This window comes from Papaver somniferum, chromosome 5, assembly GCF_003573695.1.
Source record: "Papaver somniferum cultivar HN1 chromosome 5, ASM357369v1, whole genome shotgun sequence".
NCBI lineage: Eukaryota > Viridiplantae > Streptophyta > Magnoliopsida > Ranunculales > Papaveraceae > Papaver > Papaver somniferum.
In genome coordinates this window covers 140095330-140167418 of record NC_039362.1, presented here as the reverse complement: position 1 = coordinate 140167418, position 72089 = coordinate 140095330, and the positions used below count along the sequence as shown (strand labels likewise).

The 72089-nt window shown below is 37.1% G+C and overlaps 4 protein-coding genes and 3 non-coding genes across 7 annotated transcripts; 2 read left to right on the top strand and 5 right to left on the bottom strand.

Annotated features, from left to right (window-relative positions):
• Positions 1-34160: 34160 nt before the first annotated feature.
• Positions 34161-34242, bottom strand: TRNAS-GCU. The gene has a single exon. It is a non-coding gene; the product is annotated as a tRNA-Ser (tRNA).
• Positions 34243-38256: 4014 nt separating this feature from the next.
• Positions 38257-38338, bottom strand: TRNAS-GCU. The gene has a single exon. It is a non-coding gene; the product is annotated as a tRNA-Ser (tRNA).
• Positions 38335-39569, bottom strand: LOC113277886 (F-box/kelch-repeat protein At3g23880-like). Its single transcript, XM_026526857.1, has 2 exons — positions 39378-39569; positions 38335-39217 (listed from the first exon to the last, which is right to left on the bottom strand). Exon 2 carries the CDS (start codon positions 39136-39138, stop codon positions 38506-38508), a length of 633 nt encoding a protein of 210 aa, XP_026382642.1. The 5' UTR covers positions 39139-39217; positions 39378-39569; the 3' UTR covers positions 38335-38505.
• A 93-nt stretch (positions 39570-39662) lies between these two features.
• Positions 39663-39735, bottom strand: TRNAE-CUC. Its single transcript has one exon. It is a non-coding gene; the product is annotated as a tRNA-Glu (tRNA).
• An 11244-nt stretch (positions 39736-50979) lies between these two features.
• LOC113282941 (PRA1 family protein F2-like) lies at positions 50980-52016 on the top strand. Its single transcript, XM_026532050.1, has one exon. The coding sequence runs from the start codon at positions 51077-51079 to the stop codon at positions 51686-51688; it is 612 nt and encodes a 203-aa protein (XP_026387835.1). The 5' UTR covers positions 50980-51076; the 3' UTR covers positions 51689-52016.
• LOC113279711 (protein NDR1-like) lies at positions 51854-54217 on the top strand. The gene is made up of 3 exons (XM_026528381.1): positions 51854-51925; positions 52060-52137; positions 53756-54217. Exons 1-3 carry the CDS (start codon positions 51854-51856, stop codon positions 54215-54217), a joined length of 612 nt encoding a protein of 203 aa, XP_026384166.1.
• Positions 54218-54470: 253 nt separating this feature from the next.
• Positions 54471-54869, bottom strand: LOC113279710 (egg cell-secreted protein 1.4-like). Its single transcript, XM_026528380.1, has one exon. The coding sequence runs from the start codon at positions 54867-54869 to the stop codon at positions 54471-54473; it is 399 nt and encodes a 132-aa protein (XP_026384165.1).
• Between the last annotated feature and the right edge of the window lie 17220 nt (positions 54870-72089).

The following is a 72089-nucleotide window of genomic DNA, read 5'->3' as shown; positions in this document are numbered from 1 at the left end:
TGATCTAAACGCACAGCCTGTATTATTTATAAAGATAAAACAATATAATGCAGAAATAGAAATAACACAGACACCAGAAATTTTGTTAACGCAAATGCAGAAAAACCCCGGGACCTAGTCCAGATTGAACACACACTGTATTAAGCCGTTACAGACACTAGCCTACTACAAGCTAACTTCGGACTGGACTGTAGTTGAACCCCAATCAGTCTCCTACTGATCCAAGGTACAGTTGTACTCCCTACGCCTCTGATCCCAGCAGGATACTGCGCACTTGATTCCCTTAGCTGATATTACCCACAACTAAGAGGTGCTACGACCCAAAGTCGAAGACTTGACAATAAACAAATCTGTCTCACACAGACAAGTCTACCAAAGGATTAATATGTTTCCCACAGCTAAACCCTAAAAGGTTTTGTTCTGTCTTTTGATAATAATCAAGGTGAACAGGAACCAATTGATAATCTGGTCTTATATTCCCGAAAAACAGCCTAGAGTTATCAATCACCTCACAACAATCTTAATTGTATGGTAGCGAAACAAGATGTTGCGGAATCAAAACAATGAGACGAAGATGTTTGTGATTACTTTTTATATCTTTCCTATCGGAGATATCAATCTCAATCCAATCAATCTGATTGTACTCGTACGATAGAAGATGCAAGACCAGATCACACAACTACGATAAAAGTAGTATCGGTCTGGCTTCACAATCCCATTGAAGTCTTTAAGTCGTTAACCTGGTTTTAGAAGAAGAAAACCAAAGGTTAAAGGAGAACCGACTCTAGCACGCAAACTAGTATCACACGTAAGGTGTGGGGATTAGTTTTGCACAATACTAGATGTCTCCTTTATATAGTATTTCAAATCAGGGTTTGCAATTAAGTTACCTTGGTAACAAAGCAATCAATATCCACCGTTATATGAAAACCTGATTTAGATTCAAGATAATATTTCTCAATCGTTGGATCGAAAAATTAGCTTGTTACACACACTTGACAATGCACACTTCTAGGTTTGTTAACCGTACCCAAACGTATGCACTTGTTGGTTCAACAATAGTAAACCAAAAGGTTAGCCATATGAGCATTTCATATCAACCATGTTCTTCTTCACCATAACTAGTTCAAATGACTTCAAATGAACTAGTTAGAGAGTTATTCAATTGCAAGGAAATCTCATGTACTACACAAGGCATAATTGAAGCAAAGATGTTTTGATTCACTTGAACGGTTCATGAACTTTTATAGCCACGGTTTGCAAACTGCATTCCTTAGTATTTTTAAGTTTAAGTTCAGAAATCATCTTCAGATATATAACTTTCTCAAGTTCGCAGACTAGGTTCGCGGACTTAAGTTACCGGGCAGAGTTTACAAACTCTGTTAGTTATCGAAGACTAATTATTATTTCCTAAAGTTAGTCGTGGTTATTTAGGGAAGCGGTTTCCTAAACTGACTAGGATTCTTGGTCGCCAGGTTTGTAACCTATATAAATAGGTAATTAGGCCTTGTAGAATTGTATCAGTGTAGAAAACGATTAAGAGATCGGTGAGAGATTTCTTGCATAGCTTTTAGGGCTAAAGCTAGGGTTTCTTTGTGATAGCATATTGGTGAGAAATAAGAGACAAGGTTGTCATCTCGGGTAATTGTTGTGGTGTAACCAAGGGTTTGCTGGGATTCACACGACGTTGTAATCGTTTTTCTTCATAATGGATTTGAGTTGGTGCGGCTTAAAGTGGACGTAGACAATATATACAAGTTGTATGTATTGGTCGAACCACTATAAATCTTGTGTCTTGCGAGTTGATTTATCTTTCTCGTATTATTATAGTTGCGTGTGCTTGTTTTACTTATTATTCATCATAATATCTCAAGATCCATTATTCCGCGGTTGTCAGTGATTCCATAAGAAAATCCTGACAACTGGTATCAGAGCTCAGGCTAGAGCTTTAGGGTTTATCGTAGTACGATTGGAGTGGGAGTTATGGGTGATAATAACGAAAGTACGGTATCTAGGGTTAAAGTTTTTAATGGGAAGAACTTTGCGTTTTGGAAGTCTCAGATGGAAGACTACCTATATGAGAAAGACCTTGATGATCCAATGGGTGGAGTTGCGAAAAAGGGAGCACGCAGAGATGATGAATGGACAACTCTCGATCGCAAGTGTGTAGTCGTGATCCGTAGATGTCTAACGGAGGAAGTCTACAATAATTTACAATAGAAAACTAGTACGAAGGATCTTATGGATAAACTTGAAAAATTGTATCAAAAGTCATCAGCCTCGGGGAAGATTATGTTGTGTGAACAATTATTTAATCTCAAGATGCAAGAAGGCGAAGCGATTTCAGCATATCTTGGGAAGTTTAAATCGATTATTTCTCAACTTTCAAAAGTTAGTATTACTTTTGATGATGAAGTTCAAGCTTTCCGGTTGTTTTCGTCATTACCAAAGAGTTGGGAAACCGCAAGAACAACCATTAGTAATTCCGCAGGGAGCGAGAAGTTGAAGCTTGATGATGTGAAGCAAAGGTTGATCGCTGAAGAGGAAATAAGAATAGAACAAGGTTGTGGTTCTAGTACTTCATGCTCGTCCTTAAGTTTGCAAGAAGAAGATAGAGGCAGGAGTTCAAATCAGAACAACAACAACAAATCTAGATGAAAGTCTAGAGGAAAGTCTAAGGGGAGATCTCAATCCCGCACTAGAGGTGTTGTTGAGTGTTGGGAATGTAAGAAAATAAGACACTTCAAGCGCGATTTTCTGGAAAACAAAGGTGCTAATAATGGTGGAAACAAAGGTAATCAAAAAGAGGTTAACGTAGTTGCAGCTGCGGAACCGGTGAAGGTCCTTGTTGATAACAAGAAGGTGATTACGGAAGGTTTTTCTATTACTCTCTAAGGACAAGCAAGATGAGTCTTGGACTATAGACTCGGGAGCTTCTTTCCATGCAACGGGTGATAAGAGTATTATGATCTCTTATAAAGAAGGATACTATAACCAAGTATTCTTATGTGACGGTGAAGCATGCGACATCATTGGTTTGGGTGATGTGATCTTGAAAGTCAACGGTTCGACATGGAAATTGAAGGATGTACGACACGTTCCAAATTTGAAGAAAAACTTAGTGTCTGTGGGCCAAGTTTGTGATGATGACTGTGAAGTTGTGATTACGAAACACAATTGGGAAGTGAAGAAAGGATCTATGGTATTAGCTCGTGGAGTTAGAGTCGGTACTCTATACCGGACTTCAGATGGAACTACTTTAGCAATGGCTAGTAGTGGTGAAGACACTAACTTATGGCATAGAAGATTAGGGCACATGAGTGAGAAGAACATGAATATTCTATGTTCGGGAGGATATCTACCTAAGGTGAAGTTTGTTGATATGAGTTTTTGTGAAGACCGTGTTCTTGGAAACCAAAAACGGGTTAGTTTCAGCAGAGGCGGCAGAGCCTTGAAAAGTGAGAAACTTAATTTGGTTCATACTGATGTATGGGGACCAATTGATGTTGCATCTCACAGCGGGTTCCAATATTATGTCACCTTTATTGATGATCACTCAAGGAAGGTGTGGATTTACTTCATGAAGAATAAGTTCGAGGTGTATGAAGTGTTTAAGATTCTGAAATTGAAATGTCTAAGGTCAGACAACGGTGGTGAGTATAACAAAACATAATTCTTACAGTTATGTGCTACAAATGGAATTCGTTTGGAGAAGACAGTTCTAGCAGAACGTATGAATTAGACATTGAATGCATTGCTAGGTGCATGAGGTTGCAGTCTAGTTTTCCCGAGACCTTCTGGGCACATGCAATAGAGACGGCTACTTATCTAATCAATATGACACCTAGTAGTCCATTAGATATGAAGATACCAGAGGAGGTTTGGACCGGAAAAAAGGTAAATCTTTCATATTTGAAAGTTTTTGGTTGTGTTGGTTATGTTCATCTTAGTCCCGGTGAGAGGTCTAAGATAGGTGCTCAAGAAAAGAAGTGTATATTTCTTGGTTACGGAAATGACGCTTTTGGGTATAAAATTTGGGACTAAGAGTGTCACAAAGTTATTAGAAGTAGAGACGTCACTTTTAATGAGAATGAGCTGTACAAGGACAGGATTAAACACAAGTTGAAGATTTCGGATCAAGCAACGTCGATAAAGAGTCGTATATCGATATTGATGATGTTTCTGGAAAAAATGTGGTACAAGAAGAGCACGATGTTGCTGATGGCGGAGAAGTACAAGAATGGACTTCTGCTGCAGTGGGAGTTACTCCTACAGTTCCACAAGAAGTACGAAGATCGTCAAGAACTCCGAAACCGAACCCAAGGTATGCTCTGAGTTATCTATTACTTACGGATGGAGGTGAACCTGAAGATATTAAAGAAACACTAACGGCTGATGATTCAGGCAAGTGGCAAGTTGCTACGGAAGATGAGATGAATTCACTTGAGGAGAATGGCACTTGGGTGTTAGTAAAATTACCAATAGGTAAGAAGGCATTGCATAACAAGTGGGTTTATCGGATGAAGTCTGAAGCAAATGGAGAAATTCGCTACAAGGCGAGGTTGGTTGTGAAAGGTTTCCAACAAAAACCTGGTGTTGATTACAACGAGATATTTTCTCCAGTTGTGAAGATGACTACTATTCAAGTAGTGTTAAGTCTAGTGGCTTCTGAAGATTTCTACCTTGAACAGTTGGATGTAAAGACAACTTTTCTTCACGATGACCTAGATGAAGAAATTTACATGAAGCAGCCAGAAGGATTCATAGTAAAAGTCAAGGAAGAGATGGTGTGCAAGCTAAAGAAGAGTTTGTATGGATTAAAACAATCCCCGAGACAGTGGTACAAGAAGTTTGATAACTTCATGCATAGAGGTGGTTACTCACGGTGTAATGCAGATCATTGTTGTTACTTAAAAAGGTGCGGTTCTGACTACGTCATATTATTACTGTATGTGGATGATATTTTGGTTGCCGGAACATCTCTACAAGAAGTAGAGAATTTGAAGAAACAATTAGCAAGTGAGTTTGCTATGAAAGATCTTGGTGAACCAAAGCAGATTCTTGGTATGAGGATCATAAGAGACAGAGCAAAGGGTGTACTTATGCTTAGTCAGGCTGAATATATTGAAATAGTGTTGAAAAGGTTCAATATGGAGAATGCTAAACCAGTTAGTTCTCCACTTGAAAGTCAAATTCGTCTTTCAAGTATGCAGTGTGCGAAGACAAATGAAGAAAAGGAGTACATGGATAACGTACCATATTCTTCGGCGATTGGGAGTCTAACGTGTGCTATGGTCTGCACGAAACCGGATATTGCACATGCAGTGGGAGCAGTGAGTAGATATGCAAGCAACCCAGGAAAACAACATTGGGAAGTTGTGAAGTGGATTCTCAGGTATTTGAGAGGTAACACAAACGTACCATTGTGTTATGGAAAAGGTGGTTCTATCTTGAGGGGTTATGTGGATGCAGAATTCGCAGGTGATGTAGATAAAAGGAGAAGTACGACCGGTTATGTTTATACTATTGGATCAGCTGCAGTGAGTTGGAACTCACAGTTACAGAAGTTGGTAACATTGTCTACTACGGAAGCGGAGTACGTAGCAGTAACAGAAGCGAGCAAGGAGATGATTTGGTTACGAGGTTTGTTAGATGAGTTGGGAAAGGAACAACGAGATAATGTTCTGTTTAGCGACAATCAAAGAGCTATACATTTAGCCAAGAACTCAGCCTATCATGCTAGGACGAAGCATATAGATATTCGTTATCATTTCATTCGGGATCTCTTAGAAGAATGAGAGTTGAAGCTCGAGAAGATTCTTGGTTCGAAGAATCCGGCGGATATGTTTACCAAGGGAGTTACATCAGACAAGCTAAAGCTATGCAAGGCTTTAGTTGGTCTCTCAGAATGAGGATCTGGGAGGGGACTCACAGTGACATGAAGATGTTTTAGCACCATCAAATCCAAAGTTGAAGAAAAAGAGAATTGAAGACAATAAATGAGTCTTCAAAGTGGGAGATTGTTAGTTATTGAAGACTAATTATTATTTTCTAAAGTTAGCCATGGTTATTTAGGGAAGGGGTTTCCTAAACCGGCTAGGATTCTAGGTGGCCAGGTTTGTAACCTATATAAATAGGTAATTAGGCCTTGTAGAATTGTATTAGTGTAGAAAATGATTAAGAGATCGGAGAGAGATTTCTTGTATAGATTTTAGGTCTAAAGCTAGGGTTTCGTTGTGATATTATATTGGTGAGGAACAAGAGACAAGGTTATCGTCTTGGGTAATTTTTGCGGTGTAACCAAGGGTTTGCTGGGATTCACACGACGTTATAATCATTTTTCTTCATAGTGGATTTGAGTTGGTTGATAGACGCATTTATGTGTCTATTTTGTTCTCAATTTTCTGTATTGTTAGACTCGATTAAGTACTTATTGTGTTATTTTGTGTTCTTGTAGGAAATTTTAGAGAAATAAGCCCTTGCGGCGAAATGGGCTTAAAAAGCAGTGTTTTACACCCCGGAGAAATGTACCGTAGGCACCCCAGAAATGCACCGGAAGCGTCCCAGAAATGTCCCGGAGGAACCCATAAAAATTACTATTTCCACCCCAATTGATATTCGCACCCCAGCACTCCGGATTTTTGGCTCCAATTCACTATAAATACAAGGCAAAACAGTTTGGAAAAGGGTGTCGAGAGTTGGGAGGAGAAGAGAGGAAGCTGCAAAGGAAGAATCACGAATTCTCTCTGCTGCTGCTGCTGTTCGTGATGAAGATGAAGAACATGAAGAACGGACCTGCATCATCAGTCGTTTATCAACAGTGAAATGACTCGCACACGTGGGTCGTAGGTGTGGGTCTTATAGATACATCAACAATAGCACTTCTTCTGTGTCGTTCATTTTGGACGCTTTCTGTGGGTCGCACATTCACTGTTTTATTATTTCATCTCCATTTTCATCCTTGTAAACACCCTTTGAGCAATAAATAAATACTTTGAGCGTGTTTTTATCATGATGAGCTAAACCCAACACTGGGACGACGGAGGAGGTCGAGCTTCATACATGGGTAATTTAATTAATTCTTTTTAAGACTTTTGCATTAAAAATTAATTGAAATATGATTTGATTAAATTGGGTGTTATTTGATTAGATGGGTCATGCTTAGCTTAGGTGATTTGATGTTCCATGCTTAACATTTACAATCAATTTTTTGAGAATCTACTTTGGCAAAATAAGAGTCCATATAACTTATGTTTTGAGCGATTATTGTCGAGAATAATTCATTGAGCCCTATTTTATGAAGATTGGCCGAATCATTAGTCCCAGTACTCTTGCCCATATTGTTAATATTTTTTGTATATATTTTTATTTTAAAATCTTTACAAGTCCGAGCAACGAACTTTTACTACCACTTTCAAAATTACAACAAAATGGCGCCGTCGACGCGGACTTGTATATAGATTTATTTATTTATTTATTTAGGTTTATTTTTTATTATTATTTGTTCCTTTTTACTTTGTCTTTCTTTCTTTGATTTACAGGTTCGAAGTGGAGCACTAAGGACTTGGAGAGGAAAAAACTTAAAGCGAAAAGCGAAAAGAGAAGAAAAAAAGGACAATTTTAGGATTTAATTTTTAATTTTTTTTAGAGTGTGTGAGGAAAACTGTAATTTTTTTTTTTGTTTATTTTGGACTTTGGACTTTAAACAATTGGACTTTATTTTTTTAATCCTACGGAAGGGTATTATTATTAGAAAAAAATAATTATATAAACTGTGTGCAGGGAAGGACGACGATTACTATATCGTCTCGGCCCCTCGGCTTCGTACATGACATAGGAGTCGTGGCCCGAGTCGACTTCAACGGTTCATCCCCCATCTGGTACGGGAGGTAAGTCCATCGAAACACTCGCGAATCTCCTGTAAGCGAGTTACTGTATTCCTTAAGGTGATTCATTGATTGGGGACGAATTTGGACTGTTTTTAAATTCCTAGTAAAGGGCAAGGCCTGGCCAATACAAGATAAGGGTTCGGATTTCATCACCGCTCCCTTCTTGCCCGCCTTAGGAAAACGAAACCTAACACGAACCCAAGCTTAAAATTTGGAATAGAACGAGACCGATAGGGTAACGAGCTTAGTAGGAAACTCGTTCGAAAAATATTGGTTGCTCTTTAAGCACACTCCAAAGTTCATGATGGTTTCTGTGAGTTGAATGCGTGACTGAGCCTCCTTGTGATAGCGGTGAGGCCTTGGGTATCAAAGCTCCACTGAGCTTCCCTCGCCTCAATTCAACTTACTTTGACTCAGATTGATTCCAGAGGGGTTTGCTCAAATTGCAACGAATTCCCTTTCGAAAGATAGAAGCTAGTCTAGAAACAATCTAAGTGGAGCCATCATTCTTTTTGTTTGCTAGAAATCTTTAGGTTTGTTTTGGTGGAGTCGAGTCGGCCTTGTTTGTGGTTGTGTAGAATTCCCTTGCAATTAAGAATGTCGAACTGGTATGATAGAAGCCAATACAATGAGTATCGACCTGAATTTGAATATGGACATCATCAGTTTTATGACCATGGTGGGAATAGTAGTTGGGAACGCCAACCTTTTCAAGGTTATGGTTCATACCATGGTGAGCCCAATTACTATCCACACGCGAATTGGTCATACGAGCAAGAAAATCAGGAACACTGTAGTATTGGTTACTCGTTTTTGGAAACTAGTCCTGATTATGATATTTCTGAACCTGTTCCATCTCTAGAAGAGACCAAACAACGGATTGAAAGGACGTATAAACGTTTAGTTGCAATGAATAGTTCAAAATAAGAGTGTACACGATATTCTGAGATGATAAACGAGAGTGGTGAACGTATAAGTGTTATGCTCAGTGAAATTCAGGCACGCCTAGAGGCAGAAAATGAACAGTTGGCTAATGCTGCTCGAAATAATCTAAATTTCCAAAATAGGGTTTCTAATTCTACCCTTGATATCAATAGTGAATATTTGCCTAATTTAGAGGACGAGGCTAGAATAAAAGACATTACTTATTTAGATAAGGTTCAATCATCTTTGTACTATTATAATGATGAGGATAGTAGTAATGAAGAATCTGAAATATGTAGGCATAGTGATCAGGAATCTATTAATCCAATTGATCTTTATAATGATTATATTATTTCTAGTTCAAATCCAAATAATTTTTATGATTATTCACCTATTCAAAAGGACGAGGATTTGATTAGGGATACCACCGTTTTAGACGATGTAGTTTTTCCTTTTGATTACGAAGCCGATAGTGGTTTAGAGGAACGGGTTTATTCCGAAAGTGCTGTTTTAGAGTCTAGCGACTTAGAAACAATAGTATTAGATGAAGAAGATATACCCGTAGAGATGAGTAAAGATGCACTACCTGATAATAAATTAGAAGAATCAATTGACCATTTTCAAGAATCTAATGATCCAGAAATTAGGGAGATTGTAACTAGTCTATCTAGAGACACTAAAAACTCTAAGTTTGGGGGTGATTATCACCTTCATAGTGCCTTACCTTTAACTCTCAGAAAGTCCCTTCACTTAGGACTTGATATCTCTGCCTCGACAATTTTACAAGATTACCTTCATACTCGTTTTCCCGAACCTAATGATGTCCAGGAAGAAGTTCAGTCGTTAGAAACCCATCCTCTAGTTGATGTGGTTTTCCCAGGATATGATCCCCAGATTGACTTTGTTTTCCCACCAAATATTTTTCTTCCAACTGTGGGAACGTTTATATTCCAAATGTGTCGAATATTAAGTTGTGAGACTAAACCTAAATGCCTTAGGAAATTAGAATCGACACATTTGCTTAAGAATGACCACTATTCTCACTGTGGTCAATTATGTAAGTCATATCTGATTGACTTAGAGGATCCGCAATTATTCAGGTTATTACTTTGTGATTCCAAGTTCTTATTTGAGTTTTTCCAGACTCTAGGACCTAATAATTTGGATCCAACCTATGAAGAAACGCAGCCAATGAAAATATTCTATTTAGACCCTTTCATAGAACCTGAACCTGAACCGCAATCAGCGATAGTTTTCAGGAACTAGGTAAGGGCTTGCTTTTCTTGTCCATTTTCTTGGTTCACTGCAGTTTCCTATGGTCAGCTCTTTTTGGTTTTGAAGACCCACAGTTATTTCGACTGTTACTTTATGGTTCGAGTTGACCAATCCTTTTCTAAGTCTGGATGAAGACTTTAAACTTAGCACTTCTTGGGAGGTATCCCATGCTCATGCAACACGGTAATATCTTTCCTTAACTCTTTCGCTTCAAATGGTAACTGTTTCTCCTTGTTCATGCTTTTAGTTTCATCTTTAGAACATTGAGGGCAATGTTAGATTTAAGTTTGGGGGTATGGGAGAAACTTTTTAGTTGCAATAAATAAACTCCAGAGCCTAGAAATTTATGCGTATTGAGGTAGGCACTAACTAATCTAAGTGGATGGAAGCATGTTGGTTGTAGGAGTTGAGGAACCAATCTGATTAGATGGAAACATCTAGAAGAGTCTATTCATAAAAGCACAGAGCTCAGGTGTTAGAAATAACATGATAGTTTCACCATATTTCGTTGAGTCCTTTTCACTTCCATTTTTATTTTTTTTCATTTTAAACTATGTTTCTCTAAGTGATTAGGTGGGGCACACGATTCAAGTTGTTACCACTGCTAGGGTGAATTAGAGTGACTGAGTTACTATAAAAAAAAAAAAAAAAAAAAAAAAAAAAAAAGTTAAGACCGGACCAGTTAGACCAATCAGAATAAGTATTAACACTTGGATAGCAATATGTGTGTGTTCTCCCTGTTTCCGTCGCCTAAGCAAGCGTGGAATGCAGGACCCGTGGAAACTATCGTGTAATCTGCTGACAAGAAGCATGCGCTTGGATCAAAAAGATCTATTCCTGCCGTTAAGTTAAAAAAAAAATGGTTATTGTTCTGTGTAGTCAACTGCTGGTTCCCTTGTATTTGCCAGTTTGTTGATCTAGATTTAAGTTATTGACCGCTGGTTCCCTTGTATATGCCAGCAGTGTTGATATTAGTCAGACCGGTATCTCAGTCCATTAGGATAGGTTAATTTTAGCAGTGGCCTTCAGACAGATATGTGAAACATTGATCATTTGGTCAACATCAACACCATCTATGTTTTTCTATATCCATCTTCTTGATCTATCCATATGATTAGTTTGACTCCGAATATGATGTCCATAGTGCAACTATCTGAGTAGAGTTCTGTCACTTATATATGAATTTTAGTATGCTTGAGTGCAAACTCGTGTACATCAATTGGAATTTCGCATCAGGGTACTTCCTCTTGTAGTCAATAAGTATGCCAACCAAGGATATTCTTTAATGCCTTCCAAGGTTCGTTGTAGATAGCTAGGGTCTGGAGTAAAGGTTTTGTGGGTACACCTCTGGTAAACCCTCCGGAGACAACACTCCGCCACTAGGGCCACCTAGGGGTTCAAATGATTTTCCTTTCTAGAATAAATTTGCTCGAGGACTAGCAAATAATAAGTTTGGGGGTATTTGATAGACGCATTTATGTGTCTATTTTGTTCTCAATTTTTCTGTATTGTTAGACTCGATTAAGTACTTATTGTGTTATTTTGTGTTCTTGTAGGAAATTTTAGAGAAATAAGCCCTTGCGGCGAAATGGGCTTAAAAAGCAGTGTTTTACACCCCGGATAAATGTACCGTAGGCACCCCAGAAATGCACCGGAAGCGTCCCAGAAATGTCCCGGAGGAACCCATAAAAATTACTATTTCCACCCCAATTGATATTCGCACCCCAACACTCTGGATAAGGAGAACCTTCTTCAACAATCTGAATTTGTGTTTTGGCGGGAAATGAAGTTTTCAACTGGCAGAATTGTGATCGTCAAAATGAATGGGTTAGAGTGCGATTCAATCGCTCAAACTTGGTAGGAAGTTATGATTTAGACTAAGGAATATAGTTTGGGTGTCGAATTTGATCGGAATTGGCTGGAAATATCGATTTGATTCTCGAGCTCAAAACAGAGCTACACGGACTGAACACACCCTGTACACGCTATTGTGTGTGTTTTGGCTATGCATGGAAGTGATTAAGGGACGTTCGACGACTTACTAGGCGTGGGAGAGATGAATTGGAGTGTGCAGAACCAATTCTAACGTGTGACAGAGTTAATTTTGGAAATTTTCGTTATTATTGGCAGCCGAGAATATTTGGATTAAATGGAGAATATATGCAATCAATGGTCGGATTTTTGGCTCCAATTCACTATAAATACAAGGCAAAACAGTTTGGAAAAGGGTGTCGAGAGTTGGGAGGAGAAGAGAGGAAGCTGCAGAGGAAGAATCACGAATTCTCTCTGCTGCTGCTGCTGTTCGTGATGAAGATGAAGAACATGAAGAACGGACCTGCATCAGCAGTCGTTTATCAACAGTGAAATGACTCGCACACGTGGGTCGTAGGTGTGGGTCTTATAGATACATCAACAATAGCACTTCTTCTGTGTCGTTCATTTTGGACGCTTTCTGTGGGTCGCACATTCACTGTTTTATTATTTCATCTCCATTTTCATCCTTGTAAACACCCTTTGAGCAATAAATAAATACTTTGAGCGTGTTTTTATCATGATGAGCTAAACCCAACACTGGGACGACGGAGGAGGTCGAGCTTCATACATGGGTAATTTAATTAATTCTTTTTAAGACTTTTGCATTAAAAATTAATTGAAATATGATTTGATTAAATTGGGTGTTATTTGATTAGATAGGTCATGCTTAGCTTAGGTGATTTGATGTTCCATGCTTAACATTTACAATCAATTTTTTGAGAATCTACATTGGCAAAATAAGAGTCCATATAACTTATGTTTTGAGCGATTATTGTCGAGAACAATTCATTGAGCCCTATTTTATGAAGATTGGCCGAATCATTAGTCCCAGTACTATTGCCCATATTGTTAATATTTATTGTATATATTTTTATTTTAAAATCTTTACAAGTCCGAGCAACGAACTTTTACTACCACTTTCACAACATTGGTGCGGCTCAAAGTGGACGTAGACAATATATACAAGTTGTATGTATTGGTCGAACCACTATAAATCTTGTGTATTGTGATTTTATTTATCTTTCTCGTATTATTATAGTTGCTTGTGCTTGGTTTACTTATTATTCATCATAATATCTCAAGATCCGTTACTCCGCGGTTGTCAATGATTCCATAAGAAAATCCTGACAAACTCCAGCAGAAATTCTCGGGTATGAGAACTTCGCCGGTTCGCGTACTGGGTTCGGCGGACTTAGTTTCACCCGAGTATTTTGTCAACTCTAGCAGAAATTCTCAGGTTTGAGAACTTCGGCAGTTCGCGGACTTGGCTCACGTCATTCTTCCGGTTCTCTTGATCAACAAAATTCGCAAACTTTGGTTCAAGGAATATGACTTATACATAAATGTGTTTCCACAACAATGCTTATGTACACCATTGGTTATGTAATCTAAACTCTCATTTCAATCATTGAAACATTCTTAGAGGACATTATATAGTTGTTACACCATTTCTCCTCAAAGCAATTTTCAAGATGATTGAAACATATCATGACTTTCCTCACATGGTTAAGATAAATTTGGTTAAAGCGAAAAGCTTACCAACTCATATTTCGAGATGTAGATAGGAGAGGTATACTCGGATAGAAATACCAAATATGTGTAATCAAAGTCTATATATATAGCATACGATTTCTTGTCTCAAAGAGTAGGAGATAGAGTAGATAGACTTTTGAGTGATAGATAAGTTCCAGTCTTCACATACCTTTTTTTCGAGAAGTTCCACCGGTTCCTTGAGTAGTTCTTCTACTTGTATGATGAATCTCCATGAAGTCCTTGAGATCAACTCACTTTCTATCCTAGTCCGATACTTAGCTATAATAGACTAGAAATCAAGACTTATAGTTTTGATTACTAACATTGACAAACATGCTCTAGATAGAACGCATGCGAGTTCGACCGAGCAATGCTCTAACAATCTCCCCCTTTGTCAATTTTAGTGACAAAACTATCAATACATATAGAATACAAAAAAGATAAAGAAACTTTAGTAGCTCCTATTCCACATGTCTAATATTCAACATTCCTCGAAATCTTCGTCACTTCCAAGTACTCCAATGATCCCAAAGGTTGTAAGTTTAGCATCACCGTTGTTGAAGATCCGTAGCTATAACAATGAGAAAACATAGTTCTCAATCATTGTTATACAGTGTCATAGTATTATTACACATCATCAAAGTTCAATTGTATCACAACTTTAACAATAATACTATGGTGATATGTATCACTCCCCCTTAGTCAATACTCCATCTCACATGGAAACCACTCCCCCTTACACAATGATCCGAAAACCATATGTATTTGTAGTGTGAACTACATCTTAATTCCCCCCTTTTTTGTCAATAAAATTGGCAAAGGTACAAGAACGGGATCATAATGAAATTTCCGAGAGAGACATTTCATTACACATGGAAAAAAAATACATACCAACTAATTTAGATACAATCATAAAGCCGAAGCTAAATGCATTCATCAAGGAGTTTAAAGATACAAGATAACCCATCTAAAATTCTACAGCCGTACACCCCTCAAGATATGACCATTAAGCACAAGTTCAAAAGAACTCTTCCCCATTTGATGTCATTCCCGAAGGAACAACAAGAGCGACCTTAATTTCGAAAGAAAATAAGGATTTTTATTGGACACAAAAACCATGAGAATGATTTCCAATAACCAAAAACTCAATCAAATTAATCACAAGTCAACCCATGATTAATTTAATCAGAATATGCAATCAAATGAAACACAAAAAGTGATCAATTGAATTGATTGTGCTCAACGTAAGAGAACTTATGGAGATACGAAATTACTCAACTAGATTAATTACAAGAGAACCCATAATTAATCTAATTGGAATACACAACCAAACTAATCACAAAAGTGATCAATTTAATTGTCATTTGTTTTGCTCGACATAAGAAAACTTACGGAGCAATAACTAAATAACCAAACAAGATGATTAATTTAGTTCAATATGCTCGACATAACATATCTCACGGAACAACAACTAAGATAAAAAATCAACTTGGTTGTATAGTGCTCAACATAAGACACATTACGGAGCCTCACAACAATATATAAAATATGGATCAGAGATGATCAATACTGCGTAATACGCAAGGATTCATTCTATTTTCCACCACTATTTTCATAACAATATTAATAGACGTAATCCTTGAAAACAAAAGATTTTAACCTATCTTCCATCAAATATTTGACAATATAGTCTTAACTTTTATATTTGTCAAGAGTCAATTCATTCTTTTATCAATACGTGAATATCGATCACGAATGACTTTACTTTTGACAAAGTATGGGACAAACATAGTTCACGGACGTAAACACCAATATCCCATAAAAAATTGCAATATAACAAATCATAAAGATTAATATTGGAAAAACATCATCTTCCAAATAGTTTTTGAATTTAAATCCATAAACCTAAAAAGAACAAGAAGATGAAAAATAATAGCTATGTTTAGTCATAATCATTGCTATTCAAGCACTAGTTATTCTTCCAACTAAATAAAAAAGAAGACTTACTAGGCAACAAATAAAACAAGCTAAAGGAAAACATACTCCAGTGCTATTCCGAACACGAACTAAGATCATATGGACGATTCAGAATCCTCATGAGACAACAGATCTTTGAGTTTGTGAACAACAGCATTAGAGAGGTGATTCTCTTTGCGAAGATCATTGATGTAAGACTTTATGAGACCAAGGTCAGCAGTAACCTTTTCCAACTCAGTTCTCAATGTATCAAGATTTTTTAGAGTAATAATGAGCTCTTGTTTTGGTTCCCCAAAGTACTTAAGAAAGTCATAAACAACTTCAGCAGAAATCATATCATCCTTTTCAGCATCCTCATGAACATAGGAAAAATAACATGAAGCATTAGGATGATATTCATCTACAAGGGTTCTTTTCTTCTTAGACTCAATAACAAAACCTTTGTTAAGGAATCCTCTTGCAAAAACACCATAGCAAGACGAGGAAGAAGACGACATTCTAAACAAACCCACAAACCAACCTAGAGTGACATTTGAAACTCAATAGGTCGGATATTTAAGGGTTTCTTAGGAAAGAAATACTTTTAGGGTTTACAAACAGTTGACTCGTGCCAGAACACGGATATCCGTTCGAGTACAACATGACCCCCAATAATAAATCCCAAAAGGGACTTTTGCAACAAAAGACTCAAAAAATTCCATAACATCGGAACAGAGGAAGACAAGCGGCCGATCATGATCAGTAAAAGATTGGGCGCGGAAGAAAGGGAAGCATTGATCTCCTTGCTCAGGGAATACAGAGACGTTTTTTTTACGATTATGACGAAATGTCGGGCCTAGACATCAGCCAAGTAGTTCATAACCTCGGGGTATCTCCGGAATTCCAGCCAATAAAACAAAGAAGTAGAGAGTTCCCGAGGACTACCGCTCTCGCAATAAAAGAAGAAGTGGAACGATTGCTGAAACACAAGTTTATCAAACCTATCCATCATCCGACCTGGTTAGCCAACATCGTTCCGGTGGTGAAGAAGAATGGAAAGATCTGATGTTGCGTAAACTACAGGGATCTCAACCGGGCCTGTCCCAAAGATGATTTCCCACTACCCAACATCGACCTGACGCTGGACGCGATTGGAGGGAAAACTCTCTTCTCATTCATGGATGGGTTTAACGGGTATAACCAAGTAAAGATGGCCGAAGAGGATGCAAAGAAGACTGCCTTCCAGACTCCATATGGGAATTTCTACTATGTCGTGATGCCTTTCGGGCTAAAAAATTCTGGCGCCACGTATTAGCGTTCTATGACATCCATATTCCATGACATACTGCATCAGGCGGTAGAGGTATACGTAGACGACATCATTGTTAAGACCTCAGAAACTGAGAGCCATGAGTTTCACCTGAAGACGGTGTTCGAAAGATGTAGGAAGTACCAACTCGAGATGAATCCACTCAAGTGCGCCTTCGGGGTGACATCGGGAAATTTCTTGGGATTCGTTGTAACAAATAAAAGAATTCAGGTGGATCCAAGTAAGGTCGAGGAGATTATGACTATGATACCACCGGATAATACCAAGGAGCTCCAGGCGTTTATAGGACGAATATCTTATATACGGCGTTTCGTGCCTGGTTTGGCCCAAATAATGTCGGCGTTTCTACCCCTGCTAAGGAAGGAAACTATCTTCAAACGGGAAGAAACCCAACAAGCCGCGTTTGAAAAACTGAAGCAATGCCTTGTCATCCCCCAAGTCCTCAAACCACCAATAAAATGGGTGCCTCTTTACTTGTACACGGCGTTCACGCACTCAACCATAGGGGCGGTCCTGGCACAAGATATGGGAGGAAACGAGTTATCACCTATCTACTATGTGAGTCGCGTTTTAAGAGACGCGTAATTGAGATACCCCCGAGTGGAACAAGCATGCCTAGCTCTCATCTACGTAACACAAAAGCTAAGGCCGTATCTTCTAACACATAAGACGATCGTCGTAGCCGCGGCAAACCCCATAGCGTATCTCGCCTCTAAGCCTGTCCTGACTGGGAGAACGTCCTGATAGCTGTTACAATTATCAGAGTTCGAACTCGATTATCAGCGACCTAAAGGAGTTCGAGGACAAGTGATCGCCAATCTAATGGCCATGTTTCATGGGGAAGGAAATGACGAAATTCATGATCGAGTGCCGAGAGAGGTAGCCGCCGTCGATCTTAACAAGCCCTGGACCATGTTTTTTGATGGGTCATCATATGATACCGTTGGAGGAGAAGGGGTAGTGTTCGAAGCACCACAAGAATAATTGTTCTCATATTCGTTCAAGTTGGACTTCCCCTGCAATAACAATGTCGCTGAATATGAAGATTTGATCCTAGGGCTCAGGATGGAAAAGGAGTTTGGCCTAGGAGGCGTCGAAATAAAAGGCGACTCGAGGTTGGTAACCAATCAAGTCAACGGGGACTTCCACGTCAAATAACCACATTTATCCCCATATCGAGCAGAGGCTCAAAACCTGATAAGTCAAACAGGGTCAACCCTAGATCATACAGGTAGAGGCAAGAACAAACACGCAGATTCCCTGGCAACACTAGCTAGCAAGATACGGCTAAATGATAAAGAAGAGGGTACAATAACAGTCAAAAGGAAGTAGTTTCCCAGTACTTGGAAAGAAGACATGGCCTTCGAAGAAGCAGATGATTGGAGGCGGATTTACATCGACGATCTGACCAAAACATAGGAGGATCGTGTAATACCTACCCAAACTCTAAAACAGTTTGTATTGATTCAAGGAGCTCTTTACTATCGAGCAGCAGGGGGATCTCTTGCCAGATGCGTGGGTAAGAGGGAAGCGGAAAAGATACTCCAAGAGCTACATGCGACAACATGTGGGAAAACCGCATCAGTTCACCTCTACAGAAAGATTCAGATGAGAGGGGTATATTGGCCCAGTATGTCCGCACAAGCAGCGGCCCTCCAATACAGCTGCGCTGATTGCCAAGCCCCACCACAACCCGCAGAGGTTTGCGCAATTGACGGGGTGGATTGGAGACAACTATACGTAGATTTCATCCAAAACGGCAAATTACCCAGCGACAGGCAAGCGGCCCTAAAAATTCAAAATAAAGCGAAGCGTTTCTTCACCCATGAGGGGATCCTCTACCGCAGAAGCTATAATAATGCAGTACTAAGGTGTTTATCAGATGAGGAGGCTGCTGAAGTAATGACTCGGTCACACAATACAGAACATCAAGGAATACGGAAGTTGTTCCTGCAGCTCTATGAAGGCGGGTTTTACTGGCCCACTATGGAAACTGATACCGCAGAACACGTCAGAAAATGTCTCAAATGTCAAACACATGGGAACCTAATCAGAACACCCCACACCCTATTGCATAGCGTGGTAACGCCATGGCCATCCCACAGTTGGGCTTTAGACATTATAGGGCAGATCAACGTGATGTCTTCGGAGCGCCATAAGTACATAATAACCGCCACCGAGTATACCACGAAATGGGTTAAAGCGATACCTCTCAAAGACTATGTCGGTGAGACCACCATAGCATTTACCAAAGAGTACATCATCTGCAGATTTGGCGCGCTCATGATTATTAGGGCAGATAATGCAAAATCGTTCGTAAACAAAGACGTGATAGATTTGCTACATCAATATAATGTGAGGCTTCGTAATTTGAAGATGTTTTAAAGAGACTCAACAGATGAAACTATTTGTGATGACTTGATTGAGCCTAATAGTCTTGGTATGGGTCTTTGGTTCGACTGCAATTGGCTAGATAACCCGAGTTGAAGTAAAACAGAGGAGTTCGTAAGAAGTGAGATAATCGTGGGATCTTCCACCATTTTCTCGAGAATTGCTGAGATTAGCGTGTGATGAATCAATATTTGATGACTTTTCAACGTGTTTGGAGGGTGTTTGGATACTGCAGAGGCGTGGCGAGCTAAAACAGGGAACAAATATTTACGTATTTTCCTGTGTTGCTCTCTGTTGGCATCGTTTTGGGAAGTCTTGTGCAGTTTAAGGAAGTAATGTTCCCTGGATGATATTTTAATTATTTAGGGAGATTTTGACAACCCAAAGTTGCGTGGAGAAAAAGTTATTGAGAGACAGAAATCTCGGTGATTTGGCAGAGGAGTAAAGACGAAATAATATGCATTTACTGCGAGCTTAGGAGGTGCTGGAAGGTATAAAAGGGGTAGACGGAGGTCATAGAATGATTAGAGAGTGATTAGGGAGAGTTCAGAGCATTACAGAGCGAGAAAATCAAGTTGCAGAGAAACGCCATTTTCTGCTGCTGTGAAGAACATTAGACGCACAAGGGACAGTCGTAATTGCTACAATGACAACGATAGTTCAATTTTATCGTACTTTGTAACAGTTCGGTTTTTAACTACTATAATTGTTACAAACCCGGTTTTTCATTATTTCTCCCTTATTCATCATTTGTAAACACTTTGAGCAATGAAATCGATTTTTGAGCGTGTTTCCATTATGATGAGCTAAACTCATCCTTTGGGGCGACGGAGGAAGCCAAGTTTCATAAATGTGGTAACTCTATCAATTCTTGTTACGACTATTTGCACTATTATTCAATTGATTTATGAGTTTCATTGAATGGTTGTAATTACAATTGATGGGTCATGCTTAGCTTAGATGTTTTGATATCCTATGCTTTAGTTTTACACCCATTACTTTCGAAATCTACCTTAGGCAATGAATAGGCATTTGAGCTTTTATTGTTTAGAATTGATATATGAACCATATGAGTGTGGAAATTGGTGGAATCCTAGCCCCGGTCTCTCCATTTTTTTTACAACACTTTTTAATTGAGTTTGTTATTTTTATTTATAAAAATTAAGTCTAAAAAAATATGCTTTCACAAGTCTCAACGAACTTATTACTACAACATCATTGAAAATACCATCAGGGTACTACAAGCTCAGACGCATGAATGGCACGAAGATCAAGTCACCGATCAGTGGTAAATGGGCTAAAGAAGTTCTATGCATAAACAGATCAATGTAAAACCATCGTTTCGAATAAAGACCAACTTTTGATATATGATTCGTAACATCTACCAAGGTCGCGGGAATGCTAATGGCGCCCGATCGACTGACGAAAAGCCGCGGGAGTGCTAATGGCACCCGATCGGATGACAAATTTACTAAAGGTTGTAGGAATTCCAATGGCGCCCGATCGACTGACAAAAGACCGCGGGAATGCTAATGGCTCCCGATAGACTGACAAAAGGCCACGGGAGTGCTAATGGCGCCCGATCGGCTGACAAATTTACTAAAGGTTGCAGGAATGCCAATGACGCCTGATTGACTGACAAAAGGTTGCGGGAATGCTAATGGCGCTCGATCGACTGAAAAAAGGCCGCGGGAGTGCTAATGGCGCCCGATCGGCTGAAAATTTACTAAAGATTGCAGGAATGCCAATGGCGCCTGATCGACTGACAAAAGGTTGCGGAAATGCTAATGGCGCCCAATCGACTGACAAAAGGCCGCGGGAGTGCTAATGGCGCCCGATCGGCTGACAAATTTACTAAAGGTTGCAGGAATTCCAATGGCGCCTGATCGACTGACAAAAGGTTGCGGGAATGCTAATGGCGCCCGATCGACTAAATAAAGACCGCGGGAGTGCTAGTGGCGCCCGATCGGCTGACAAATTTACTAAAGGCTGCAGGAGTACCAATGGAACCCGATCAGCTAACAAAAGATTACGGAAGTGCCAATGGCTCCTAACCAACCAATTAACACACATCCCTCCCTCCCAATCCCGTCAATAAAAAGGGGGGGAGTAGGCATGTTTAACGTACATCCCGCCCTTCCAAAACCTTTTAAGAAAAACGAAGAGGGGAGTAGGCGCGTTTAACATACATCCCGCCCTTCCGGATCTTGTTAAGAAAAATGAAGGGGGTAGTAGGCGCGTTTAACATACATCCCGCCCTCTTAGACCCTGTTAAGAAATCGAAAGGGGGAGTAGGCGCGTTTAACATACATCCCGCCCTCCCAGACCCTGTTAAGAAAAACGAAGGGGGGAGTAGGCGTATTTAACATACATCCCGCCCTCCCAGACACTGTTAAGAAAACGAAGGGTGGAGTAGGCGCGTTTAACATACATCCCTCCCTCCCCGACCCTGTTAAGAAAAACGAAGGGGGAGTAGGCGCGTTTAACATACATCCTGCCCTCCCAAACCCTGTTAAGAAAAACGAAGGGGGAGTAGGCGTGTTTAACATACATCCGGCCCTCCCAAACCCTGTTAAGAAAACGAAGGAGGGAGCAGGCGCGTTGGACATACATCCCGCTAACAAAAAAAAGGGGATGGAATATGGAGACGGAATAAGCATATCCTTAATTAGACCTACATTATATATAATGAACACTCGAGTACACAGGAAAGCTAAAAAAAATGAGAGAGACAATCTTTTGTCACTCATCATCTGATAGTAACATGCGACAATGTGCAATGTCTGCATCTATGGACTGCACCATCAAGAGCGCTTCCTCACGCTGATCAATAGCAGTAGACAATGTATAATAGGCTTCATTATCCAGTTCAGCAAGTTTCTTTATCTCGCTGGGAACTTTCGATTTACGAGCAACAACTAGCTCTTTCTCCCGATCATGGTAAATCATGCGCATCTTGTCCACATGCACCACCCGAGAATCCAATAACATATCTATCTCCCCCCCCCTCGGAAGAAGAAAACGCCTCAATTCACCAGGAATATCGAAAGAGAGAACAAGCGCGGAAGTCGCTGCAAGAGTTAAAGTATACCCGTGCAAGTGAGGAAAAGCCCGCTCAGAGATAGACAGACGACAGTCAACGATAGCTTGATTTATACTCGCCGACATGACAATGGACTCTTCAAAGGGCTGATCTGCAGCTTGACGTATCTTAACTGTCTCATCTAATGCACGTCGAATCTGGACGTACACGCTCCCCTTCGCCCGAACCTTTTCTGCCATCTGGAAAGTATCATACTGATCAGAAAATTGGGCCCGTTTAACATCTATGTCAACCTCCCTTCGCGCCTTGAGCACTTCAATCTCCGCTTTTACTAGCAAAAGCCTCGCGAGTTCCTCCTCCTTGTACCAGAGGTCAACCAGCGAGGGTATCGGTGCCAATGAAAGAACGTAACTGTGAAGAACATATATCATCTAGAGCGAAAAAAAAACAGATAATAAAAGAAAGAAACATACAAGTTGAAGATTAAAGAAGCCAATGTTGCACATTTATAGAGAGCTAACGGTTACAGCGACCGCAAGAGCCATGGATGACACGTGGACAGCATTAAAGGAGAACCGAATCTCGAGAGACCGCGTCTCTGGAAAATAGGATACTCCCACAATTTCAAACCCTAAAATTCTAGAGAAATACAAAAAATAGAGAAGGGGAGAAAAGCAAAAAGAAGTAATAAATGCGTAGTCTAGTCTGCCAATAATGAACGACAGCGAGCAATATCTACATCCAGAGCCTCCACCATCAAGCGACTGTCACTGACTTGTGTGTCAGCCAAGCGCAAATCTTGATCAGCCTCGTGAACTCGCTTCATGTCAGCCTGAATAACCCTGTCTTCGGCCCCAGCCCCTTGGGCAAGTGATAGGGTGTCCTCGTGTACATCATATTCTCTACGTGTTTTATCCTGATGGAATGAACGAAGGGTCCACAACATTCCCGCTTCCTTCCTTAGAACTAGACGATGGGCTAGTTCCTCATCAATATAAGGATGAGGAACAATCAAAGTGGTCGTTATTAAGACCAAAGTGTGAACGAGGAGTGGCCACATTACTAGGTTGGAAATCCAGAGACGACAATCTGAAATACCTCGGTCTATTGTAGCCACCATCGCCAGAGTATCCACATACAACTGATTGGACGCGCCATGTACGGTGGAGGAATCATTAAGAGCGCGTTGAGTCTCCGGTGACACACGACCCGGTGGTTCCGTGTCTAGCTCGGCTTGATAAGCTTCAGACACCTCCCTGAACTTAGTATTCGCGCCACGTCTAGTAGTAATTATCCGCTCCCGTAGCGCGTTGACTTTAGTCTTCACATGCAGTAGACGCTTCAATTCATCATGCTTGAACACTACAGAGGTTAATCCAGGAATAGGTGCTAAAACTAACACATATCCATGGAGAGAGTCAGCCATGCGGGCCGAGTAGCTCACAAGGAAAGGGAAGAAGAAATCAAGGAACAATATGAGAAGATACCAGCTGTATATATATATATATATATATAAACATATAAGAGAGAGACATTGTTAACGAGGCGGTAACCGGCGATCTTCTCCAGGCCCAAGGAAATGCGTATATTGACTTGACCATATAAGTATGACTATAAGGTTATCTTACGACTAACCTCATAGTTAGGGGACTAATGTTGATACATGAAAAATAACTCCCTTTAACCGGGATAGGGTGCCCCGAAGAAGGGAAAGGATATACATGGAACATGGGGACTTGGGGACTAGGGTCTAAGTCCACCAAAGAAGTATCCATGAAGTGAAAGGGACAATGTAGGAATTAACAAGGAAGAAGGAGGTTATATTAGAGAAGGGATGGCATTAGTAGTAATTAAGGAGTTTTAGGACACATGGAAAGATGTCATAAACAGGAGGGGCTTTTGGAAAGTCTATATAAGAAAGGACAAGATACAATTAAAGAAAACGCTCTCTCATACTATTCTAAGAAAAGTGAGGTCATCTTGGTACACTAGGACGGGTAGAACCCAACAAGAATTCCGGTATTAACAGTCGCTGCTATTCATGTGCTTTCCTCCAATGGAATTTCCCCATGTAATGACCAAACTTATACATAGTTGCAAGATAAACAGCCTGTTGCGCCTCCTCCCACTATTCCTTGTGATGATGTTTTGTTTGATCCAGTTGTGGTGGAATGACGGGCAGTTTTGGGTGCTATTAAGAGATTCCCCAAGGGTACATCTTGCGGGCTAGATCGCTTGCGAGCGCATCATTTAGTTGATGCGATGAGTGGGGCAGCGGCAGCTGCGGCAGATGACTTGCTTGCTTCAATCACAGGGGTTGTCAATCTTTGGTTGGCAGGAAAATGCCCTGTGGAGTTGGGTGAATTCATAGCTAGTGCTCCCTTAAATCCGTTACTTAATCCTGGGGCGTCTTTAGTCCCATTGCAGTTGGCACGGTTTCCAAAGTGGTTGCTTTCTTTGTCATAAAGGATATGACTTCTTATTTAGGTGATTACCAATTTGGAGTTGGTGTACCTACCGGAGGTGACAGTATTTTACATGTTGTAAATGGCCTACTTGAGCTGAAGGGTCACTCGGACATGATGTCAATGCTTCTCATTGACTTCTCTAACGCGTTCAACATGGTGAGCAGATCTCATCCCATCAAAGAGCTTCACCTTCATTTTCCAGGTATTTCTCGTTGGGTTAAATTTTGTTATATGCGACCTGCTCAGCTCTACTACAACCAATATATTTTTTCTTCTGCTCTCGGAGTCCAGCAGGTTGACCCCCTCGGTCCCTTGTTATTTGCTTTGACTCTTCACCCTTTAGCGAAGAATATTGCTTCCAGTTGCAAACTCGATTTGCACGCTTGGTACCTTGATGATGGTACAATCATTGGTGATAAGCTTAAGGTGTCCAAGGCCTTGCGCATTATATAAATTGAAGGACCGGGTAGGAGTTTACACCTCAATATAAAGAAAACAGAAGTCTTTTGGCCCTATGTTGATCCTAGAAGTATTATTGATGGTGTTTTCCCTCATGATATTGATAGACCGTCTAATGGTGTTAAACAAAACCTAACGCCATGTTTATTAGTTAACATTTATGACTAACAAGATTTATAAGAACTGTGACAAACAAAACCTAAGGCCATGTTTGATATGGATTTTAAAAACCGTTTTCTGTTTTCAAAACGGAAAAAAGAATCAAACACATTTGATAAACATATTTCCTGGAAAGTTTTCTCCATTATTTTCAGTTTTTAAAACGAAAAAAATGAAAACAACATATTATCATTTTCTCTGTTTTTTTTTCTTTTCTTTCTTCTTTCAAATGAAAGGTATGAGCTATGGTAAAATAGCTGGAGGTATGATCTCTTCAAAACTCTCTTACATGGTTAATTTCTCTATCAAACATTAAATCTTTTATTCACTTCAATTTCCAAAATAAGATGTTGCTTTTTTGTTTTCATGTTATATAAGAGGATGAAACTGATAAGGGAATTAAACCCAGAATCGTTGCTTATACCATATTGATAAGTTGTTGTTGCGAATTAAGTCAAATTGATTATGAGTTTTATTTGTTTTGTGATATTTTTAAGAGACGTTGCAATCATAATATTGTAACAATCACTTTTCTGATCAAATAAATGGAAGGGAATGAACTGTTTGGGAAAATGATTGAGAGGTATAAAAATTAATAATTATAAAAAAAATCATCTTGCATTAGATCCACAAGTATTTGATGGAGTTAGCAAGTATAAACTGTTGTTGTCATAATTTATAACTAAGTTTTGTTCTTAGAAAATATATTTTCCAAAATAGTTTTTAAATTTCACGCCAAAAACTATTTTCAAATCTAATGGAAAAAAAAAACAAGAAAAAATGATATGTTTTTAAAAAACAGTATAAAAAGATTTTTGAAAATTGTTTTTGAAAATTGTACCAAACATGCCTTAACTTTTACACACATAACAAAAGAAATGGAAATCTTATGAATACTATGAACATTTCCGTATAAATATTTTTTTATCATATTATTTACATGTGTTTTTTTTTACTCAAATGTATTAAAACTAACCGTTACTAAGTGAAACTCTATATGTTCTTATTTTTATGGGGTCCAGTGTTATATTTTACCCAAATGTACTACTCTCCATACACCATACTGGAAAAATTAAAAGCCGAGATGTTTAATTTGTTTTATCTAAACAAAACCTACCATACTAATTTTCATACACCATACTGGAAACAAAATTAAAAATCATGATGTTTAATTTTTTTTATCTAAACAAAACCTATATGTTAGACAAACAAAAAGTCCATGCAACACAAATCGAACGAAGAGGTTGAGCCTCGGCCGTAGGCCAAGGTGATACCTAGTATTGCAACAAAGATAGGTTACAAATGTCATCATAAACTCTTCTAAGAAATTCAATTCAACTTCTACCGTAACCTAAGTCTATTAATGATCTCGAGATTCTTACTACAAAAAATTATTTCATCTGCATCAATATTGCAAAACATCCAATGTAAACTTATCTACATGAAAAATTTCAGAAATCATAACCCTACTAATTAGAAGTTACATGCGAATAAAGTAGCTTAGTCTTGTACCAGAATCTAATAACCATTAAATCAGAAGGAAATAAAATTAAAGATTAAAATCTCAATTTCGATATCCAGCAAACCGAGCCCTAAACTACATAATATAATCCAACAAAAATACCAGATTATAGAGGAGAAAATTCATATATTGAGATATAATATCCTCAAACAGTATCAAAAGAAAACCATATATTTGAGTAGGGAAGTTCCAAAGAATTGTTACCTGTCATACGATTCATCTCTAGAGGAAGTATGATAAGAATCTTTCTTTGGGAACTGAATATAGTCTTTTCTCCGATTCTTATCGAGTATAGTCCTAAGACTATTACTCACTCTAGTAATGGAATTAACTTTCCTATCCCCCACTTTGGATAATCTAATTTCACCAAACATTTCAGGGTCACTATAGAAATTTGTACAACAATCAGCAGAGAAATTCCCTTCTCTCACGCAGAACTTAATAAATCTGTCGAAATTTGTAGCATTAGCCTGGTAATGTTTTTGAACATCATCAGCAATCTGTTTAGCCATCTTTATAATTTTCGACCGGTCATCAATTCTCTCCTGACCCAAAAAATGTTGTACTCGTTTTTGTTCTACTTCAGTAAGGTCCACGAAGTGCGAATTTATCGTAAGTACTGCATGATAGCTGTCGGTAGATAATTCTATCGTCTGGAAGTTGGATTTATCATCGATGCAGAATTCCAATGACATCGAAAGTGCCCTAACTCGCGTAGAAGAACTGATGGTTCTCTTCTATATAACACATACTTGACTAGAATCAAATCTAACCTACACTGACCTGGCCCTCGGGATCTGAATAATCCTGCTTCATAGATCCACCACTGATAAGTGGAGCAGAATAAGATCAGAGCCTAATTCTTGGGTCTCGCTACTATAAGAAAGGTTATTTGAATACGAACTTTTGGAAAATAATAGATGTGAATCTTCTAAATGCATCTCTTATTTTCCAAAAGTTCGTATTCAAATAACCTTTCTTATAGTAGCGCGACCCAAGAATTAGGCTCCGATCTTCTTCTACTCCACTTATCGGTGGTGGATCTAATCTCGGTACATGACCTGCTTATTCAGTATATACAAGTGGTTTTTTTCTTAATTTTACCTTGAACAAATTGGGAAAACCGATGCGAAACATTTATGGAAGAATAGAAGATAAATGATACGTAGGGAAGATAAACCCTAAGAGATTCTTCAATGGAAAGTATGAAGAATGAAGAAAGAGGTCTAGATCTGAAAACCTAGACAAGATAATCTAATTTTATTATTACAAATACGAACTTTAGTATTAACTATGTGTTTGAGGGTAAAATATGAACATCAAAATATTTACATATTTACATAAATGACATTATCTTGAAATTATACAAATTATTTGAAATTTTAATATTCTTCAACATGCACACTAGGTTTTTGTGAAAACAATATATTTGGAAATCCTTTTGAATTATCTATCTGTTGGGTACAAATAAGAATATCAAATTTTTATTCTATGTAAAAGATCTCATTGTTTTCAAAATTTGTATTGTTCACACTGCTGATGGTGGACTTTTGAAGAAGGGATGAAATCGGCAAATCGCCTCTACTCAGCCATAGAAACACGTGGATTTTATATCTCTGAATCGCATCGGGAGTATGAAACTCATATTTAACATTCCGCATGAGAATTGAAATAAAGGGATTTTAATAAAGTACTCATGTAGGGAAATCCAACTAATAAAGTGACCCCGTTTTTTTTTTTTTTTTTGAATTATATTAGAAGCCCATTGTTTGACCTTTTTCGTAGTTTTTGTTTCCTTCAAAAAAACGGCTAAGATCCGTTAGTGCGTATTGGAAGTAAATCAGCTCAAGTAAAAAAGACATCTAAACCCCTTATTCGTGTGTCTCAGAACTAGTTGAAACAAGTTAAAATACTGAGTCAATACTTAGTTAAATTGTAACCAGAGAAGAACCCTAGTTCTTCCCTACCCAACTTATGCAGGAGTCAAATTTTTTATTAAAACAACTAGATGGCTTACCACACATATTAAACACAAATATTTACCAAATATACAATCAATGATTCAAACATTAGCAGAAAAAATATGGAAAAACAAATAAAATACTTTAAAGATGAGAATGGAAATCTAAAAAAAAATAAAAAAATATCATGTTCTTCCCTGAATTGAAAAACCCTAATTTCAATATTGAAACCCCAAATTTATGATCCTGATCTTACTGAAATTTAGATTTTGAATCATTCATCTCCTTCTCAAGCTCAACCTGATATTTGTTGATATTTGTTAACGAGGAAACCGCAAATGCAGAAAAACCCCGGGACCTAGTCCTGGCTTGAACACCACACTGTGTTAAGCCGTTACAGACACTAGCCTACTACAAGTTAACAAAATCTTGTTGTGTGATTTACTTTATTATTCCACAATTATAATTTTTTTATTATAATTTAAAGTAAATACACTTGTACGTTAATTCCTAGTCACTTGATATTGCCTATAGTATTTTGGTGCAAACCATACCTATTATCAAGTGAACACTTTTTTATTTTATCGTCACGATTGCATATCTATAGATGATCACACAAAGTGTATACCATAGTTGTTGTATTGTCTCGACTTTGTCCATAGACGATCACACTTGGTATTAGACTTATAGGTTGATATCTAAAAGACTGTGGTATATTGGGGTGCCCTCGTCTTTTCAAATTTCATAGTTGTTAGAGCATTGCTCGGCCGAACTCGCAAGCGTTGCTATCTCAAGATTTTTTGTCAAGTTTAGTTGATCAAAACTATATACTTGATTTCTAGTCTAATTGTCTCGGATTAGGATAGAATGTATAGTTGAGCTTTAGACTTCATGGCGTTCACCAATTGGAGACGAAGATCTACTGAGGATCTTGGAGGAACTTCATCAACAAAAGGTATGTGGAGACTAAAACTTATCTATCACTCAAAAGTATATTCTTTTCTATCTTATAATGAGACTAAGTCGTATAGCTATATAGACTTTTACATTATACACATTTGATATTTCGAGCCGAGTTTATCTTGCTTATCTATTTATCGAAATATATGTTGGAAGCTTTTTTATTTAGCTATGTTCATCATATACTTTACAAGTTTAGTTAGAAACAGTTTATTTGTTAGAAACTAAATATTAAGTCAAAAGATGATCATGTGAAAATTACTTTGAACATCTTATATGATTTGTGTGAGACAGTCATTTGATGTTAGCTTGGGAAGTTTCGTATTGATCATTCGATCACTTAAAAATTACCTGAAGCTAATGGTGTATGTGAAATTACCATTATCATCTTCTATGGATGTTTCAATGATTGAAATGAGAGTTTAGAACAATTACCCATGTCTGGATACAACGGTTTGAATACCTAGTATGCGAACTATATTGTGATGATTCAGGTCTGGAACTCTTGTTTGCATACCTAGTACGCGGACGGGTTTACCTGAGAAGGTCCGGAACTCTTGTTTGTGTACCTAGTATGTGAACGGGTTAACCTGAGTTGGGTCCGGAACGGTTGTTCGCGAACCGGGTTTGCGAACGGCTTGACTAGGCCAAGGTCCGGAGCTTCTGTTCGCTTACGCAGTTTTCGAACACAGTGGTTAAGTTCTAAAATCGGTTATGTATGATTCTCATACTCATGAACTAAAACATTTATGATTTACGGAATGCGAATTAACTTTTCAAACCGTGGCTTAATGTTCACGAATTGATTCTTGTATAAGTACTTTGTACGGCTACGAATCAATTCGATTTCGTTTCAATTTGTTCATGGATATTTCTATGAGATAGTGAATAATTGAATAACTCTATTTGAAAAACAATTAGATTAATTTGATTATCTTTCATGATTGATTGATTGTCATATTTGATCATAAGTGTTAGATGAATATGATTAAGTTTAAAGTGTTCATATGGTTAACTTCGGTTAACTGTTATTGAGCCAACTCAATATACACGTTTAGGTATGGTTACCCATATCTAAATATAAGTATATCTCATTTTTATGTAACAAGCTAAGACTATCTAACGGTGGAGATTGATTGCTTAATTTCTAAGCAGACTTAGCTTGAATCTTAAATCAGGAGTTCATCTAACGGTGAATATTGAATGCTTTGTTACTAAGCTATCTTAGCTTTGGTTGTAAGCAACCCTGATTTGAAAGACTATATAAAGGAGACCTCTAGCAACTGGAAAACCTAATCCTGGTACTTTCTTGTGTCCTAGTTGCAAACTAGAGTCAATTATCTTTTAATCTAGGTTTTTCCAGAACCATTATTAGGTTAACGACTTGAAGACTTAATTTGGGATTTGTGAAGCCAGATCCAACTATTTTCTCTATAGTTGCGTATTCTAATCTTATTTTTTATATCGTATTGAGTTTTATCTTCTCTAAGATTTATCTCTGATACGTAAGATATAAAAAGTAATCACAACAGTTCTTCGTATCAGTCTTTCCATTATCCCCATCCTTATCATCACTTCCATTCTTGTTGTTATCCTCATTGTTGTTGTCATTGAGGTCCATTTGATCCTCCTCCTCGTCCTCTTCATCATCACCTTCGCCACCCTCCTCGTCCTCATCATCCTCCTCATTCTCATCACTTTCACTTTCTAATTATTTTGTGAATTGAAAGATTTTGATCAAAGTATCTAGACATAAAATATTTAGCTCATCGGCTTACAAATTGCTGGGAGAAACTCCGTGAACTTTTCGTTTTTCCACTTCAATGAAAGTAACAAGATTGTCAATTAAATATGTACGTTATTTATATATGATTAATACAACTGGGTTCAAACATAAGAATTATAACTTCCCTAGCCATGTATGGACGTAGAGATTAAATTTCACCACTTATTCCCCGACGGTTATACAATCAATAAGAAAAGCAGATTCCTGCAGAACATCTTACGGAATCCTTTTAGCATTATATTCACAAAATGTCACCGCGGATAGATCAATATTGCAATTCTCAAAATAGTTTACTCCTCTTTTGACAAGAATTAATACATTAACATATGAGAATATATGAGTTGTATGTTCTAATCACCAAAAATATGATATCAAAGAATAAATCTCCCAATAAGAGAAATACATACATGAAGATTAGGTATTGCAAGTCATCTTCCAAAATAAAATTTAATTAAATAAACTTTAAAATGCAACATGATAGTATTTGGAATAGCTAAGTAACACATAAAAACTACTCTAAAATCTAGTGTTCCTCCTCAAATAATAGGAATAAAATTCCTACAAGTAGTTAACTATTAAAAGAAAAACAAGATCACTAAACCATGATAAAAGAAAGACAAATTATTCATTGATTTCCTCATACCTTTTGAGCACCCCATCAAAAAACGTGTCACTAATATCCTTGACACGCTTAAATGTAGAAAGTCCATGTTCATGAGTCAAAATACCAACCTTGTGGTTAACTACTCGGACAAATTCTATAGCTTTCTTGCATTCCGCTTCATCTGATTTCAAATCACGATCCGTTGTTTTTCAAGAATTTTAGCTTGACCATCTGCAAGTTGATTCAATTGTATCTGAAGATTTTCAATTTCAACCTTTGAATGATTACAAGATCCTTAATTGATTCACTATACCAGGATTTTTCCCTTTCATACTTGTAGCCACCCTTTTCTCAAGGAACCCTGCAAAGAGCTTTCTTCTTTGACGTTATCTTCATCAAGAATAATAGTTTCATGAGGTCTCTTTGAGCTGCATATACTTCAGATGAATATAGTTGAAGTGACTTAACAACTATATATATTATTCATAACTAAGAGTTAGAAGAAGATTAGGAAACTACTTACTTCTTTAAGAAGGCATCTACTAGGGTTTTAGTTCATATGAACCGATGTAGGTACGCGGACCGTTCAAGGAATACTGCAATAAGATTTTTGTTCGAGGCCCACCATAAGAAAAGAGCTAAAGTAGCACTGCCAATGCATAAATTCCTTATAAGTATCAGTTATGATTAGAAATACCTAACAGCATAATCCACATATTAGCTTATAAATAGAGTTTCTCATGGATCTTGTTCTCATCTCTTACTTGTGTAGCTCATGTTATAAAGATAAAAAATACAATGCATAAAAGGGAAAACACAAGACACCAGAAGTTTTGTTAACGAGGAAACCGCAATAGCAGAAAAACCCCGGGACCTCGTCCAGATTTGAACACCAAACTGTATTAAGCTGCTACAGACACTAGCCTACTATAAGACTTCGTACTGTAACATAATTGAGACGGAATCCACCCTCCAAGCAACTCAGATACACTCATGCTCTTTACGTCTCTTGAACCTCGCAAGGCTCTACGTAATTGATTCCCTTTAATGACGTCTTATACAACCTAAGAGTTGCTTCAGCCGAAGTGAAGACTTTTGATACCAATCTGCCTCTAACAAATAAGCTTATTTGATTTCCCTTTAGATCAAAGATCAAGGGTTGGAAATCTGTTTGCAACAAACAAAATTATCAAACTCCACAGATCCGGAACACTTAGACTCGCTTAGATGAGAAGCCTGGTGGGTTCTCATCTTAGTATGCATGAGTTAAGCATGTTGGGGGAGTGTTGTTTGGATTCTTTGGAACATAGATCATGTCCATGCACACATACATATGGACATGTGATCTGACACTAATAACCCGTGGACACGCTATAAGCTGTATGCAGAGTTACATATTCAGAAATTGCTGAATCGGACACCAGATAATGTTCTTTTGTGTGTGCCAATCTAGCATTCATATCAAAATTGAGAAGGAAAAAAAAGGAGATCATTCATTCTTTGGTATCATACAACAAAAATAAAACTGCCAATTCAAATTTGACATAACATAAAGAGTTTTGAGGCAACTCAAACATGAAGTCTTGTATCACTGCTTCTTGTTTAACTTTTTAACTGGCAACAAATATTTATTGACAGGTCAAACAATTGGTGTTCATAATTCATAAATTAGCAACGGAATCCTCTACTTTGATGTAAACTTTATTGCAGATTAAAAGAAAAGAAATTCCAACCCAAAAGATTTTTGAAAAATTTTAGATTTGGTTTTCACTAACCGGTTTAAAGGTACTGTCGGTGTCAGGATAATACAACGACGCCTGAGAGATTGAAACCTTGGTCGATAAAATGAAAATTTAAAAAACACAACGACGCCTGAGAGATTCGAACTCTCGCGGGGAAACCCCATGTACTTAGCAGGCACACGCCTTAACCACTCGGCCAAAGCGTCGATTTTGATAAGTAATTAAAAAATGAAAAGTCGGCCTCAGAATATTTGGTTCATGACTTTCCCAAAGGCCCGTAGTAAGCATCAGCAGATTACCAAAGGCAGGGCAGCACCTTGGCTAGTAATCCCATATGGAAAAGACTAGAAATTTAACAGAAGCTGTAAATAGTTCATACACGAGTTGAAAGGAGAATCTTCTTATCAGAAGAATTAGTATAGCGGCCATTTTCAAAACATTGTCTGCATCTGAATTGGTCAAATGTACACCCATATAGACAAATTCCGTAACTCATATAGACAAATTCGGTAATAAAGCAATGAAGCCAACAGAATATCCCCAAAAGTCCTCCTTCTAATGTAGTCCATGAGTCTGTGACTCCATAATCCTGCATCACCCATACCTCAAAACCAACCTTACCAACACTGCAAAGCATGCTTAGACAACCACCTAGCACACCCACAAATTTATAATCGAATTTGTCCAAAATTTCAGGTTGGTGTATCTCAACGAAAATCTCATCTTTCATATCAAATGAAAGTAAAACTTCGGGATGGACGCAATAAGAAAACATTTCAAGACAAAATAAGACTGTTGATACACTTACAGTGGATGTAAAGTGTCTAATGTTTAAGAGATACACTAGTTCAAAGATTTTTTAACATCTTTCTCCGAATAAGGTAACATATTCCGTTTATTTAAAAAAAATGCCAATCCTTGGTTTTTTTTTTTTCTTTTCACAAGTTTTTCATTTTTGTAGTTATTGTATGCCAGACTACTTTTTTTTATTAATTTTTACCCTTTACGCGTAAAAGATAAATAAATTGACTTTGGTCCATAGCAGGCCGAAGGTGGTTTCTCTGTTAGCAAGTTTAGTAGATTTTACTATCTTATCAAATTTGATTCTCGTATTGAAATGTTTAGAGTCCTTAGGCAGGGGACTAGAATTGTATTTGGAGATATTCTCATGATTCAACAATGGAATCCTTACCTAAACCCCAGAACTTTCTCATTGAACTCTGAAGTTTTTAGTATCATACTGCATAATTTAACCCCAAACCAAACTCATTTTCTAAATGTCAAAAACAATACTTCAGAACTAGGTGAATTGATTTATTGTTCTGCACCAAATCCAACCCTTAATGGTTTCAGCAGCATGTTAATTAGGTTAAGAATCAACCTTTCTCAACCCCTCATCTTTGAGACTTCAGCAATAAATGAATTTTATGAAGAAAACCGGATTGCTTTCTAACTCTTAGAGCTTCTTACGCTTTTTTGCAGTTTTTGTAAAAGATTAGGTCACTTAGCTGAGGATTGCATAGAGCTTTTCATTATTTCTCATCCAAGAATGCATATACCTAAACCTATCCAACTTGCGCCTATGGAACTTATACCTGACCCTCATGATAACTACACCGAAGAAGAAAGATATAATGTGGAACTAGACGAACCAGATTCAGATTCGAGCGATTGGAGCTTAGAAGTTTACCCTCCTACTCCACCACCGATGCCTGTATCATCGGATCAAGAACAATCTGCAATATCTTCCTCTGAAGGATATCAGGCCTATGCAGGATACAATCAAAATGGTTTTGATTCTTACATGTCCTTCAATTCCGATGGAACTCATTCCGATGAGTATGATAGTTGGCATAGCGTAAGCAGCCTCAGTTCTAATCCTGCTGATGGTGATCATCTAAGCTTGCAGGGCCTCACACAAGTTACGGAAAGAGATTATCCTCTGCGTCATCTCAGCACTACAAGCTCTATTAATTTCATTAACTCAGATGGTGACCCAGATTTTGAGGTGGTTTCAGATGCAGACTCAAGCTCCCCCAACATGCATTCAGGTCATGGCTATAGACAGAACTACTAGATATTACGATAAAAGAGAATTGTATTATTGAATGAGATGATTTACATTGAGAACCCATAAGGTATATATAGCGACACCATAACTTGGTATGCAAGACTAATACTTATAAATCAATTCATACTAAATATATCAAACGCTAAATATAACTCTAAATACTAAAACTTTCCATATAATATTTGTATACTCTAACACCCTCCCTCAATCTCATGGGGATTGGAAAAACAGCATGAGACTGGCCATGAAAGTTGTTGATGAAGTGCGGTCCAATAAATTCCCGAGAAGTATAAGAAGAAGCGCGTCACCATTCAAAAGAATACCGATTCGGAGAACCGCCAAGCGAAAATAACATAACCGTTGATGGAGCATATAAGAACCATCGATAAGAGAAAAGAGAAGAAAAGTTGACAAAGAGTGGATATGATGGGTGCTGGTTAGGCCTAAGTGGCTGTCGGGCTCGGGGCTTGGAAAGTGGGGTTTTGACGTTTAAGATGGAGTGGACGGTATAATGTGGTGGTCGGAAAGATTAGAGTAAGACAGAAAAGATGTGCTTTATTGGTGGGAACGGCTGATAGTGCAAAGAAAATTAAGGAAGAAAATGTAGTGAACGGGATAGTAGTAAGATGGGGAATTAAGGAAAACTAACAGACGTGTACTTCTTTGACGTTATCTTCATCAAGAATAATAGTTTCATGAGGTCTCTTTGAGCTGCATATACTTCAGATGAATATAGTTGAAGTGACTTAACAACTATATATATTATTCATAACTAAGAGTTAGAAGAAGATTAGGAAACTACTTACTTCTTTAAGAAGGCATCTACTAGGGTTTTAGTTCATATGAACCGATGTAGGTACGCGGACCGTTCAAGGAATACTGCAATAAGATTTTTGTTCGAGGCCCACCATAAGAAAAGAGCTAAAGTAGCACTGCCAATGCATAAATTCCTTATAAGTATCAGTTATGATTAGAAATACCTAACAGCATAATCCACATATTAGCTTATAAATAGAGTTTCTCATGGATCTTGTTCTCATCTCTTACTTGTGTAGCTCATGTTATAAAGATAAACAATACAATGCATAAAAGGGAAAACACAAGACACCAGAAGTTTTGTTAACGAGGAAACCGCAATAGCAGAAAAACCCCGGGACCTCGTCCAGATTTGAACACCAAACTGTATTAAGCTGCTACAGACACTAGCCTACTATAAGACTTCGTACTGGAACATAATTGAGACGGAATCCACCCTCCAAGCAACTCAGATACACTCATGCTCTTTACGTCTCTTGAACCTCGCAAGGCTCTACGTAATTGATTCCCTTTAATGACGTCTTATACAACCTAAGAGTTGCTTCAGCCGAAGTGAAGACTTTTGATACCAATCTGCCTCTAACAAATAAGCTTATTTGATTTCCCTTTAGATCAAAGATCAAGGGTTGGAAATCTGTTTGCAACAAACAAAATTATCAAACTCCACAGATCCGGAACACTTAGACTCGCTTAGATGAGAAGCCTGGTGGGTTCTCATCTTAGTATGCATGAGTTAAGCATGTTGGGGGAGTGTTGTTTGGATTCTTTGGAACATAGATCATGTCCATGCACACATACATATGGACATGTGATCTGACACTAATAACCCGTGGACACGCTATAAGCTGTATGCAGAGTTACATATTCAGGAATTGCCGAATCGGACACCAGATAATGTTCTTTTGTGTGTGCCAATCTAGCATTCATATCAAAATTGAGAAGGAAAAAAAAGGAGATCATTCATTCTTTGGTATCATACAACAAAAATAAAACTGCCAATTCAAATTTGACATAACATAAAGAGTTTTGAGGCAACTCAAACATGAAGTCTAGTATCACTGCTTCTTGTTTAACTTTTTAACTGGCAACAAATATTTATTGACAGGTCAAACAATTGGTGTTCATAATTCATAAATTAGCAACGAAATCCTCTACTTTGATGTAAACTTTATTGCAGATTAAAAGAAAAGAAATTCCAACCCAAAAGATTTTTGAAAAATTTTAGATTTGGTTTTCACTAACCGGTTTAAAGGTACTGTCGGTGTCAGGATAATACAACGACGCCTGAGAGATTGAAACCTTGGTCGATAAAATGAAAATTTAAAAAACACAACGATGCCTGAGAGATTCGAACTCTCGCGGGGAAACCCCATGTACTTAGCAGGCACACGCCTTAACCACTCGGCCAAAGCGTCGATTTTGATAAGTAATTAAAAAATGAAAAGTCGGCCTCAGAATATTTGGTTCATGACTTTCCCAAAGGCCCGTAGTAAGCATCAGCAGATTACCAAAGGCAGGGCAGCACCTTGGCTAGTAATCCCATATGGAAAAGACTAGAAATTTAACAGAAGCTGTAAATAGTTCATACACGAGTTGAAAGGAGAATCTTCTTATCAGAAGAATTAGTATAGCGGCCATTTTCAAAACATTGTCTGCATCTGAATTGGTCAAATGTACACCCATATAGACAAATTCCGTAACTCATATAGACAAATTCGGTAATAAAGCAATGAAGCCAACAGAATATCCCCAAAAGTCCTCCTTCTAATGTAGTCCATGAGTCTGTGACTCCATAATCCTGCATCACCCATACCTCAAAACCAACCTTACCAACACTGCAAAGCATGCTTAGACAACCACCTAGCACACCCACAAATTTATAATCGAATTTGTCCAAATTTTCAGGTTGGTGTATCTCAACGAAAATCTCATCTTTCATATCAAATGAAAGTAAAACTTGTAATTTGGTACCTGAACATGATTGGGCTAACCAATGAAGAGCTCCATTGAAAAACACCCCAGCAGGTCCTCCTTTAGCAAGTCTGTACGGGATGGATGAACTCCTTCTCCATGGATCTAAACCTAATGTATAAACCTCCACATCCGAACAATTTGTATTCTTATTATCAACAATTGCTACAACCTTGTAATCCTGAATTCCGCAATCATAACCAAACCCACACCCAATTTCATAAACATATCTCATCCGGCACATTATTGATTTCGTATATGGTAGTATTTTATACTCTTTTGTAACTGGATTCCAAATGTATATACCACCATAAACATCAGGACTGCTAGCAAAAATTAAACCATTACAAGTACTCAAAATCCTAGTCCCTTCATAAGTCATGACTGGATGATTAATCTTTACAATCTCATCAGATAATAATATTGGTCTAGATGTTGCTGATAATGATAGTGGATCATAATCTATAGAATGCAAGAGATTACCTTTTGTTAAAAGAAGCTTATTGTTTCCACTTTCAGTATCATGCTTGAGTTTCAGCTTAACAAAATCTAGATTAGTACGCACCTAAATCTTATGATTGATTTTACTGGTAACCGAACGAGGATGTCGATGATCAAATCTTCTGTGAGGTTTCCCATTTGATCGCTGCTGCTTGCGCTCAGACAAAATCTAGGTGGTGGAGAAAAAAAGTTGGGTTTTTTTTTTTTTAATGAAATTTCTTTTCCTTTTTTTTTCTTTGGAAAAGAAAAAGAATTAAAAAAAATATATTCCGTTGCCGGGACTTGAACCCGGGTCTCTCGGGTGAGAGCCGAGTATCCTAACCACCTAGACTACAACGGAGTTGTGTGCTTTCGGCATTTTGTGGCCTCGGGCCGTTAATTATATAATTACAGTCATTTATCTACTGTTTTCACTTGCCATTATATAAAGTACCAAACAGTTGTTTTAATCATTTTGCCAAAACAGAAGAATCCATACAAATAGATGTCCAAGGCTAGCTTGGTGCTAGGTTGCCAACAGGTTATCCGTAAATTCTTTTTATTTTTCTACATGAAATATTTATGTATATATTTAATAAAAAAAAATAGAAAAAAAGAACCCGTTATTGGGGATACCAAAACTAATTGGGGGATAGAAAAAAGGAAAAAAACTGGATCCAAATATCCAATCAGGGTCACTCCTTATCTAAATATTTTTTTAAATCTTAATCTACCCTTCACTAATCAGGTTTAGTGGTTAATTAAAATTAGTAAAAATCTAAGTATTTGTTAAATGATTAGTGTGTATTTTTATTTGAATTTGGGTGAGTGGGGTGAGAGTAAGAGGAGGAAAAAAATATTTGAGAGAGAACTTCTTTTGGTGTAAATGAATGATGATTGTGAAGAGAGAATTGTTGCTAAGAGGTTGTAAATTTGATTTTTTTTCTTTGAATCCACCATTTTTGCAGCTGAAAAAGCTCGGTGCCGCCTAGTATTCAACCAAAAAACCATGCCGGTAATTGTTGGAAATTTGCATAAATGTTTGCCACTACGCAGAGTTTTCGGTGATCGACCTGATTGGTCAGGTCGTGGGGGTCCAGGGGGTCTAGTGAAAATTGAATTTCAGTTCGTTTTAAATTTTTTTCTGGTTTTTAGTCCACTTCTGGCACAGTCTGTTACTTCTCGAGCATGCCGGTACAGCTACCGGCATGGTATGTTGCTTGAATTTCTTTGTCGTCACATGATGTAAAGTATCCAGAAACTTGAATTTTTTTTCACTTGAGTAGTGTCATTGATAGATTTCTATCGAGCATGCCGGCACTTAGTTAGGCATTGAATGATAGTTACCAAGCATGCTGGCACCATTTTCCGGCATGGTCTTCATCAATTTCGGCATGGTCTTCATGACTTCCGGCGATGTGAAAAAGTTTATTTCCGCATGGTCTCCATCACTTCCGGAATGGTCTTCATCTTTTCCGGTATGATATTCATCACTTCCGGCATGGTCTTCATCACTTCCGGCATGGTCTTCATCTTTTCCGGTATGATATTCATCAATTCCGGCATGGTATTCATCACTTCTGGTATGGTCTTCATCACTTCCGAATGTAAAAAAAAAAATCGATTTCAAAGAGAGGAGCCGGCAGAGAAGGATAAGACAATTTGAAAGGGAGTGGGGAAACTTTAAAATTCAAAAGGGAATGAGAAATTTTTAGGTTTCAAAGTCCTAACCCTAAAAGAGATTAATGAGAGGTGAAGATGGAAATGAGGGATATGATTTTGTTTTTTGATTTTAAGTTTTTTGATTTTTATTTTGAGGGAAAAGTATTTTAGTATTTTTGTCCCCAAAACACCCCTTAGCAAGCATTATTGGTTGGGGGAAGTAATTCATATCTCCAAATTAGTTTTCATATCCCCAATTATGGGTTCAAAAAAAAATTATCCAAAAAAAAACAAGCATTTTATGCGTCTGAAAATATTTTTTTGTGAAAAAAATCCATTTCCTATAAACTGTATCCAAACTAGTTTTGCATCTCAACTATGGATCGTCGTACCAGGTGTCGTGTGATATCACTATGGATCCATGTCCACTGATATTGATACGATATTATACGCTCATTCGGTGATGGTGATGAATGCTAGACATCTGTGAATTTTTTATCTTCAACGTTTAGCCACTGATAAATTGTAATTTATATGTGTATTTTGATTTATTTTTTTTGTTTATCTCGTAAACAATGTTGTTAATTTACAGTTATGAACCGTTAGTTGGATATACCAGTGAAATAAATTTTGAATAAAAATCATAATTTTGAGATTAAAAATAAACAAAATATATTAGTATATATCATATAAATTAAGCATGTGCTACTTAGCCTCCCAATATTGTCCTTATTTTTAACTTTCTATCTCTGCCAGAAACAAAAGCAAAAGATAATGAGGTGATTTTTATGAGGATCATTTAATTCTAACAGAAGAGCAGTGGGGGTGGGTCGGAATAAAGTCTGCTTACCTAAAGAAATAGATGGTGCTGGGATTAAGGAGCGTTCTTTTGTTTTATTTTTTTATTTTGATAAAAGGAAATATTATGAAACTAGAGGAAAGACATTACATTGTTTTGATAATATAGAATAATTAACTAAGCCTCTTTTCTGGACTTATCTCAACATCTAGAATCGATATGCATATCTCAACATAATCTTCGAATATATATGAAAGAAGAACTAGCAAAAAAAATATTGAAATCTCTTATAACAAAATAGCTTTCGAGATCCAGTTGACGACAAAATCGCCATTCTTTATGTTGTTATCCACATTTTGATTATCATTGAGAAAGGATAATCTTTCATCTCCGCGTCCATGAATGTTTTTTGTTGCTTCTCGACAACCTATGGAATCGGCTTCTTCTGCACTTGAACACCAACCTTTCCTTCCTATGAAGTTAACAATCAAACCCTTATTATTCATTTCAACAATGTCATAAGCAAATTTTCAAGGAAATTGGAGAATTATGATCACCAAGTCGACTACGATTTTATCTCCTATTTGCAAAGCTCCTTTTTTATATGACCCTCAAATATTTTATTTCTTGGTATTAAGGAGTTGAGGTCTGTGAATAAAGCACTTCATGCTAAATGGATTTATGGAGGTCTTCCATTCAACAAAAACTTATAAGAGATGACCCTGACACTAGAATCTGAAGGCATATTGATTCTTTTACAGTTGGTAGCAAGAAGATGGATTTTAGTTTTTTCTCATCAAGCTCTTTGGAATCCCAAAATCTCTCAAAATGTGTCTTTTTTCTCTTTAAAATGAAGTTCCTACATTAAATAATTTGCATCATGCCATTATGGTGAATGTATATATCATGTGCAAAAAAAATAATGATCCTAACTCACACTTATTCTTTGAGTATGAAGTTATTTGTGTCGTCTCTTTCTAGCTTCAAGATGAAGTGAATTGGTCAGAATTCCATAGAACTAAGAAATGGAAGATATGAACTTCATTCCATCGGCAATTTGGTAGTTTATCCGGGATGGACGCAATAAGAAAACATTTCAAGACAAAATAAGACCGTTGATACACTTACAGTGGATGTAAAGTGTCTAATGTTTAAGAGAGACACTAGTTCAAATATTTTTTAACATCTTTCTCCGAATAAGGTAACATATTCCGTTTATTTAAAAAAAATGCCAATCCTTGTTTTTTTTTTTCCTTTCACAAGTTTTTCAATTTTTTAGTTATTGTATGCGAGACTACTTTTTTTATTAATTTTTACCCTTTACGCGTAAAAGATAAATAAATTGATTTTGGTCCATAGCAGGCCGAAGGTGGTTTCTCTGTTAGCAAGTTTAGTAGATTTTACTATCTTATCAAATTTGATTCTCGTATTGAAATGTTTAGAGTCCTTAGGCAGGGGACTAGAATTGTATTTGGAGATATTTTCATGATTCAACAATGGAATCCTTACCTAAACCCCAGAACTTTCTCATTGAACTCTGAAGTTTTTAGTATCATACTGCATAATTTAACCCCAAACCAAACTCATTTTCTAAATGTCAAAAACAATACTTTAGAACTAGGTGAATTGATTTACAGTTCTGCACCCAATCCAACCCTTAATGGTTTCAGCAGCATGTTAATTAGGTTAAGAATCAACCTTTCTCAACCCCTCATCTTTGAGACTTCAGCACCAAATGAATTTTATGAAGAAAACCGGATTGCTTTCTAACTCTTAGAGATTCTTACGCTTTTCTGCAGTTTCTGTAAAAGATTAGGTCACTTAGCTGAGGATTGCATAGAGCTTTTCATTATTTCTCATCCAAGAATGCATATACCTCAACCTATCCAACTTGCGCCTATGGAACTTATACCTGACCCTCATGATAACTACACCGAAGAAGAAAGATATAATGTGGAACTAGACGAACCGGATTCAGATTCGAGCGATTGGAGCTTAGAAGTTTACCCTCCTACTCCACCACTGATGCATGTATCATCGGATCAAGAACAATCTGCAATATCTTCCTCTGAAGGAGATCAGGCCTATGCAGGATACAATCAAAATGGTTTTGATTCTTACATGTCCTTAAATTCCGATGGAACTCATTCCGATGAGTATGATAGTTGGCACAGCACAAGCAGCCTCAGTTCTAATCCTGCTGATGGTGATCATCTAAGCCTGCAGGGCCTCACACAAGTTACGGAAAGAGCTTCTCCTTTGCGTCATCTCAGCACTACAAGCTCTATTAATTTCATTAACTCAGATGGTGACCCAGATTTTGAGGTGGTTTCAGATGCAGACTCAAGCTCCCCCAACATGCATTCAGGCCATGGCTATAGACAGAACTACTAGATATTACGATAAAAGAGAATTGTATTATTGAATGATATGATTTACATTGAGAACCCATAAGGTATATATAGCGACACCATAACTTGGTATGCAAGACTAATACTTATAAATCAATTCATACTAAATATATCAAACGCTAAATATAACTCTAAATACTAAAACTTTCCATATAATATTTGTATACTATAACACCCTCCCTCAATCTCATGGGGATTGGAAAAACAGCATGAGATTGGCCATGAAAGTTGTTGATGAAGTGCGGTCCAATAAACGCCCGAGAAGTATAAGAAGAAGCGCGTCACCATTCAAAAGAATACCGATTCGGAGAAAGCGAAAATAACATAACCGTTGATGGAGCATATAAGAACCATCGATAAGAGAAAAGAGAATAAAAGTTGACAAAGAGTGGATATGATGGGTGTTGGTTAGGCCTAAGTGGATGTCGGGCTCGGGGCTTGGAAAGTGGGGTTTTGACGTTTAAGATGGAGTGCACGGTATAATGTGGTGGTCGGAAAGATTAGAGTAAGACAGAAAAGATGTGCTTTATTGGTGGGAACGGCTGATAGTGCAAAGAAAATTAAGGAAGAAAATGTAGTGAACGGGATAGTAGTAAGATGGGGAATTAAGGAAAACTAACAGACGTGTATGCTAGGCTCTGATACCAAGACAGAACTACTAGATATTACGATAAAAGAGGATTATATTATTGAATGAGATGATTTACATTGAGTACCCATAAGGTATATATAGCGACACCATAACTTGGTATGCAAGATTAATACTCGTAAATCAATTCATACTAAATATATCAAACGCTGAATATAACTCTAAATACTAAAACTTTCCATATAATATTTGTATACTCTAACAGCTATAAAAGATGGAATCCAGAACATCAAAACTATCTTCATAATTTTGGTATTGGTTCTTCATCTGCACCGCACAACTCAAGAAAAGTCTCAACTGAAGAATTACAACAATGGAGATCTCTATATAATCCCTGCAAAAGAATCAAAAGTGCAGAAACAGATCATATTTCGACCTCCTCAAGCAAGACAGGCAATCTCAATTCTAACAGCAGCAACACCAGTACCAGCAACAACCGGTAATGACTCATCGCAACATATCGAAGCTCAAATCATAATTCCTATTAGACTACATCTTGGGGCCGGTGGATACCCCTCCTTTTTTGGTCACTGTTTTGTTTTCCTCTTTCAACTAGTTCCTAGTGTCTTTACATAGTTTTCTCTTGCAGGTGTCTTTGCTTTCTACCATATTAGTATTATTTTCTTAAATCTGTGTCTTGTTGTTATCTAGTGTGTTCTTTACCTCTCTGCTTTGCAGAGTGCTTTTGGTGTGCTAGTTAGCTCTTCCTGGTGTTACCCTGTCCATAGAGTTGTTTTTTGTTATAACCCAGGCTTCTTGTTTAGTATCTTGTTTTAGTGAATATCTATAGTCTACCTAGAATTAGTCAGTATCTGGTCGTAGTATACTATACTTCTTGCAGACTTTTTTTTCCAGGGTTAGCAATTTTCTTTCTCCCCAAGTTCTGTTATGTTCTGTTCAGTTCGTTTTTGTTGGTAACACTAGTAAACCCATAACTCAGTTTTGTGCTGAATCTAGTCCTTTTGTACCCTCTCTCTCCCACATCTGCTCAAGCCCACCTAATTGCAAAAAATTTCTAAAGCCCATAAGAAACCCACATACATCCTATTTTTTTACCCTCTGAAGCCCAGAAACTGATTGCTAAAATCATCTACAGACAATTAGCAATACCACCTACATTATAGTTCTGTTACCCTCAGATTTTCTGGACACCACTCAAAACCCTCAGACACATCCATTCTCTCATCTTTTATTCTCATCTTTAAAATTGAGCATTTTGGCCTGGAATTGCCAGGGAATCAATAACCCAACCACAATACAACACCTAAAAGATATAATCTCTTTACGCAAGCCCAATACACTATTCCTCTCAGAAACTTTAGCTAATGAAAGACACATGCCAAGCCTTGCTCAATCCCTTCAATTACAAAACCTAACCTCAGTACCAAGAGTCGGTAGAAGAGGTGGACTATGTCTCATGTGTAACAACCTAAATATCCAAGTGCTAAGTCAATCCCAGAGTTTCATCCACGTCATTGTCACTCCACCATCTCCAGCACAACCTTGGCTATGCACAGGTATATACGGTCCTCCACATCAAGCGGAAAGAACAAATTTCTGGTAGGATTTCCCAACAATTTTACCCAACATATCCAACTCAACCTCTTGGGTATTGATAGGGGATTTTAATGAAGTAACAAACCAATTGGAAAAGAAAGGGGGAAGACAAGTCAACTACAGCGAGACTCAGCCATTCCTCTCAATGATAGATCAAATGGGATTTATCGACATGGGATTTAGTGGAGATCCATACACTTGGACAAACAATCAGCAAGGCCAAGACAATATAATAGAAAGACTAGATAGAGCTCTTGCAACCCCATATTGGCGCACCGCAAATCCTCGTTCCGCCGTCACTCATCTTCCGAGGATAGCATCCGATCATGCACATATCCTTTTGCGCACCAAAGCAATTGAATGGAAGGAACAAAAGAATTACAAATTTTAACATCTATGGTTAACGCACCCTCAGCTCAAGCAAATTTTAGATTCTGCTTGGACTCAACAAAGTGACGATGAACCTGCTCTGGACCTTCAGCTGAAGCTAATAATCACTGGCCAAACTCTTATGGATTGGAACAAGAATACATTCGGACATCTTCCAACTCTAATTCGCCAGTCAAAGAAGCAAATACAAAGGTCTCAACATCAATGCGCCATACATAATGGAGGAATTAGCATACTGGCTAAATCGAGAAAAAGAGCTACGGAACCAACACCTGATCTTACTTCAATGTCATGCAATATATTGGCAACAAAGATCCAGAATAAAATGGCTCCAATAAGGAGATAATGATACGACTTTCTTCCAAACCAAAGCAACCATACACCGAAGTCGCAATAACATTCAACAATTACAAGATCAATAAAATAACTGCATATCAGACAAAGATCAAGTAATTCAGATCATCCTAGAGCATTTCACAAATCAATACACGACTCCGAACACAATAATAGATGAAGAGATATTTGAGGAAATAGCACCAAGATTAACACCTGCACAATGTGATTATCTCACGGCAGAAGTCACGGTGCAAGAAATCAAGCAAGCTCTGTTCTCAATCAATTCCGAAAGTGCCCCTGGGCCGGATGGTTACACAAGTAAGTTTTTCAAAGTTTTCTGGATACCACTCACACAAAAATAATAGCCATGGTTCGAAGTTTTTTTACTTCTTTAAATATCCACCCACTCATGAACCACACAAACATTACTTTAATTCCAAAAGTGGACCACCCAACAACACCATATCAATTCAGACCTATCATCCTCTGCAATGTCTGTTACAAAATCATATCAAAAATTCTGGTCAACCGCATTCGACCCCTTATCCCATTTCTAATAAGCCCGTATCAAAGCGCTTTCGTCCCTCAACGCTCAATTCATGATAACATCGCAATTGAAGAAGAGCTATTCCACTACATTAAAACCTCAACCATTGTCAAAGAACCCAAAATTGCTCTTAAACTAGATATCCAAAAGGCTTATGATAGCCTGGACTGGGGTTTCATTTAAAAAGCCTTTACCAAATTAGGATTTCCGGCAATTTTTGTGGACTATATCATGTTATGTATTAGCTCAGTCACCTAATCCATCAACATCAATGGTACCCCTCATGGTTTCATCACACCAAGCGAGAGGCATAAGACAAGGTGATCCCATATCTTCATACATTTTCATTGTATGTGCTGAAATTCTATCAACAAATCTTGCCAAATTGGAAGCCAAACAGATGGTTTGAGGTCTCGGAATATCACAAAAGGCACCTCCCATTTTACATCTTATGTATGCAGATGATATTCTAATCACCTACAGAGCTTCCCAAGAGAGTAACATCCACCTCCAAAAGATACTTCAATCTTACGGATCTTCGGCAGGACAATTAATCAACACGGAAAAATCAACAATCATCCACGTCCAAGATTACTGCCAGGAGATATAAACACTCTGCACCATTTTTTCAACATGCCAACCTCTTCAACCCCTCCTATTTATCTCGGAGCCCAATTCAAACACGGGAGAACATCCCGCCACATATTCGAACATTTGCTTCAAAGGCTAGCTCATAAAGCTAAAGGATGGATGGAAAAATGCCTTACACCTGCCAGAAGGTTAGTTCTCATTAAAACCTCCTTAACTCCGACATCCAACCACCTTATGCAAACACAACTTTTCCCCAATCATGTCCACAAACAAATCGACCAGATACAAGGAATTTTTTCTGGGGGCATGATTCCTTTGTTCGAAAACTGCACCCTTTAGGATGGAGCAAACTCTACACACTAATAGAAAAAGGAGGTCTCGGCATCAGGAAGAGTAGACAACATAATAAAGCTTTACTCATGAAAAGAATATGGAATATTCACGATCAACCGCACTCTATCTGTACCGGTATATACAAGGAAAAGTACCTCCAACATCAACAAATTTTTCAAGGTACGCTCACCTTGCCTTCTACTGCCAGCCCACAATGGAGGAAAATGGCATCCCTTATACCATTTATAAAACAACAATTATTTCATCGCATAGGAAATGGTCTAGACCAATGTAGTTAATATCGGATATCGGTTCATCTCGGCCGGGACCGATACACTGGTACGATTTTATATCGGGGATATTATCGTTGAAATATCGGTATAATATCGGTTCTAGATTTAGAGATTATAATTTTATATTAAACATTTTCTCCACACATTTTCGGATAAGATATAATAGATAACATCAATTTTATCAAAAATACAAAAGAGTAACTTTAGTAACTTGCTTCGAGAGCTACATGCACCTCTACTACCACCTGGAAGACTTTCTTCGCCAAAATTACCCTTAAACTTTATAGAAAACGACCAATACCGTCTCATATCGGGAAATGTAGGAAAATTTCGTATCGACCGATACGGCCGATATTTGACCGAAACGACCGATACGGCCGATATTATCGGGCGAATATCGTATCCCCGATATCCTTCTTATCGTATCGTTCTGGGCCGATATCCGAAATATCCCCGATATATCGGCCGATACGGCCGATATTGACTACATTGGTCTAGACACCCCCATCCAAGCTAATTGGATACCTCACTTTCCTAACCTTGATACATCCCATAGTTATCCTATCCAAACTGTGGCTGATTTAATTGACCCTATTACTCACAATTGGAGACATGATCAGCTCCACAACCTACCTCCTGATGCAATACAACATATTATCAATATCCACGTTCCCCTAGACAACAACCCAGATAAAATTATCTGGACACATTCGAAATCCGGTAAATATACCACTGCTTCTGGATACAACAGTTTAGCCCAACAAGATAACCATACAACCACAACCCCCCCCCCCTTCCAACCACTAAATTTCTATGGGCCTTACCTTTTCCTCCAAAAATACAGCTTTTCTTGTGGAAAGCTATTAACGAAGGATTACCAACCTTCTCCTTATTACACCATATCAACCTCACCAATTCAAACATCATAGATGCAACTCTGATCCAGAAACGGTGACTCACATGCTTATTCAATGTCCGGTAGCATTTGCGGCATGGACCAGCCTCTTAAACCGCATACCAACAAACTCTCTTCAACATAAAAACCATCCTATCACCTTAAATCCTCAAACAACCATATCGAATATATTACAAGCTTATACTGATAACACCTCTATCACAAGTTTCTGTTTTCTTTTCTGGGCATTATGGACAACCAGAAATGATCTGGTCTTCAACCAATCCCAATCTCACCATGACAACATCCTGAGGACAGCTTTAGCACAATAACAAGAATTTGAATGGGAAAAAAAAATCTCCCCACTAGTACTACCTGGAGATCCAACTCAGAGCTTTGCAACGACTAGCACAAGAACAACTACAATTATTCAAGTTGGATGGTCTAGTCCAGATTCAGGATGGATAAAAATAAACACAGATAAGGCTGCTAGAGGCCATCCAGGTATGGAAGGAGCGGGATTCATTTGCAGGGACTCGAATGCACAAACCATTATGGCTCTTGAACAACCTCTAGGCTTAACTACTGCGCTAACGGCTGAGACATGGGCAACAGTGATAGAAACCAGAACAGCAATGGAAAGACAATTGGCAAAGAGTGATAATTGAAACAGATTCAGAGAATCTCATGCACTTTATAAGAACATCAGCGGAAGCTCCGTGGTATATAGCACAAATGATTACAGAAATCAAACAAAGAGTGCACCACATACCTTGTTGCCACATTCAACACAATTACAGAGAAGGCAACCAAGCAGCGGATGGTATAGCAAACTTTGCAACAGATAGAAGCGAAGAAGGAAACAATTCGACAACGATATGGGATCAAACAAACCCACCTTTTCTTTCTCAAATTCTGTTAAGTGACTCTAGGGGAATTACTTTCCTCCGTGTAATCTCTGGTTAATTCCTTTTAATATATACATGCTTCAAAAAAAAAAAAAAAATCAGGCCGATACGTGGTGATATAAAGATAGATACCTGTTGATACTGGCACGGCAAACAATCATCTTGACTCTATATTTGCTCATTGACTGGTCATCAGTTTGACAAGAATAACAACAAAACAGCAAGTTGGGCCTCAGTTTCATACTCACCTCCACCGCATTCTCTTTTCATCTTCTTTCTCATCCTGCGCAGAGATCTCGAATTAGGTTTTCAAACTTTTTTGGTTTTCGCGATGTCTAAATCTACATCACATACTGGTTACTACGGAACGATTCCAATATCGACACCATCAACATCAGAATCAGGCATGGAATTCATCTCAAGAGCTAAAGAAAGAGGTAGATCAATCTACGCAACTCGTAAACCATGGAAAGAACTTGCAGATCTAAAATCTTTCGACAGAGCTATTAATTTCACTCGAATCAAAAGAAATCTGAATTACTTTCGAGTTAATTATGCTATGATCATGTTAGGTATACTTTTCTTGAGTCTGTTATGGCATCCAGTTTCGATGATTGTGTTCTTGGTTGTTTTTGTTGGTTGGTTGTTTTTATACTTCTTTAGAGACGAACCATTGGTTGTTTATAATTGGAGTTTTGATGATCGTGTGATACTGGTGGTGTTGAGTGTTGTGACGATTTGTGCTCTAATTTTGACTCATGTGTGGTTGAATGTTGTTGTTTCGCTTGCAATTGGAGTTGGATTGGTTGTGTTGCATTCGACTTTTAGGGTTACTGATGATTTGTATCTGGATGATGAGCAAGATGGTGGTTATGGCGGTGGTGGTGGTGGATTGTTATCTGTTGTTGGCAGTTCAGAGAGGACAGGTTACAGTCATGTATGAAGAATGAATTTCGTCTATGTTCATTCCAAACATGGAATTTAGAGTATTTCAATTTGTTTGAAGCAGGTTTCACGGAGGGGTGACTAGTTACAATTCTGTATTCTTGATAGTTGTTTGCGTTTATCAGTCATGGTACTTTGGTCTTGCATTTGGTTGTAATGTACTATGTTTCGCGCATATGAACCAGTATCTGAAGACATTGTACTGGAATGGCAGAGCTTCACTGAACTAAACAATGTATTAGATTTAACTTTTTGTTAATTCAAATGGGTTCCTTTTTATGGGTTGGGTTCATCAGGTTGTTGGTATAATAATTTGGTTTTGATGAGTCTTTCTTTCTCTTCAATTTTATTTGTAAATTTTGTTTTCAGTGTTCTGAGGTTCTACCATTTATGCAAGAGCAGTTGTTCACCAGTGGCGGTGAACTTGCTTTGCTCATGTATTCACCGGTGAACTTTTGAGACCATCTGCTGGTCTCCAAGAAGAGCCATTGTCATATGGCCTTGGAACTTGCGAATAATTGGCAGAAAAGTTTACGGCTCTATTCATATATTAATTCCAAAAGGAGTTATTAGTCTCCAAATTTAGAATTTTCATGTAGTTAGCAGTCAAACTTGCATGCTATATTTTCCTACAAAATCCATGTACAAACCGAAGGGCCTAGATAAGTATAATTATTGGTACATTATTATTGAAACTTTCAGGGGTGCAAGTTAAAGTGCCTTCTTCGACTTTAGGGACTGAAAACTTTCAGGAGTGTAAAGTGAAAGGGCATATCTTCGACAAAAAAAGATGCTTCGACTTCAGGGACTGAAACTTTTATTAGCTAATAAAAGAACATTGTACTAAAAAAATAAAAATTGAACATCTGTCAGAATAACATGTTAAGCTGGTTGACAATAAACTCATCGTGCTGCCTACTGCTAAGACTGCTCCTGCAAATTCCAATAACAATTACATTCTCTGTAGCTTTATATTTTCAAATCATATATGGATTATTACAATATAGCTTAGACCTCACTGTTCACTCAAAGAGTTTTCACATTCCTGGCTCGAATGACCCGAACTCCGAAAGTGACAAGATTATTCACTAGGATAATCTTAATATGGCATCGTTACCAAATGGCATTGGCGTAATTTGCTCCATCTGAAGCTAACATCAATGAACCAGTATCTGAATGGCAGAGCTTGATTGAACTAAAACAATGTATCAGATTTAACTTTTTGTTAATTCATAATGGTTCCTTTTTATGGGCTGAGTTCAGGTTGTTATTGAAATTTGGTTTGATGAGTTTTTCATTCTCTTTCATTTTTCGTTTGTAAACGTTGTTTGCACTGTTCTGAGTATATATAATCATAGCTCATTTGAAGCATCTTAAGCAATGAGAATGTGCAAGAACATTTTTCTCATGGATTCCTAATGAATCTGTTCACTCTAGTTGTGTAAGTTATGTACTTTCCAGTGAACTATTGGGACCATTTGCTGGTCTCAAGAAAAAGCCTTTTCATATGATCTTAATAATGCTTGCGAATTGGGTCATGTATTATTGAAACTTTAAGGAGTGCAAGTTAAAGTGCATCTTCAACTGAACCCGAGTGTGGCCACGACATTGGTGGATGGTGGGAGCACTCATCCAACAGTTGGAGGAAATTTCCAGCCAGAAATGAGAAATTAGAGCATCTTTCTCAAAGTAAAATGTTACAATAAATGTTAAGTTGGTCGGCATTGGTAGTGCTAGCCGTTTGGTGTAAACAACCATATCTGAAACTCAAGTTGAATGCTGACAGCTACAGACTAGGCGTGAAACTCATTATATTTGATGACTTGGATTCCTGTTATCCGATGATCTTTTAGTTTTGTACTTAATATTCTTCTCTACCCTTTATTAACAATTTATAAGTAGAATTCCTCTTCCATTTCCACTTAAACTCATCATGCCAACTGCTAAGACTGCTCAAGCTCCTGCAAATTCCAATAGTACTAGACGTATATTCTTTTTCAAATTGTTCATAGCAATTACAGTCTCTGTATCTCTGTATTTTCTAATCATGTGGTTTACTATACAGCTTAGACCTCGATGTTCACTCGAAAAGTTTTACATTCTTGCGCTCAATAAAGCTTCGAATCACCCGAATTCCACAGCCATAGCGCTGGAGCTCAGTTTCTGGAATCGAAACAATGAGAAGAGTATTTACTACGATAACCTTAACATGACTTTGTATTATCATAGCAAGAGCTTAACTTCACCAATTGGGAATACATCTATTCCACGATTTTATCAACAACATAGCCATACAAAACATCATATTGAGATGATTCAAACTTCTGGGGTACCTTGGAAGGATGCCAAAATGAAGGTTTCAAATGGAAGTGCGGCCGTATTTCGAGTCTATTTGACAATGAATATAAGGTATTCGAATGGGATATGGAAGTCAAGAAGACACGAGCTAAGTTTAGGAGTTAATGTTACTGTCAATGATCAGGGAATGAAGTCTGTCAACAGTAGCTTGAGGTTGTTGGCTGTCTAATGTCAGCTATTGTGTTGTGTGAATGTTGTTGGTACGGGTTTTTTATTTTAACAATTTTGCTTTAGTATCCTCGCGTAAAATTTGCATCATTAGTCTAAGAAATATGTTTGAACTTGTGAATTAGAAACCTGAACCAGGTAAAACCCATTTTACTATAACGCAAGCAAGATACATAAAACATCCAGATTGCAGACACTAAAACATACTACTAAAGACACGAGATCACGTAGAGTAATCGACATTGGCAGGGGCATCACAGTACAACATTGGCAGCGGCATCACAGTATCCGCGTAGGATATCCCCTTCCTCTTGAGTAAAACCTAATGACCCAAGCATAGCAGGCCAACAGCTGTGTTGGATCACATGAATTGCTCGACAACAATTGTTACCTAAATGTGTCTCACCATTAAGAAAGAACAGTATAACCTCTCCAGTACATGCTTGAAGCTCCATTAACGAGTCCCAACATTCTGAGTATGACCCAGTCGATTGTAGCCGAGCAGCCAAGGATATTGGTGATCCTTCCGGAACATGCAACAAAGATCTTGCTTGAGCAGTAGTGCCGATATTGCCCATTGCGGCCTGTGTTACTGCAATCAACATTGTCAGTCCAAATAAAAACTTTGAAGAAGTGAAATAAAGTGAAGCCATTGTATACGCAGGTGTAGAGAGAGAGAGATAGAGAGGTGAATGAAGGTATGAGTAAGGTGGATTCTATTTATATAGGCTGAAGAGATAGAGTTAAGGCGAATTCCATTTATTGATGCATGCAAGTAGTGGAGTGCCTTACATGGGTAGAACTGAATTAGAAATCAACGTATTCATCATTTCGAGATCATGGATTTCATTTAAGGACAATGAATCAGGGAGGGTTATGGTAGTTGAAAAGGAGATTAACTGTTTTATTACACCTCACATACATCTCTCTTACACTCTCAGTACACCTCACAAATCTATACCCTTTGGTGGAGGTTTTTCAGCGTCTTTTATGTTCTTGCTAGCTACCTCTTCGGTTGCAGTTCCACTACCCTTGTACCTATACCATCTAGCACATACCAAGAAATAACCAAAATTCACAACATTCATCACCGCAATCATGTAGTAAAAGTAGTCTAATCTCCCTTTGTTTAGATCTTCTGGCAACCAATTCCCAGTTACATTTCCTTCAGTTGTTCGATGAACTATAGAAACCATGAAACTGCTAATGTAACTCCCCACTGCGAAGCCAAGAAAGAAAAAGGAGACTGCGACACTTCTCATGTTCTCAGGGAACTGGTTATAGTAAAACTCTAGCTGGCCAATGTGATTAAATGCTTCAGATAGACCATTAACTGAGAGCTGAAGGATTAACCAGTGTGCAGACATTGATGATACGGCGCCTCCGCCTTTGGCAATACCTAGAGTTGGGTAAGTAAGAGCGAAATTCCTTCGACGTTGTTCTACTAATGCAGAGACAAACATCGTGATTATAGATATGAAAGTTCCAATACCCATTTTTTGAAGTAGTGTTATACCACCTTCTTGACCTGTTAGTTTTCTAAGTGACGGGACAATGAGGCGGTCATAAATAGGAATCCAACGAGAGGTGACCCACCCTCTTAGTTTTAAACCTTCCATTTTCCTTGTTGCTTTTACTTTTATGCCAAAACTGGCCTCTCTTCTTATCACAACCAATATAGTTAATATCGAATACCGGTTTATCTCGGCCGAGGACCGGTACACTGGTAGAATATTGTATCGAGGAGATTTCGTTTTCAAATATCTATACAATATCCGCTCTAAATTTATATTTATAATTTTTATACTCGGTAGTAAACATTTGCTTCATACGATGCAATTTCTTTTTTTTGTGTTTTTTTCCTTAAAATGAATTGTCATCAACTCGTTTAGCTTTTGGAGTTTGCAGTAGCCGTGGGATTTTGCATCTCACGTACACGTGGCAGTACAGATGGCTTATAGGAAAGGTCATACTCCAGAGTAAGGAAAATCTAGGCTAGGGTGTAACATGAACTATTTTCAGTTACCACCACCTCCACGGCTCCACCCACCGTCTTCAATTACAACTATAGCCATTAACGATTTAGAAAGATCATGCTGCTTAGCTTTAGCAATTGATCTTTAAGGGAATATTTATTTGGTCTTAATCTTGTTACATGATCTGTAATTGGAATTCCGTTGTTTTGAAATGTAGTCAACTTATATTTTGAAGATCCAAAAGGTGAATTTAATCTTAGATTCTAGATTCACGCTGAGTTTCCTTATTTTTTTGATTCTCTAATCTCTATGTAGCTTGGATTAAATATCCTTTAATTAAATGCCCACAAAAAAATTTCATCTCTGAATAATTGGATTTGAATTAAACTTCTATTTTGTTGATTAATTTGAGTTTGTGATTCAGTGATTTATTGATTAGTGTTAGTCGCATTGATATTTCTAGCGTAGTTAGGTGATATGGTGGTGGTAGCGATTTCAGTGGCGGTGGAGGCAATGGTTATTAAGGGGTTCTGATGAGCATCAATTGAATCTCGCCATTGAGATTGAGAAGAAGAATTTTTTCGGCTGCAAAGAAGGGTTTCTGATAATTGTTCTGATGGACATTCGGTGAGAATCACGAGATTTAGGATTTTTATCACATCAGAGAATTCCTAAATTCCCCTAATGCTCACAGCAAATTCCGAAACTATCACATATCGGAAAATCGGTTGTACCGTTTTCGTGTATATCGGCCCGATATTATCGGCAGAAAATCGTATCACGATATTGTTGTTTCCCTTTCACTCTCCCGATACCGATAATATCCCCAATATTTCGGACGGATATTGACTACATTGATCACAACTACAATTACCGTATTTTTTTCATACTTCATTTCCTTCAGTCATAAAATTTGTACATCAGGTACGGCAAGTAATTTATTTTTATGTCGAATTGTTACAAATATAAAACAATTACAACTTCTCAATTGGAGAAAAAATGATCGATTTGAAATTATATCGAAAGAGAGTGAAATTCAACTATTATTTCAGTAGATTCAAGAAGAGATAGAGTTATGGATACAAGTAAGGCCGGATTTGATTTACTCAACCAATAATCCGACCCAATACTGTTTCAATCAGATATTTTTCCACCATTTTTCCTTTTATTCTCGGCAGTTAATTTCTTGAAATACTAATTATTGATTAAAATGAAAGACATTTCTCAAATTCATTTTCTTAGCTAGCAACAATATTACGAGCAAATAGAGTTAAGATTTTTTTTTTATTTTCATTCAAATTGTTAAATCAAACTAATTTACAAAGGAAAATCAACACCGTCGTACAAAGGGAAATATTGTTTTTTTTTTGTAAGTTGGAATAGATTAAAACAGGCTAACTTAGGGAGTTAGTAACCCTTACATCAACAATAGTAGAGCCATCTAATATTGGGTTATGAACTCCAATCCAAGCATTAGATTTATCTACTTCTAAAGCATGCACAATACAAGACGAAGGTTCATTCTTCCAATTAATACAAGTTGAGAAAGATTTAGCCTCTTTAGCAAGGATATCAGCTACATCATTTTCTAATCTAGGAATATAAAAAAAAAACCAAAAAATTTGGGCAAAGATTAAAAACTCTCTTTACTTCATCCTTGATCGTCTGGTTCTGCCAATTGATTTGAGACTCTTCTCCATTCAAGTAATCAAAAAGGTTCTTGCAGTCCCCTTCTGCACTAAAATTTGACAAATCTCCATTCATCGCCCATGTTGCTGCCTGCAAAAGCCCTAAAGCTTCTGCTTCCTCTGGAGATGAAGATGTGATGGGTCCTGCTCTGCCTTGCTCGAAGTTTCCTGCATCATTTCTGAAGATTAAAGAAAAACCTGCTGGTGTATACATAAAGGTTCAGGTTGCATCTAAATTGAGCTTTTTTTGTGAAGATTTAGGAGCTTTCCAACTTGGTTTTTCCATTGTTCTAGTTATGACATGTTTAGTCGAGAATTTTTTCTTGTACCAATACTATAAATGTCTTTGTATTTCTAGAGCTAATTGACTATGTGTTTGTTGTTGTTTTTCAAAGGATCTATTGCATCTTTCCTTCCATATAAACCAAATCTTTGTCATGATTATTTCTATGGGAATGATAGTGTTTTCTTTTCATATCCGGTCTTTACAGACCTCTAAAAAAGTGGTAGTTGTATTGAAATTCAGTTCTACAGGGTATGGATCTGTTGCCCATACAGACTTGGCATAAGAACAATGAAAAAAAAGGTGCTCTATGGATTCATGTTCCATACATCCAAAGGTGCAGTTAGGTGTTATGTCCTCCATAAATCTGGATAATTTTGGGTTTGTAGTCATAGCATTTTGTAAACACTTCCGTGTGAAGATCTTTATTCTTTGAGATGCATCTATTTTCCATAATCCCTTCCAAAAATCGTCACACTGTCCTAGGTTATAATTATTCACAATTCTTTCATTAAGCTTGTTGTACATGGATTTGACTGTAAATTTTCTTGAATTAGTTAGAAGCCATCTAAGAGTATCTGGTTTAGCTAATGATATTCTTATGTTACAGATCTGTTTAGCAATCTGTTCAGGAAACAATTCAAAAATTAGATTAGAATTCCACTTATTGGTAATGGGATCTATAAGATCTTTTACAAGTGTTAAATGGGAGTTGTTCACATTTTTGTATGTGCTAAGATTTTCCTCTAGTTTAGGGATCCAATTATCTTCCCAAATATTAATGTTAATGCCATCACCTACTTCTCATACACTATTTTGTTCTACTAAGAACTTGTTTGTTTGCAGCTGACTCGACGTCTGAATCTGAGTCAACCCTGACTCGGACCGAGTCAGCAGTCAGACCGTTTGTTTTCCATTTTGAGTGAGATCTGACTCGACCTCTTACTCAGACATAACCCCTGACTCGGACTCATTTGAGTCAGGTAACAAAATACCCCTGACTCATGGGACCAAACCACTGACTCACTTATTTCCGAGTCAGATGAGTCAGATCTGACTCAAAACAAACATATCGACTCAGATCCAGATGAGTCAGGTGATTTCACTCAGATCCAGATGATTCAGATCCAGACGACTCAGATGAGTCAGGAGTAAACAAACATGGTGTAACTTGATTCCTTTGCTAATGCATTTCCAAATCCAAGACATCACTGATGATATTTTAGCTTTGAAAGCAGAGGATTTTCTAAAATATTTGGGTTTTAGTTGAGTCACCCAAAGAGCCTTAGGTTCAGTTAAGAATCTCCAAGCAAGATTAGTTATTAAGGCTAAATTAAACTTATGAGCATTTTTAAATCCTAGACCACCTTTGCTAATAGGTTTACATGAACAATAGTAAGATTTAGGGTAGTAGCCTTTATAGTTGGTTTCTTTCCCCCACCAGAAGTCTCTTTGTAAACCATCTATTTTATGAGTGATTTTTTTTTGGAAGAATAAAACAACTCATTTGGTAACTAGCCATACCTGCCAGGGTTGTTTTATTAAGGACCATTTTACTAGCTTGAGCTAGAACCTTACCTGTCCAACCTTGCACTTTTTGTTCCATCTTTTCTATTATACCTTAAAAGAGTTTTATTTTTTCTTTATCTATAAAAAGTGGAGTTCCTAAATATGAATCCTTTAGGTCGATTTTTTTTTATTTTAAGAAGTTTACAGATCATTCTCTGATGTTTAGGTTGGACTTTTTTACTGAAAATAACTCCAGATTTATCAAAATTAATCAACTGTGCTGATGATTTGCTAAATTTTTCTATAATTTGCAGTAAATTATGACATTCTTTAAGGTCTGCCCTAATGAAAGGTAAACAATCATCAGAAAAGAAGAGATGGGAGATTGGACTATTTTTTGGAGTCATCTTGATACCATGAATAATCTGCTCTTCTTCAAAGGAAATAAGCATTCTGGAGAAAATTTTCATGCAAATAATGAAAAGATAAGGGGATAAAGGATCCCCTTGCCTAAGACCTCTAGTTGGTTTGAAATAGCTCCCTGGCCTACCATTAAGCAAAACAACTATAGAAGAAGTAGAGATGCATTGTTGGATAAGGTTACAAAAGTTTTTGTCAAAACTAAAAGCTTTCATTGCAGTAATAAGGAATTCCCAGTTGACTCTATAAAAATCTTTAGACATGTCGATTTGTATTCCTATTCCAACATGTTTTACTTTCTTTTTCTTAAAAGAATGGATAAGTTCCTGCGCTATAACTACATTATTAGAGATTTTCCTTTTGGAGAGGAAAGCTGCCTGAAAAGGGGAGATAAAAGAGTTTAAGAATGGTTTCATTATGTTCCATAGGATTTTTTCTATAATCTTATAAATGGTATTACACAGTCCAATTGGTCTAAAGTTACTAGATTCTTTAGGGTGCCTGCATTTAGGAATAAGAAAGAGGAAAGTTTTGTTGAGTTCTGGGTGTAATTCTCCTGTTTTGAAAAATAGTTGTATGGTTGCAACCACTTGCTCACCTACAGTTTCCCAGTTGAGTTTGAAGAAACTAGCTGGGAAGCCATCAGGTCCTGGAGATTTATTAGGTTCTAGTTTTTTTATAACTAACCAAATTTCCTCAGCAGGGGGTATATAATTTAGGATAGCATTTTCTTCTAAAGATATACTAGGTTGTATACTATTAAAAAGGTCAGAGTTGGAAGAGACTGAAAGAGGAGGGTCAGAGAAAAGATTTAGAAAAAAGTCTTTGAGTGTTTCTTGCATTTCATTTATCTTGAAAGTAATTTTATATTTGTCCATTTTTAGACATTCTATATTGTTCCATTTCCTTCTCTTTAAAGTTTTTGATGAAAAAAATTTGTATTTTTTTCTCGTAGTTGAACCAAATTGTCTCTAGACTGTTGTTTTGCTATTGCTTCTTGGGTACCATAAAGATGTTCTAATTGAGATAACTTTTCTTTAATCTTTTCCTCTTTCTTGTAAACATAGCTAGAGTTGTTCAAGTTTTCTATTCGTGACAGGATTTTCTTTATTTTTTTAGAAGGTAAACCAATGATGTTTTTCTTCTAGTGAGCTAAGTTAATTTGGAGAGATTGAAGGTTAAGGATCAAGGAATTTGTTGGGTTATCTCTAATGCCATGGGACCAGGTATATTTAATAGTTTGGACACAAGAGATTTATTTTTGATATAGCTTGTATCTAAGTTTAATGCTATATGACTGTGATCTGAACCTGCAGCCACTAAGTGAGAGAGTTCAGCTTTTGGAAATTGAGTATTCCACTCAGGATTTGCAACAGCTCTGTCTAATATTTCTTGGATATTAGCTGAACCTTCCCTATGATTGTTCCAAGTGAATTCATAACCTTTAAATCCTATATCTAATAGCCCCGCATTACTTAGAATGTTATGGTAATGTTCACAGTCAGATTTTTTAAAAGGTATCCCCCCTAATTTTTCTTCCTGGCTAAATATCATATTCAAATCTCCTAAGAGGATCCAAGGCATAGATTTATTTGTTCAGAGATTTCAGTTAGGAAATCCCAAGCAATGTTTCTGTTAGATGGGTATGGACTACCACAGAAGCAAGTTAGTAGCCATTATTTGGACTCAGAATTGTTTTTAACTAACACATTAATCATAGTAATGTTCCATTGGAAAATTTCAAAGGAGAAGCCATCAACCCAAGCTAAAGCTAAGCCTCCTGCTAATCCAATTGGGTCAACTATATGAGTATTGGGGTAATCTTTAAGAAGAGATTTAACTAAATGTTTTTGAGATTTTGTTTCAGATAGAAATAAAATCTCAGGTTTATCTACAGAGATTAATTGATTTAGGTGATTCTGAGTGAAAGGGTTGCCACAACCCTGCACATTCCAAGCTATGATTTTCATTGTTTGAGAAAACTAGATCAGTGTAATACTTTAATAGGAAAAGGTTATAAGAATTAAACGTACAAGTAAAAAACAAACAAGAATTATGGTTTTGAATCTTAGTGAGTCTTACTAAGTAGAGCTATGCTTAATTACACTGAAATGCTTATAAGAAAATAGTATTTTTAGTTAAGTCTAAGTACCTGAAATAGTTATAATGGTGAATTGTAATGTCCTATCCTAATTAGGGATTTAAAACTTAGGTCTACACTAATTTGCAAACACAACCCAAAATAATCAAATAACTATAAGGTTAATTGTACCAAATAAACAAAAATATTCCGAAAATTAAAGACTAAGCGTATAAAACTTAATTGAATATAAATTGGAAAATTTAAAAGATTAAGGGGAGAAAAACTTGTAGGGACTCATGTCGCACTGATGGGGGAGACAGAGAGAAAGGGAGAGGAAGATAGGATTCAGTTGAGCGAGGTTTTTCTTTTAAATTAGCGCCACATTAGTTAACGCTTAGGTGTTTTCCTTCATATGGTGTTAAAATGGAGTTTCCAGACTCTGGCGAGAAAGAAAAACATGAATAGAAATACTAAAAGCAAGTTTAAAAAACAGGATTTGAGAGTACACAGAAGGAAATTAGAACAAGGGTCAAAGGGATTGAAGGAGATTCTATAAAGACAGGAACAACAGAAGAAAAAGATGCAGAGAAGAGAGAAAAAAAACTTTCTCATAAGGGGAGGAAAGAAATCTTCCCCAATTAAAGGAGAAGATGAACTGGTTATAAGAAAAGACCAGAACCAGGAACTGGTTCGAACTCCCTAGCTTTTGCATCTCATTAACACCGCTTGGATCTAGAACAAACTCGTTTAAAAAAAATGCGACACATAGATCAATACAAGGATTCAAAAATATAAGAATTCAAATACCTACTCTAAAGCTAATTATCCACAAAAAGTGACAATACCAGGTAATTCGGGATAAGGATGTAAATCTTTAAAAGAATCAAAAGATATCTATCAGAAAGGCTACATGGGATGTGGTCAAACAAAACGCAGGTTTTATCCTAGTAAAGGAAAAACCTAACAAATAAAAAGACTTTTACATCTGTAACAACCGGGAGAAGCAATCAAAAGTAGAAAAAGTCTATCAATTTCATCAGAAGCATAAACTAGAGTAGGTAATTGAGTAGTCCCAAAATGAGATAATACCTTAAAAATTAATTTAAATAAAGAGTTCACAAAGAATATAGAAACTTTAATTTTTTAACAAGCGAAAAGGAAGCATATAAATTTCACAAATTTAGGGAGAGAGGTAGAGACGGAAGCAAAAGAAGGGAAATATTGGTTTGTTTTTAGTTCTAAATGTAAATTTTGCCTTAATTAAATAATCAACATTAATTTTATCCTGAATATCTTATGGAAAATACGAAGGCGGTATCAAAAAAAATAAAACCTTAATTCAGTAGTAGTGGGCGTATTCTTGTTCTTGTTTGTGCATCAAGCAAAATAGTAAACAGAAGGTATGCTCTTGTCATAAGCATGGGACGTTAAAGATTATAATATCTTTTGTGTCAAAGGCTCGTAGCTACAGATTACTAGTGTAGTGCCCCCAAAGCTAGCAGCTGACTAATCCAAGAGATTAACTAAATACAGAGGCACTAAGAATCTAAAATATTTACTTAAAAATTCAATTAAGAAATCTGCCACAAAATTTAATCCAGAAACTAGCCCCGCTCTGGAATATATATATACAAATCTCCTCTAAAATGATACTTATATAATAGCCATTTGGTTTACAAATAGAATATACAATATAATAAATATAGCAGAAGTTAACCAACTAACAAAATCAACCCTTGAAGCTTTCGCTGCGCAACTTTCATCTGTCTCTGAAACTGAAAGTGGGAACGGGTGAGCACATCATCCCTAAAAGGGGTGCCTAGTTGAAATAACATTTAACTTTCAAGAAATCATGGCAAGACATGGAAAACAATACATGTTTTCCCAACATTAAAAGTGACCAAGTCACTGTAACAAACAAACATGTATATGGACAAACTCCTTCTTCAAACAATGTATACTATGGTTGTGCAATTCCGAACTCGCAAATCCACACCTAATCGTATGTATGCATGTCGACAGTTCCGAACTCGCAAACTACCGACCAATATATCATAAAAGCTCTAGGTATAAATGTGAAGGAGCGTATCCTATATACCACAGGTGGAAATTGTTATTTCCCATAAAAATTCACTGACATTCAAAACATTACAAGTCCTTTCTAATTCATGGAAAGATTAAAAGAATCAACAGAACAATCATAATACAAATAAACAATGCATGGAATGCACAAAAAGTAAATACATGAGTTTTTAAAACATAAACTTTTGTAAAAGAAACAACAATGGTTCTAAAAGAGTTAAATGTATTCCCACCTATTTTGATGACAAGCCACGCCTACCTCGAGATCTACGATCCACTGGTTCATCCTTTGAATCGATCGTTGTTAATAAAGACTAAACTGTTAATCAAACAAGAAGTCTAAAAATCTAGCCAAAATGGCTCACAAAAGAATCATACTAATCTATCTAATGGTTCTAAAGCCATTTAAATAGTCTTAAGAATATCTACAACTTTGTAGAAGGAACCAAAGGCTAAATCAGACCATAAGGGTCCAATATATGCTCATTGGGCTAAGGTCCAGTCCATCTGAGACTAAAGGCCAAACTAACAGTCACATGTCAACTAACAGTCCACGTCAAGTCAAAGTCCAGGGTCAATGGTCAAATAAGTCAAACAAGAATCGGTCAACGATTCCACTCAGGTCAAGATAAGGAAAAACTCAGTGAGTTAACTCAGTCTACAAGACTGATTCAGGTGAGTCAGGTTCACAGACTCAGTCAGATTAACTGAGTCATCTAAGAAACTAGTCAAACATCTAACTTGGATGACTAACATACCTAAGTTTCAAGAACAAAAGTTCATACAAACACTATACACAATTCAGCTGAACTTCATAAGTTAACTACAAATACAAGTCTAGCTTACCTACAAATACAGTAGCTGCAATATCCACAAAGCTCCAACTCAGACAACACTCAAACCTCAACTACAACTCCCATTTGATTACACTTTACTTCTAACTGAATTTCAACCTCAGCATAAACAAACTCATCACCACAAGCAGTATCAGTTACTTCCAACAAACTAATCCACCACCTGTACATCCATATCCTCACTGCAGTTTTAGTTCTAATATACACACTCTTCACTTCAGCATTATCAACAATTCACACATCCACAATAAACTCATTTCAACTATTCCAACAGCCATACTTAAGGCACAACACCACTATCAGCTGAGCAAACACAATTGCTTCTCATACCACTACCTTAAACTCAATTCAACACCACCATTACAACCTGTATTCTCAAATCCTAAATCACTAACTCAATTATCAACAGTTCAATACAATAACATCAGTGTCTCCTTCTACCTGCAACTCAGTTCAATAACAATTCCATTTCCATTTCATTCTCCTTGCATTTGCAATCAAACTCCTAAACAACATACATCACTTCATCTCAGGTAACCTCATTCACCCCAAATTCAGTCAACAACCTCCAATTCCACTATCCTCAGTAAACTCATTTCAATTCAAATATCATTAACAACCTCATAAACTCAAAACTGAAATGAACAACTAAACTAGTTTACTGAGATAAACAATTACCTCAAGATAACTTTCCTCAAGCAACTGAATCAGATTCTGCTTCTCACCTTGATTTTGATTCACCAACACATCTCAAGACTGCTCAGGACTCATCAGCACAACTCAAACCACACCTAAAATCTTCAACCCATCACTGGTTCTCAATTAAAGTCCAATTCAAATCCCAAACCTTCATTAAAACAGAACCAAACCCTAATTACCAATTCCAAACTATTCCTCAACCTCAAATTCTAATTCAGGTAAAACCCATCTTTAATAACATCTTATTCATCACTAATCAAACTTTTATTAAATATTCTGAGAAACCCTAATTATCTTTAATCTCAAATTCAACTCAAAACAGCAATCAAACTCTTCAATCAAGCAAACCTATCTTATAATTCCATCCACCTCTTCTTAATCCTTACTCAAATCGAATTCCAATCCAACTCAGGAAACCCTAATTCTTTATTCAATCATGAGAACAAATTCAAAGTCTCATTAAACAAATACCCATGATTCTTCATCAACAACAACTCCATAATTCATCCTCTGAATCTACAGAACATCAATCAATTTTATAAACCCTAATATTTCCTATCTACTCTCATCACGATTCACAACAGCACTTTCTTTTTCTTAATTCCCTGATACATGAACACTTCCTTCATATCAACAACATCACCGATCGACTTTTCTTGAGTTTACTCTCAAAATCGTTACTCGACTGAAGTACATAGAAAGCACAGAAGAGAAGAAGGAAAAGAAGAAGAAAAAGAAGGAAGGAGAAGAAGGAAAGAGAAAATGAATTTATCTTCGATCGGTTTAGGGATAAGAAGAATAGAGAACACTAATCAACCCACCTTATTTGATAAGGGAAGCCCATGTCGGTTCGAGTGGAAATAGACTAATTTTCCCTTCATAGTAATCTGTTGATATCTACTTCGTCTGGTATCCGAATGAAACGTTTGAGTAGTCCATTTATCATAACTTTTCAAGACCTATCTAACGATACTAATTTTGTATATAAAGTGTTAGATTAATTTCTATAATTAATTTTTGTGTTAAACTAATCGACTTATTATCGGCTAATTCATCTCTTGACTGGTCTGATAGCTTTGACGAGCTTGAGGGTCTTTGCAACTACTTAGTTACAAGAACATGATCATGCCTCATCCAAAGTAATTAAAGTTTACTATTTTGATGATTTGCATGATCGTTCAGGATAGAGCGTGCAAATATGGATATTGAAAAGCCAAGGGTACCCAAATATACCTTAAGCTAAAAACTTTTCCTACCTATAAGTCCTTTCTCCGAAAGTGATTGTCTATGGACTGAGTCGATACGATACAACTAATCGGTTAACACTTCTTATGATCGTCTGTGGATACGAGATCGAGACAATACAATAACGAAGTATGTTTACTTGATGCAAAGGTTCGGACTTAACCAAACACAATAGGATTGCTTATCAAGTAAATAAGAATTAACGTTTGTGTAATTTACTTTAATTATAATAAAACAATTATAATGCGGAATATAAAATTAAATGACACAACAAGATTTTGTTAACGTGGAAACCGCAAATGCAGAAAAATCCCGGGACCTAGTCCAGAATTGAATACTCTCAGGATTAATCCGCTACACAAAATTACACTAACTTCGTATAGTTGAGACCAAGTAACTAACCCTATAGTTCACCTAGTTCCTTCTGTATTCCCACGCCTCCAACTTATAAATAAGTCACGTACTTGGAACAATTCGTTTGGTTCGTATTCCAAACAGTAAAGGAACAACAAATCTGTTTGGTATCAACTTTATTCAACCAAGTGATATGAGTCGGACAAAGGCTCTTCCGTTTATCTCAACATAAACTCCTTCATCAGGTCCTTGGATCTATCTTATGTTCAATCACCCAAAGGTAATCGTTTAAGATTAAGCCAACAACACCTTTAATCTGAATAATCATGTTGATGCCGATCTACTCAATTAATCAATCCAATCTACCACAAGGATAAACCGATTATTATTTGGATCTTCTTTTACCGAAACAAGTATTGTGCACACCAAAGATTATAAAACCCAAGTCAGATATTCAATATCTTCTTTGTCTTAAAATCTTCTTAAATCTTCAATAAAAACCTGCACACAATCACTTGAATCTCTTGTGAACAATCAAGCACAGAACGGAGTCTGTTAACAATGGATTATAACAAGATCGTCTTTAGAACTAACAACAGTCTAAAGATCCCTGTCGAAACTCTGAACTAGTTTGAGTGAATCTTATATCAGAAGAGAAGATTCTCTTCTCTTATATCAGAAGAGAAGATTATAAACAAACTAGGTGCAATCAGATTTCAACCACCGTTAGTCAATCAAACCAATCGAAAACAAAAGATAAACCACAATTATCTAGTTTCCCACCAACGGTACACGCTAGAGATTTTCATTCCCAGAGAAGACTTTAAACTGAGCGGCCGTAAGAGATTTCGCCAAATTAGGTTACTCTTCTCTCCGAATAGGAGCTACACCAATAACAACAACAAAAGAGTAAATTTGTTGTTACGAAGGATTAGTTTGCTAGAAAGGCAAGCTTCGAGTATTTATAGACAAGAAAGTTTGGACAACGAGGACTTTTTAAAACCGAAAATATTCTCAATATATTCATTAAAGCACATATTCGGTTTTCATAATTCCTGGAAATACTCTGTCCAAAAATAACGATCGAAATCTCTCGGAAAATCTAATTAGTAAATGTACATTACTAATTCTGTAATTTCCCTACAAAATGAAATTTATAACCTTAATTAAAATATTCTTAACTTACTTATGTTTCGATCCTGGGATTCTCTTCCCTTAGCCGTTAAGGAGTATCTTTGAACAATTAAAGAAATAAACATTCACAGCACGTGTTCAAAGTTTGTCGACATCTTTACTTTGTAAGTTCTCTTTCACACTTACAACCTTGAAACCGATTTGCCACACTTCCAAACAAGTTTATAATTGGTTCATCTGACTTTCAAGAACTATGTGATTGATCAAACCAACATTTAATCACAATCATGGGTTTACGGTTCTACCAAAACAAGTTTCGGTTCTACCTCCATGTGAGTACTGTGCATAGTCACACTAGCTTTCCAAAAATTCGGTTGACTAGGTACTAGGATCGGTTCCCCACATATATATGGTATCTAACTTATATGTGTTGCACATGTCCATATGATCGGTTCCCCTTTGCCTAAAAACGTGTTGCACATGTCCATATGATTGGTTCCCCTTTCTGCTATAAACCTTGCTGCACCCCATACAAGGATCGGTTCCCTTTGATGTATTGCACCCCTTACAAGGATCGGTTCCACTTTCCTTTTAATTGGTCAGATATACAAAATCCGATCATACCACAGGTGATTACTTAAGATCGGTTTTACTATTAAAAGTTATACCAATACATAAGTCAGGCATTTGTGAATAGTTATACCAAGAACATACTCTATCACATATATTGGTTCAAAGTTTGTCGACATCTTTACTTTGTAAGTTCTCTTTCACACTTACAACATTGAAACCGATTTGCCACACTTCCAAACAAGTTTATAATTGGTTCATCTGACTTTCAAGAACTATGTGATTGATCAAACCAACATTCAATCACAATCATGGGTTTACGGTTCTACCAAAACAAGTTTCGGTTCTACCTCCATGTGAGTACTGTGCATAGTCACACTAGCTTTCCAAAAATTCGGTTGACTAGGTACTAGGATCGGTTCCCCACATATATATGGTATCTAACTTATATGTGTTTCACATGTCCATAGGATCGGTTCCCTTTTTCCTAAAAACGTGTTGCACATGTCCATAGGATTGGTTCCCCTTTCTGCTATAAACCTTGTTGCACCCCATACAAGGATCGGTTCCCTTTGATGTACTGCACCCCTTACAAGGATCGGTTCCACTTTCCTTTTAATTGGTCAGATATACAAAATCCGATCATATCACAGGTGATTACTTAAGATCGGTTTTACTATTAAAAGTTATACCAATACATAAGTCAGGCATTTGTGAATAGTTCTACCAAGAACATACTCTATCACACATATTGGTTGTTCATAAGATATGCAATGAATAACAAAACCAATAACACCTGGCAATTTCCTTTTCGGTCCACAAACAAGTTTATGAACTTACTTCGTTAGAACACATGTAAACATTGTTCCCTAGGATGAAATCCTCACCTCATACCCATACATAATCACAGTAGCATTCTAATGATTATGGCGATGTCTTATCAACAAAGTTTAATGGTTAAGCAATAAACCTCTTATTGTATTCCTTAATACTATGTCTATCTAGAGTTCAAATATGCTTCGCAGTTATGTTTTCAATATGCACGACTTGAAAGATAGTTAGGTAATGAAACAGTTTAAGTCAAATATCACTAACCTCAAGTGGAAGGATGATTGTTGTCGTTCTAGCTCCTTGATTCTTCACATCTTCAAGACTTCGCAATACTTGTAATGTCTCATATCCTAATACTTTCAGGCTAACCTATATGAAGTTGACTCTAGTACATAATCAAGCGACTCTTAACATGAGTTTTGATTCACTAAAATATGACAACCAAACTTGGCATACCAACTATTGGTGGGTTCAACCGAGCAATGCTCTAACAATCTCCCCCTTTGTCAATTTTAGTGACAAAACTCTTGCATCATATGGATAAACAAATTACAAGAATTCATTACAATCCGCTTGATTCTCTATTCAACAGCACAGTAAAATTACTTACATCTAATCCTTGAAAATGTCGTTGTTGACATTATAATAACAAAGATAATACTCCCCCTAAGGAAGATAGGTAGATATTCAATCTGCACGTCTTTGTTATACCAATTTATATGACAGGTTACCCCCCCTTAGTCTGTGCTTTCACTCTTTCGTTAGATAAAACATTCAAGTACCTATGTTCTTTTCCCTAGCGATGCCAATCAATATAAAATCAGTGCAAGCATCACTTGTTTACTCCATATATCTCCCCCTTTTTGTCACAAAAATGACAAAGAAACGAAAAAATAAAGGACAAGACGAAAAGAATCTTACAAATCTCAGAATAGACTTGCAAACCTGTAGAGTTAGGCACGAGGGTTCCACACATCACGTTATGATAACCAATATCAAAACCGAAACTACAAGTAGTCTTATTTTGATATGTTACCAAGGAAATAATTGTCCAAAACAATTTTTCCAATTTAGTTTAAAAAACCAAAAAACAACTAAACACATTAGTCCCTTTGCTAAACCGATTGTTCAAAAACAACCGCTTAATTCGATAAGACCAAAATAAAGATAAACTCCATTTTTCTCATCAGGTTCTAATTATCCATAAACTTATACCTTTCAATTTTAAACAAGACAAGTACTAATTTAGTTAACTAGCATTCCTTGTTTAGGCATTCGATTAGACTTGAATAACCGAAACCTCACTTTGATAAGACAAACTAAGATCAGAATTAACTTAGTTTCTTATCCGGAATCGAATTGGACTAAACAACTCATACCGTACACAAATTATTTCGTTAAGCCATAAATAATTCATACAAACCAAAATAAATCAACTTGTATAATTATTCACCTCAACCAGAAGCAATTGAAACAACATAGACATTAAAAGCACCACAATTGCACCGTAATTTTGTAAGCCTAAACAATTGATACCATACAAAAGCAAGATAACAATGGTTTTTCTTAACCGGAACCAATTGAATCACACACACATCAATTGTACCGAAATTTTGTAAGCCTAAACAATTGATACCACACAGTAAAACAAGATAACAATATATTTTCTTAACCTGAACCAACTGAATCACACATCCACACACACATCATGGAAAAAATATCAATTAAACCGAAATTTTGTTAAGCAAAAGCAACAAATATATATAATATAAACTCAGGCTTTTCTTAAACAGGAAAAAAATTAACTAACAATATCGTTACTTCAAATTTCGCATCCACTTCTCCAATATGATAGCATCTTCGTCCAGGGAGAATTGTTATCGAAATATCACCACGTTGTCATCCTTATGCATAAACAAAAGAATAAGAACACACCTCAACCTTTACCAGAGAAAGGTTGAAAACTGGTTTTAACAATTGCAAGCAAAAGTTAAAAACCGTCGAAACACATATGCTTTAATGCTAAACCAAAACCGATTCAATATATTGTGACTTTTTCACATATTGTTTCTATCAGAACCCCTCATGATCCTTTGATAAATCCTACCTACTAGGGCTAGAACTTAATCCCGCTAAATCAAAAAG

What these genes read in the sequence shown, in the direction of transcription:
- LOC113277886 (XM_026526857.1), bottom strand. Translation starts at nt 39,138, where the DNA reads ATGTGCCGGATGAGATATGTTTATGAAATTGGGTGTGGGTTTGGTTAT.
- LOC113282941 (XM_026532050.1), top strand. Translation starts at nt 51,077, where the DNA reads ATGTCTAAATCTACATCACATACTGGTTACTACGGAACGATTCCAATA.
- LOC113279711 (XM_026528381.1), top strand. Translation starts at nt 51,854, where the DNA reads ATGTTTCGCGCATATGAACCAGTATCTGAAGACATTGTACTGGAATGG. An exon ending in GCTTCACTGAACTAAACAAT is followed by an intron (nt 51,926 to 52,059) that starts GTATTAGATTTA and finishes TTTTGTTTTCAG; the next exon opens with TGTTCTGAGGTTCTACCATT. An exon ending in CTTTGCTCATGTATTCACCG is followed by an intron (nt 52,138 to 53,755) that starts GTGAACTTTTGA and finishes TTTACTATACAG; the next exon opens with CTTAGACCTCGATGTTCACT.
- LOC113279710 (XM_026528380.1), bottom strand. Translation starts at nt 54,869, where the DNA reads ATGGCTTCACTTTATTTCACTTCTTCAAAGTTTTTATTTGGACTGACA.